The 72,089-nt window shown below is 42.2% G+C and overlaps 2 protein-coding genes across 9 annotated transcripts; one reads left to right on the forward strand and one right to left on the reverse strand.

Annotated features, from left to right (window-relative positions):
- Positions 1 to 11,532: 11,532 nt before the first annotated feature.
- matn4 (matrilin 4) lies at positions 11,533 to 41,491 on the reverse strand. 5 transcript variants are annotated; one of them, XM_085407625.1, is made up of 18 exons: positions 41,216 to 41,491; positions 29,769 to 29,835; positions 28,201 to 28,341; positions 26,134 to 26,309; positions 25,697 to 25,855; positions 24,278 to 24,509; positions 23,069 to 23,191; positions 21,932 to 22,054; positions 20,793 to 20,915; positions 18,702 to 18,824; positions 18,213 to 18,335; positions 17,299 to 17,421; positions 15,712 to 15,809; positions 15,252 to 15,383; positions 14,689 to 14,872; positions 14,438 to 14,590; positions 13,386 to 13,490; positions 11,533 to 13,078 (listed from the first exon to the last, which is right to left on the reverse strand). In XM_085407625.1, the coding sequence occupies exons 3-18, from the start codon at positions 28,271 to 28,273 to the stop codon at positions 13,020 to 13,022; spliced, it is 2,109 nt and encodes a 702-aa protein (XP_085263751.1). In that variant the 5' UTR covers positions 28,274 to 28,341; positions 29,769 to 29,835; positions 41,216 to 41,491; the 3' UTR covers positions 11,533 to 13,019. The 5 variants fall into 5 exon arrangements, with proteins under 5 accessions (XP_085263751.1, XP_085263750.1, XP_085263749.1 ...); XM_085407624.1 differs by lacking the exon at positions 29,769 to 29,835 and adding an exon at positions 36,146 to 36,196; XM_085407623.1 differs by lacking the exon at positions 29,769 to 29,835 and having other exon boundaries at positions 41,216 to 41,490.
- rbpjl (recombination signal binding protein for immunoglobulin kappa J region-like) lies at positions 41,487 to 58,958 on the forward strand. 4 transcript variants are annotated; one of them, XM_085407630.1, is made up of 11 exons: positions 41,487 to 41,615; positions 46,175 to 46,309; positions 47,648 to 47,718; positions 47,828 to 47,943; positions 50,134 to 50,311; positions 51,585 to 51,722; positions 52,816 to 52,925; positions 55,168 to 55,308; positions 55,451 to 55,606; positions 55,755 to 55,858; positions 57,123 to 58,958. In XM_085407630.1, the coding sequence occupies exons 1-11, from the start codon at positions 41,587 to 41,589 to the stop codon at positions 57,421 to 57,423; spliced, it is 1,479 nt and encodes a 492-aa protein (XP_085263756.1). In that variant the 5' UTR covers positions 41,487 to 41,586; the 3' UTR covers positions 57,424 to 58,958. The 4 variants fall into 4 exon arrangements, with proteins under 4 accessions (XP_085263756.1, XP_085263757.1, XP_085263754.1 ...); XM_085407631.1 differs by having other exon boundaries at positions 50,137 to 50,311; positions 57,123 to 58,957; XM_085407628.1 differs by having other exon boundaries at positions 52,813 to 52,925; positions 57,123 to 58,955.
- Positions 58,959 to 72,089: the final 13,131 nt, after the last annotated feature.

The raw sequence follows: 72,089 nt of genomic DNA on the forward strand, positions 1-72,089 counted from the left end.
GTTCCCCTGAACCTCCAGCTGACGAGTCTTGGGGCTGGACGGGCTCCTCGGGCCCTCCAGCTGACGAGGCAGGAAGCTGGCCAGGTTCCCCTGAACCTCCAGCTGACGAGTTTTGGGGCTGGACGGGCTCCTCGGGCCCTCCAGCTGACGAGGCAGGAGGCCTGACGGGCTCCTCGGGCCCTCCAGCGAAAACAGTCTCTGGACCAGTGGGCACCGGGGCCCCTGGAACACACAGGTCGGAACCAGCAGGCGCACAGGCCTCTGGCAGGAACAAAGCAGACTGCAGCTGCACAGAGCATTGACTCAGCTCAGGCAGCGACAGCCGGGTGCAGTCCTCAGCCGGCTTCTTAATCTCCAGGGGTCCAGAGTCGGCTGGGGGCTGAAACCCAGCCTCTGGGGAGGCCCTGGAGTGCGTCACAGTCTCTGAACTGGCCAGCTGTTGAGGACTGATTACAATATTGGGTGGTTTGTCTCTCTGCTTGGAATGAACAGATGAAAAATAGTTCTTTTCGGGTTGGATTGACTCAACTTGTTGTACAGGAGGAGTTGGTGAAGACGATGGCTGAGCTGATAATAAGGCTGATGAGTCTCCTACCAACTGAGCTATTGACTGGGCTATGGACTGTAACATGGTGTCTAATAAGTCTGGCTGTGACTGTAACTGGGCTATGGGTAGTGAGGCTGAATGAGATGGAGGTGACGGCTGGGCAGCTAACTGAGCTTCTGGCTGGGAAGCTAACTGAGGTAAAGACAGCTGAGCAGGAGAATGAACAGGCAACAAACAGGTCTCCTTGTCATCTGTTGCACAAAACAAGGCCCCTGAATAAACTGTCCCACAGTCCAAAACAGAAAAAGGGTCCTTCTCACTCACCAAAGCCGGCAGTACTGAAGTCCTAATATCCGGCTGTGGGGTGACGCGCTGACGGCGCGATCGTCGCTTCCTCCCTGCCGACTGCTCTGGCGGGCCGGGCAAAACCTCCGGCGGGCCGGGCAAAACATTCACCGCCGGGCTGGGTTGGGAAGCGGTAGCGGCTGGAGGGTGGAGGTGAAGTTCGTTAAGAATGAAGTCTTGTGCGAGCGGGTGAAGAGAGTCTAGTAGCCAGGAGTGAGCAGAAATTAGCTGCTGTAGCCTGGCTTCTACAGCGCGGTGAAACTCCTCTCCCTCACGTTCGAGCCACAGGTTGACCAACCTTGAAATGGAGTCGATTACTTCCTCCCGAAACTCCTGGGAAGGTGCGGATGCTGCTGGGTCCATGTTTGGTCGGCTCGTACTGTCACGGCTGGCGGGTTGAGCCGTGTGGTGTGGAGGAAAAGGAGGACCCAAAATGCAGACAGCCGACTGATGATATGAGTGAGAGTTTATTTACAGGTGACAGTGGCAGGAACAGACAACGAATCATGAGACATACTAACGGAAACCTAAACTGGGAAAACTAAAGAACAACTAGAAATCCTCAGGACACAGGGTGAAAGCCAGAGAGACGCAGACTGACGGAGGATACCAAAAACGCAGAGATACACGGATGAACGCAGACAAGCCGACAACGAACACAGACCGACACCCACTATATATACACACACACGCACACAGGGTAATCGGGTAATCGCACACAGGAGGGAAGAACAGCTGATCTGAATACACATGATGACTGGAGGACACAAGCTGAACACAATGACAACAGACACAGACCGTCAGAATAGAACAGGAAATCCAGAACACGAGCCTTCAAAGTAAAGCAGGAAACACACAGACTGATTTACAACACAACACGGGGACATGACCAGAGCACCAAGGACAGACACCGGTAGGGCTGAATATACACCAAACTTCAGGTTCAACCCTAAACTAGTACAAAATCAGAATAAACACAAGGCACAAAAATGAACTTCAAGGAAACACAAAACGCTGGGTCAAAATGACCCAGGACCATGACATTTACCTCATAATAAATGAAATACGTTGAGGCAACTCTTTCTGTTATTCAGCTGTAATTTGACACTTAAAAAAACATCAAAAGTTAGAAAGTTCTTATCTCAAGACGACTCTAACATCGCGTTGTTACAGTTACCAATTACCACATCCAGAAGTTGTAGTACCAGCATACGTTCAGCATCAGCAGGGAGAGATAACGTATTTTAAGCCAAGAAGATGCTAGTGAACAAGGAAGGTTCCATCTATCTGGACCATGTGCAAACTGATAATATTCTTTTTTAGGGCTGTCAAAATTGAGAACAATCAAAACAACTGCTGTATAATGCCCTGCGCTATTTTTGGTTAATTGGTCACATGACTCCATCACATGACTTAAATGCGTCATTGTTTTAGAAAGTCTGTGTTCTCGAGTGTCCACGCTGCGCCGCTGCTCAGTTTTGAAATGTATGCGTTTTCGAGAGCGTTTTCAAAACGCTGCGTTTTTCCTTGAGGAAAAAGGTCTGGACGGGAGAAAACGCATTAGTGTGGTTGTAGCCTAAGGCAAACAGGTCCACCAAGGATGCAATTTCCCCTGCCCATCTCTCTGTTCTGCATCACCTGGAGAATCTTGGGAATTCAGTAAGGATGTTCTTCACTGATTTCAGATTGGCTTTTAATACCATTATTCCAGAAATCCTTAAATATCAAATCAAATGAAAATGTATTTCTATAGCACATTATAATACAACAAAGTTGACCAAAGTGCTTCACAGTCGGTCAGAGCAATAGCATAAGACAACAATATGGGTAAACGGCATAACTAGCCACGAAATAACCAACTAGTTTGAATCCTAAGCTCAGAAGAAGGTCAATAAAAACTCTTAAGTGTGCTGTCTTAGTGCTATGGCGAGGTCTAAATTTAGACTGAAATTTTTCATTGATACCATTAGTGTCAGGAAAGGTCTGAAGTTGTTTTATTGACGCCTTTTCCAGAATTTTGGATATAGGAGGGAGTTTGGAGATCAGTCTGTAATTAGTTAGAGAACTAGGGTCAAGATTGTTTTTCTTTATAATGGGGTGAAAGACAGAATGCTTAAATACTGACGGTACACAACCTAATGACAGTGATAGTTTCAATAAAAGTTGGATACAGGGACCAATAGTGGTCAAAGCTTCCATAAGAAAATGAGAGGGAAGGATATCATGGGAGAGATTAGAGATTTTGAGATGATCAGTTATAGCTATTAAATCAGAATCAGTGGCTCAAACTGTTGAAAGCCAGTCAAGCATTCAGGGACTGGGTCAGAAACTAACAATGACTGAGATGAGAGAGATGCTCTCAGAACTGAAATTTTGTCATTTAAAAAGCTTGAAAAATGTTCAAAAAGTACAGGGGACTATCGCAGTGAGATAGCTTATATAATCCAGTGGGACAGCCTCTGTTTAGACAGCTCTACTTCTAGTTGGATAAGCAAAGCAGACAAACAGCTGGTCGCATAAACATACATTCTATCCTTCCGGCGCCCCCCGTGTGCGGCAGCCTGTTACAGCAGCTCTGCTCATTCTGAGTTTCTTTCTTTCTTATCTTTTTTCTCGTAATTTTTTTATAACTAACGTATTAGTAATTAGACTCTGCAACCATGTTCTACCGTTTTGTGCTAGTCCTGGTCGTTTTTCTCAGTTTATTTCTACTTTTTTCACCCGTGTCTGGGGACCCAGAGCAGAGATCCTTTGTTTACAGTAAGGATCAGCTGTTAGCGCTGAGTCCTGCAGCGGTACTGCCGGCGGACAGACCCGATATTCCCAGCGAGCTGAGGAGGAAAAGACGGGGGTGTCGTGCTGGGAAGGAGCGCCGTCGCCCGAGAAGGAGACGTTATCGACCATCTCTTCCTTCTGTAATTATTGGAAACGTAAGATCTTTGCCCAATAAGATGGATGAGCTCATGTCGCTAACCTGGTCACAGAGGGAGTACCGGCAATGTAGCATCATGATGCTAACGGAGTCGTGGCTAACATCGCTAACTCCGGACACAAGCGTGACACTACCGGGATTCCAGCTGCTGCGAGCGGACAGGACCAGAGACAGCGGTAAGAGGAAAGGAGGGGGACTGGCAGTTTTTGTGAACGACAGATGGTGTAACCCTGGGCACATCACTGTAAAAGAGCAACTCTGCAGCAGAGACATTGAGCTGTTAGCCGTTAGCATGCGTCCGTACTACCTGCCCCGGGAGTTCCCTGCTCCCCCCCACCCCCAACAACAGCATCCAATACACACTCAACACAAGGCTCCAGCCTGTCTCTCTCAACCACCCAGGTTAGGAGGGAACTGAGGAGGATTAATGGCAAGAAGGCAGCGGGTCCAGATGGCATCAGCTCGAGGGTCGTCAGGTCCTGCGCGGACCAACTGTGTGGGGTGATGGAGCACCTCTTCAACCTGAGCCTGAGGTTGGGAAGAGTTCCACAGCTCTGGAAAACCTCCTGTGTTGTACCAGTGCCAAAGACTTCACGCCCTAAGGACCTCAACAGCTACAGGCCGGTGGCTCTGACATCCCACCTGATGAAGACCCTGGAGCGGTTGGTCCTGGCTCAGCTTCGGCGCCTAATAAGCTCATCACTGGACCCACTTCAGTTTGCCTACCAGCCTGGCATTGGAGCGGATGATGCCGTCATTCACCTCCTACATCGTTCCCTCGCTCACCTGGAGACCGCTGGAAGCACTGTGAGAATCATGTTCTTTGATTTCTCCAGTGCCTTCAACACCATTCTTCCCTCGGTTCTAAAGGACAAGCTGGTGAACTCTGGAGTGGACCATCACCTCACTACCTGGATCCTGGACTACCTCACCGACCGACCACAGTATGTGAGGACTCAGGGCTGTGTGTCGGACAGGGTCGTCTGCAGTACGGGGGCCCCACAGGGAACGGTTCTGGCTCCGTTCCTCTTCACCATCTACACTGCAGACTTCTCCCACAATTCCACCCAGTGCTTCCTGCAGAAGTTCTCTGATGACTCTGCAATAGTCGGCCTCATCACTGATGGGGACGACAAGGAGTACAGAGGTCTGACCCAAGACTTTGTGGACTGGTGCCAGCTGAACTACCTCCAGATCAACGCCAGTAAAACCAAGGAACTGGTGGTAGACTTCCGCAGGCACAAGCATTCTCCACTGCAACCACTGAACATCCAAGGTATGGACATTGAGGCTGTGGACAGCTACAGGTACCTTGGTGTTCATCTGAACAATAGACTGGACTGGACTCATAACTCAGATGCCCTCTACAGGAAAGGGCAGAGCAGGCTGTACCTGCTGCGGAGACTCAGGTCGTTTGGGGTGGAGGGCCCACTCCTGAAGAAATTCTATGACTCTGTTGTGGCTTCTGCTATCTTTTATGGTGTGGTCTGCTGGGGCGGCAGCATCTCTGCTGGGGACAGGAAGAGACTGAACAGGGTGATCCGAAGGGCCAGCTCTGTTCTAGGATGCCCTCTGGACCCAGTGGAGGTGGTGAGTGACAGGAGAACGGCGGCTAAGCTGTCATCCCTGATGGACAACATCTCCCACCCCATGCAGCAGACTGTGACAGCACTGAGCAGCTCCTTCAGTGGGAGACTGCGGCACCCACGGTGTGGGACGGAGAGATTTCGCAGGTCTTTCCTCCCCACTGCTGTCAGACTCCATAATAAAGACTTTAACTGATCAAGCACACACATCCATACATATGCAATAATACTAAGTGCAATAATCCTTTCTGTCATCGTTGTATTTTTACTCAGTTGTATATAGTATTTGTATTTGTATTCTATTTTTATCTTATTGTATATTTATTTTATTTTATTCTACTGTATATAGTATTTTATTTTATTCTATTCTGTACAGTTGTGTACTGTATTTATTCTTATTGTATTCTAATTTTTGCCTCATAACTTTTGCACTGTCCACTTCCTGCTGTGACAAAACAAATTTCCCACGTGTGGGACTAATGAAGGTTATCTTATCTTATCTTATCTTATTCTGAGTGCGCTCAATGTAGGTGCGTAGCACAAGCACTGGACAAAGAATGCATCCTTCTTTACTCCTCAGATGTAAAAGGAGGGGAGCAAAAGCTCAGCATCTCAAACTCCATTGAGCTATAAGATGCAGGCATGATCTTGGGAAAATAGGCAGCATTTGGACACAATACGACCTTCTGGCCATCAGGAGAGAACTGTGTGCAGGAGGGATGCACAGACAGCACATGAAGGTCACCCACTCACTTTGCTGAAGCCAAAGCGAGAAGTAATGCAGTAATATGAGAGAAATTTCATATCCACAAACTCAATAGGTTCAAATGGGGTCTAGAAAGGGCCTCCAGCACCAAAGACAAGTCCAGTGCTTGGGACACTGGACTTAAGCGCGGGTCTAGTAGATGCGGGCCCAGCACTATGAATTGTCGCTATCACACTAGGTGGCAGACCCTTAGCAGTCACCTGTTGAGATTAAATAATTTGCAGCGCCTCAATAATGCTATGCTTTTTATTAATGATAAGTGTTATAAAGTTATATAATGTAGTAAGCGGAACCTCTTTGGAGGCAACAGAGGGGTAAAAGCAGCATCTCCTTGCCGTTGGACCCCTTCTCCACTTGGAACCAGCTAGGAGGGCTGAGGCTTCTTCCTCGTGGGCGTCGGGTCCCGCCAGAGGCCCGATGGTGGGCCTTTGCTCCAGGCCAACTGACGTGGAGCTCGGACCGAAGGTTGTGCTTGCGCTGGCGGCACACCCACTGCAGCAGTGGGTGCCGGTCTCTTGCCAGTCGACAGAGGAGTGGCAGGCCTGTGAGAGCTAGCTGCAGGCTTGGTCTTCGTCTGATGTCTGGGGATGAAATCGCGCAGAGCTTCTGTCTGCTTCTTCCTCAGATGAAATCTAGTCTGAATGGCTTCAAGTGAATGTCGGAATAACCCAGCCACAGACACTGGTTTGTCCAGATTTACAGTCATGTCCCTATCTGGGACGTCAGAGAGGGTCAGCCGCAGGTGCCTCTGGACGACAACTGTTGAAGCCAGTGTGTTTGCAGGGGAATGCATCACCTGCCTGACCCAGCTCATTCTGCCTGAGCATTTGTGACGCACAGAGGATGTAATTCATGGCGACTCTGACCTCGTTAAGAAGAGGTGCCAGCGGACTGTCAACACGAACCAGAGATCCAAGCTCCACCAGGCACATTGGCTGGTACATCTGGAGTGTGGTGACGGAGGTCATGGCAGAGCTGTGCTGGCCTGAGCCCGACAAATCTTCTCCAGGTGCGAAGCAGAGAATCTGCAGTGATTGGACGGCAGAGTTGCACGGCCGCAGACACCATGGTCATGGGACGGGGCCAGATAAGCAGCCAGAGACGGCTCCATAGGGGGTCGGTTAGCTAAGCTAGCCTTGTCTGCGCCGTCCAACTCCATGTGCTGTACATAGCTGGGCACAGTGACGGGGGTTGACAGAGGTTTGTCCCATGATGCTGTTAGCTCGCACACAAAGTCTGGAAACATGTGAAGGTGGTTTTTGGCTGTTGCGGGCTCCTGTGGGAAGAAAAAAAACAGCTTCTGAGCTGGTGGAGAAGAGGACCAGTCCACCTGCAGTTTTTAAGCAGCATGGCGAAACAAAAAAGGGGAAAAAGAGAGGGTGTCAGTGTGGCAGACCGGCGCAGCATTGGCGGCCCATTGGGTCGACAATGAGCTCTCCTGCTCATGGAGCAACCATGGATGTCCAGGCCGATGTCCAGCATGTCGGGCTTCAACCCAGCCTGAACTCCGCCAGCGCTCCTGCATGGTTCCAGCCGGTCATTGGCTAACCCATCAACATATTCCATGTGGTCAGCCCAGCTAATTGCGGGGACAGCGACAGGATAATCCTCGGTCCTGGAAAGGAGAGGGTCATGCCGTGTGACAGCCGAGCGTCCCAGCACTTTTTCCACCCGTCTTTTCAGGGCCTGCTGGCAACAAAACGCACAGGCTTCAGGCTCCGTCAACGCTCACCTAGCGTGGACAATAACCAGGCAGACAAGGCAGGCATCGGGCTGGTCGCTGTCGTGCAAAGAGAAACCGCATCCCTGAGGACAGGGGCGAACAGAAGATTTCTGCTTTGCTCGCTTTGGTTTGGAGTCCATTCCAAAACGCAAAGCAAAAAGCTGCACAGGAAAACTCGAAATTTGCGCTCCGCGGGCAACCTACACACCAACTGCGTGGTGGAGGCTAACACCAACAGGGGCAGTTAAGCTAAATTCAAGTCGGCAGACCCCGGAGCTAACTAGCAGCAGACGGCTAGCCCAACACAGCAGAGGTGTTCTCAGCAAGGTGAAGAGCGTAAGAACTGAGCGATGACTGCGATGACAGCGGTTATATGTGCAGACGGAGCCGTGTGTCATCTGTCTTAAAGCCGTGAATAAAGATTTCTTCAGCCAGGACATGCAAGGGTGTGATATCCCATACCACTGAGTTGTACCGAGTGAATCAACTGAAAGGGAACTTTCTTGCACCTTTGTGCTGTGAAGGCAACTGTACAATGACAATAAATAAATTTCTAAGTTCTCAAAGGCCTGTTACAAAAAACAACAAAAACAGTAAGCTACGTTCAAGCCACCATCTTCTACTTTTTGCATTTCCAGTTTATCTGTCAAATCAATTCTTACAAAATATTCATTTTCGCGAATTTTTGACTTTAATCTTCAAAATTCTGCGTTTTCTTGTTTGTCTTCAGGCTCCGGCGGCATTTCTTTAACCTTGAATGGCACATTTCATTCAGCGACATCTTTTCTTTTTCCTCAGTTTTCCAGTTCAGAAACAGCCATTCTGACTTCTCTGAAACACCCAACCCTACTTCTTACAATATTGCTTGAGTAAACTTCCTGTAAGTATGACTTTGTTCTGCGCTCCACAGCGATGACTTTTGGGACATCTTGACATTTTCAGTGATCCTCTGTGTATTCAGGAAGCAAGTCACACTGCAAGCTCCAGAATGAGCAACAGTCTCATCAGCCCTCATTAGGCCGTGACGTTAAAGGTCACACACACACTGGGAAAGCTTGTTATGCGGCACCCAGCATGCAGTTCACATACACAGCATCAAAGGGATTTATTAGGTATGTCTTATGAGGGAGTTTTTCATCATTGCCATTAAACAACTCTGCAATTACTTTGGAACTAGAGTACGCTGTACCATTGTGATATTTGAGACAATGATATGATTTACTTTAAATGGCTGTCCTGGTTAATTATAAACAAGTAGAGCATACCCAATGGAAAACATGAGATTGTTTGAAAGCAAAAAGATAAATAAATAAATCTCTGCAGACGGGCTCTGTGGACAACTCACAACCCACTGAGGGAAAAGCTTCATTGCTCATATGTTTAATGAGCTTTTATTGTGAAATCAGCTGCTACAAAGTTTAGAGGACTTTGAAACTTTTTTTTAACTTCAGGCATCATCATCATCATCATCATCACATTCAAGGACAAATGTCTAACCCTAACATTAAGAGCATTTTCATTTCTCTGCTTTCCTCCAAAAAATCCACATTTCCATATTCTGGAACTCAGCTGAACAAATTAGAAACGATCACTGATACTTATTAATAGAATTATTGTTAGAAACACTTTATATATCTCCAGGTTTTAGACTAGTGTCCAAATAAAAGAAAAAGAAGAAGTTGCAGCAGTAACTGTTACTGTTATTTTCCAAGTTTTATCATTTCACAACTTTACTTGTTGATAGTTGGGACAGATTTTGTTTAAAACAAACATGTTTTTCATGCCAGTCTATAGAGATAATGTGCTGAAGGTCACTGTCAATAATGATGCTCTGTGACTGAAAGCAATTACTGATCCCTGTGGAGCTGCTCTTTAAACAGCTGATGGACGCCCATGAGGACTTGGCTTTGTTCCTCTGTGTCTCACTCCCTTTGTGCAACTTAAAAAAAAAAACAAAAACAACTTTTGCCAGAGTTTCCATGAGGCTACCACAAACATGAAAACTTTATTCTTGGAGACAGGAGGGCATAAGGATGACATTTTCACTCTCAGAAAGTATCAAATTTTCTGTATATGATTTGCTTTTCAAGAAAAGCCCAGTTATCCTAACAGCTCCTTAACCCTCCGGTTGTGTTCACCCCCCGCCCCCCTTACTTTAGTGTTCCCGGTCAGTTTTAACAACTCTTAAATTAACATAAGAAACATTTTTTCATCACCAAATTCAGTTTCCCATTCCCATTCATTTTCTATGGTGGTCACTTTCGACCAGCACAGATGTAACAAAGTTTATTAAAACACTCAAAATTCAACGAAGGAGGTGCTCATCACTTTCATATGTTCAAGTGCACAGTGTGGAGGATGACCTCAGGCCTCGAGGCAGTCAGATGTAAAACACAATATTTATGACTTTTTTAATTTTGACCCAAACACGACAGGAAGGTTAATGGAAGTTACTGGGTAGATGATTGCTGAGCTTGCTGGAGGTGCAGGTGACCGGGACCTGCGGTGGAAGTGCCTGATGATGGAGGTTGAGCAGGTCTTCTGACTGTTTCTTCAGTAGGGTCAGGGTCAGTGCTGATGGCATGAGGCGATGCCTGGACCCCGCAGAGGTTGCTTAGTTAGTCCACCTCCTTCAGGATGACACATCAGTGTACCATCACCAGAGGTTTGTGTGCTTCTCATTCAGTGCATGCTCTGGTCTACAAACACGTGGGGCTCCGTACAAACTACTGAGTCCCATTTTAACTTGTTGCAATGAAATTTAGGTAAACTTGTTTAGTCCATATCAGTGTGGATATCCAGTATGATCGTTTTTCCCACCTGATGTGTTTTCAAAGGCTTCCTGTAACTCTTTTGAACAGTGTATTAAAGGCTTAGGCCTAAAGATCCGTCAATGTTGTTTCCAGTTTGCTGCTTCAGTGTACACAAGCTTTATTATTTGTCACATACAACATCATACAATACAGTACAATGTGTAGTGAAATGATCCGTGTCTGTGCTGAGGACAGGCTGCAGACAAAGCCACGCCATTCCAGGGCTTTTTGGTTAGCATGAGGGGTCTAGCCAGGACCCCTACTGGATACTGGGTGGGAATCAAACTTGCAACTCCAGCTCCAAAGCCGTGCAGTCTCACCACTACCCTATCCAGCTGCAAGGGGTAAAAGATAGATGCCTGGGCCATCCCAATCTGTATCATCCCAGATTTGCTTTGCTCACTGCACATGCCTGGGGCATTTATCTTTTACTCACTTACATAAACCTTAGAGAGGAACAAGTGGTGGGAAATTTAACAAAATAAAAACCATCTGTGGGGATGACTGCAATCCAAATGAACAGCTGCTCCTCACATATTTAGACGTCTTTTCAGTCACTTAAACTGCAGCACAGATTTCTTCCCTTCTTGTTTTCTGGTAAAGAACCAACAACACAGTAAAGCATACTATTTGTCTGATAACTGCCTCGGAAATGCTCCAGTAAGCACCAACACCTCAAACACACTTTAGAGGTGTAGTTTAATTGCAGTGGTTAGATCCACCAGCTGGGCTTTGCAACATGAGAGTATCTAGAGAGCACAGATGTACATAAGAAATGAGAGCATAAAAACTTTTGCAGGAGTTCACTGACACCATCAAATAAATGAAAGTTCACTCCTTTATTGTCGTCTGTGCTGTAATACAGAGACTCCTTAGAAAAATACAAAAAATGTAAACCTGTTATAAAATATACAAAAAATACAGGGATTCAAATACAAAGGGGTATAAATTTGTGGCAGTCGTTTATATATTATAAGACACAGACATTCAACACAATCTTCAGGTGGTTCATTTACAGAGTGACTTTATGACTGTAATTCAGTTTTTTTAATATTCCTTTAGGGTGACCTTTCTTCATTCATAGTACATTTCTGTGCACTGATTCCTGCACTGCGCTCACATTTACTTTACTCGACCACAGCCTCGGTGAATAGTGATATTTAAACATCTAAAATTCCCTTTTTTAAAAACTACACCTCAGTTTTCTCTTCACCACTTTTAACCATTTAGGCCTAAGATAAAAATCTACCGTCTACATGCAAGCACGTAATGACTTTACTGAAAATGACCCAAAGGACTTTAATATTCAGAGTGGTAATAGCACTTCATTACTTTTTGTCATTCTGCTGCTGATTAAAATAAAACAAACTGTAATAAACACGTCATATTTAACAAACCATACAAAAGAGATCAAATTATAAATAAAGAACAGGCGAATGATGGGTGGCGACGAATGAACACTGTGTGTGAGAAAATTCAGATTTTTACTGAATCATGTTCGTGCTGATATTTACTACATACAGTAAACTCGTTTTTTTGACCATGAACTCATCATGTGAGGGTTAACTGAGGTCATAGATCAAGTGAGGCGTAGATTTAAGGCAATTCTCTATTAGCTTCACTTTTCAGATGTTCATTTTTTATGCAAACTGTGTTAAACACAAATATCCCCAAAAAGAAAATGGCAGAGGTAACAGATGTCATGGGGAACCTGAAATATCAAATCCATGTGTTTTATGACCGTTTGTTGTATAAGAGCACCTTTACTTGGAAAAATGTCGTAGAGTGGAGACACTTTTGCCAGGAAGGCTGATTTGGAGGATTTGGTTTGTCGGAATGTGCCGAACTCTTCTCAAAGCTTGATTTATCGTCCTGTGTTCAATCTCCCCAGAGATCTTTCGTTGGTCTTGAAGCTAATAAATGTTGAACAACAGCTCTTTCCACAGAAACGCAGGACAGGAGATTTCAGAACTGATTAGAGTCTGAACCTGAATTTGTCACAGCAAATCTAAAAACCAGCGTGCTTACTTTGGCTGAATATAGCTACTGCATTTTAAGCAAGTTCAATATTATTACAACCTATTCAATTTAGTTCCAGGGATACTTTATTCTTCTGAATCAAAATACTGCCATTACACAGCAGTTTACTACCAAGCAGACCAAACACGTTAGCCTGTTCTCAGGCTTTGTGCTAGGACGCGAGGCTACGCTGTAGCTATGGGGTAAATTTACCGCAGTGCTATAAATCAAGCTTTAGTTTGTTCTTCTTCCTCTTCGTCCCATTGTGCTCGCTCAGAAGTCAACAGATCACTTCCTGGAGAAAAGCTGGTTCTCCAGCTGTTCCAGGCGCGCGGTCATCCCAGCCAGTGGACACGTCATTAAGGAATCATAAGTACTTAACATGCACACATACACACTCACTGTATTCTGTATGTAGCAGAAGAAGAAAAATCTGGTACAGAGAGCGCAGAGGGGGGTGGGGTCACCTGCATGCTGAGCACCCCAAAAACTTTCAGCTTCTAAGCCGAAGTCACAGGGAAACAAACAACAGCTATCATGTTAATAAAAAAACACCCAGAGCAATAACAAGAGATTTAATATGCAAAGACACTGGAGTCTTTACCTGAAGGTACAGAATTACCTAATATTATGTGTTTTTGTTTTAAAGGATATGTTTCTGTGTGACCTGCTCCAGGCTGTTCATAGTGGCCTGCTGGAACTCCACCAGACTTTCACATGCACAGGGGTCCTTCACCTCAATCTCGCCCTGACTCTCCTCTGCAGAAGGAAAAATATATGAATACATATAATATTCTTTATCTGTATATACATTGTGTTAATTTCAGTTATCTTGAAGGTGCAGACATTGCTCATAAGATGCGATGAAGTGCTGTAGTTTAATTTTTTACCTGTTTAGCTTTAATGTCTACTTAGAGCTCCAAACAGGCTAAACCAATAAAGTACTATTATTAATTTTTTAACCTGAGGATTTATTGTTCGGTACAGTATTATTACACTCAGGAAAAATGTTTTGTAACTGCTTTGTTTTTAGTGCTCTTTTTCTGCAATTGTCATGTTGTAATTCTGTCAGTAGAGGGCGACAAAGAAAAGACATTGTTACAATGAATTACCAGTAAAAACCACACAAACCATCACATGAAAGTTCTGCTGAAGCTTTGACCAAAATCTTTTGTTATTAAAATGATGAATGTTATCAATTTCAGCTGTTTATGGTACAAAACTCTTCTCTAAGTGTATAAAAGGTTGTAATGTGCTTTATTTGTGCAATCAACCAATGACCTTCACCATTATATAAGCTGCATGAACCGAAGGATTCAGTAGAGAAGATTTTTAAACCATAGTAGTAAAAAAATAGAGCACCGATTTTTATATAATTATCCTCTTGGGGAGGATCCTCTCTTACTTTCAGGATGTTTTTCCTGTTTAAAACCAATTTAAGTATTAAAAAAATATTAAAAACTTAAAGAGGATTAAAAACACAGCACTCTCCCAAGGCCAGGATTTAATGCATTGTTTGCACATTCTTCATCTCTTTAATAAGTCTCATGAGGTTCACATTGGTAGTTTTTTAGGTGATAGAGCTTTTTCACTTCCTGCGGCAGAAAGCAAGCCTCAGAATATGAACCAATAATATGCTGTCAGATTAACTTGTCTGTTTACTTGCTGTTTTACACGCTGCGGTCAGGTCTAGCAGAGCATGTTACCTGGGCAGACATTGAGTTTGAGGTTTTCAGCAATGGTGCTGATGGCGGTGAAGTCAGTGGTGTAATAGAAATGCTTCTCCACAGGCTCAGACGCGATCTCACGGAGCTCATCTTCCACCGCTTTTCCAACACCCACCGCGTACATGGTGATGCCTGCGTACATGCACAGGTGTAGGGTCACATGATAACTGCTGCACTGCTTGATTCAGACACTGAGCTACAGATGCTGTTATTATCATCCTGGGTCTTACCGGCTTCTTTGGCCTTCTTGGCGTACTCGGTGATGTCATCCTGGGAGCGTCCGTCTGTGAAAACCAGCCCGATTCGTGGAATGCTGCGGCTCAGAGGACGAGCGCCTTCTGCCTCAGAGAAGCTGTTTTCCAGCATGTGCTTCAGGGCCAGGCCGGTCATCGTACCTTTCTCCATGTATTCAACCTGAACATGGACAGTAACAACATTTCGAGTCGTGTAGCTGAGCAGGGCCCAAACATGGTGCAGGTTTCATCTTTTATTCAGGATTTCATTAACTGCAGTTCACTGCTGAGGGTCTGTATGTATATGTAAAATACATGAATCTTTATGTTGACTTTAAGCGTCACACAAGTATTACAATCTCACAATACTGGCGCCACCTGTGTGTCACAGATCAGCGGGATAACTTCTCTCGTTCACTTTACAGCTGGACTTCTTTAGGAAGAAGCAAGAACTGCCCCCTGCTGGCCATTAGCAAGAATGCAGGTTTAAGTTACTTCCACTGCTTGATGTTTCAAACTGTCTGTCACGGCTACAACAAACAAACAAACAGAAGCACTACCTTCATGACTGCAGCTTTGATCTCATCAGCTGTGTGGTACATGTTGAGGGGAAACTCGGTCCTGACCCGGCTCGAGTACTGAACCAGACCGACTCTGGTACCGTGAGGAGACACGTCCAGAGAGTCGACGACCTGCAGGGACCCAGGTGAGGTGATGAATATTCAGCATTTTATTATTTTAACATTATTTGATAGTTTTTAAGATATCAGACAAAGATGTCAAGAAGTATCACTAGCTAAGATTTAATATGTAAAATATCTTTTTGCTGAATGTCCAGGACATGTTGTTTTAGTTGTTTATTATTTCTGGAGCCAAAACAAGATTTCTTCCTCCTGCAGTAATTCATATTTGATGGCATTGTTTTATTCTGTGACCGTCCTGCATGTGCAGGTATGGACATATGAAATAATACTGCAATTTGGCAGTAAAATACTCAGTGTGTTAGAAAATACTTCCAACCTGGTTAACAAACTTTTTGACAAGCTCAAAGTTTTGAGGGCGGACACTCTTTGAGCCGTCGATCAGAAGCACCAGGTCGATGTTTGCAGACTTGCAGGCTGAAGAAGAACAAGACAAACAAAGGACGGGAGGTTTAATTATTTAATTTATTTCACTCTGAAAAATATGATTAAAGAAATCAAGACATGAAATACTAAACAAACACTGCAACACAAATACCACAGTAAAAAAATGTGACATGAGTCAGTGCAGTGGGCAGAGCTGCAGAGTTTACTAGTAACTTTCCAAAAGTGGAGTTACTCAGTTTGTGTGGAGGTAAAGTTATGGAGCTGAATGTATAATCATTGGATTTTACATCGTGTATATATTCTGCTATTAGGGAGACGTATGTTGTTGTCATCACAGTTTATGTCAGTAAGGAAGTTGGATAAATACAAACTGATTAAATAAGAGTGAGCTTCTTCCAGAAAAGCTCAGAAAAGCTGGAGCGATGCTGAAGAGCATTTTTGCTTTATTTTGGGTATTATTTTATTTTTTCTTTTCTTTTTCCAAGGTGAACTTTTGTACTGTTTACGTCATTGAAATAAAATGAACAAAACAAAACAGGGTAAGGAAGCTCAGTTTTACTGAGTTATTATTAATATTAATATAATATTATTGTTGTTGTCGTCATAGTGACTAAGGATTGCTCTCAGATGTCTGCAGCAGTTGGAAAGCAGGTTTGGAGCGTAGCTCTTGAAGCGATGATACAGTGGCTTGAACATGAGAGTATCTAGAGCCCCCTTGAACTTTTCCACATTTTGTCACATTACAGCCACAAACATGAATCAATGTTATTGGAATTCCAGGTGAAAGACCAACACAAAGTGGTGCACACGTGAGAAGTGGAACCAAAATCATACATGATTCCAAACATTTTTTACAAATAAATAACTGCAAAGTGGGGTGTACGCAATTATTCAGCCCCCTGAGTCAATACTTTGTAGAACCAGCTTTTGCTGCAGTTACAGCTGCTGTCTCTCTGCCTCAGAATGTGATGTGAAGCTTACTGGCAGGTACGCTGGTATTCGCTCGCCCTCCCAGGAGGAATAAAACAATCCCAACATCTTTGTCCAGCTCGTTTCATCCAGACATAACTGAGCTGTTTTTAACATCAGTTTGAGATCATTGTACATCTTTATTTCCTTTCCTGAGACGTAACCTCTGCTCGGGGCCTGAATGTTTTTTCCTTTCACTGAGAGTCACCTGATCAACGTCCAGCTGCCACTGAAATGCCCTGAATCTTTATCCTCCTCTTTAATACATTTCTTATGCTTTGGCTTAAAATATAGTGAAGCTCAGCAGTGCAGGTTAATAATTTATCTTTGAGCTTTGTTGTCGTAGACTGATTTAATAAAAAGACAGCATTTTTTCTGAAGTTTTTTGAGTCTTTTTCCCCACACCTGCAGCATTTCTGCTGGTTCACACAGGAGCTAGCATCTTAATCCTGAAGCAGCTCTCTCTGCACAGAGTGCTGAGTTTCTTAAACTAACTCAGGGCTGCTGAAACAGGACAGAGGATTTTACATTTGCACAGATGATGACTTACTGCCGCAGCTCTTGCCGTCGTCCTGTAGCAGCTGTCCCTCGGGGCAGATGCAGTGATAAGAGCCTGGAGTGCTCACACACTGGTACTCACAGCCGTGCTCCACTGTGTTACACATGTTCATGTCTGACAACAAACAGACAGAAAGCACATATTACACCATAGCAGAGAGAGACACATGCAAAAAACTGTTCACCCGCAAGTAATGCACAACAACTAAAGGCTTAGTGAACAGGTGTGGAAGACTTGACCTCGGGGAGGTCAACACTTATCTTTGCTGCTAGATTATGGTGAAAACCACCTCCTCATTAATCCTTCCATATGTTCACCTACACAAACCTTTTGAAGAATTGATGCTGTTCATCGAAAGGCTCGAGTAAGTAAACAGTATGTACTCGAGTATGTAAAAGGAACAAATGCACAAGATTTATAAAACAAACTAAAGCTGACCTATAAGAAACTGTTTTGTTTTCATAATCACTGAAAACTGAATTAAAATGTGATTAATCGAGCAGCCTTCACACATGGTGTCAACCTGGGAATCGACACCACGGCCATTAAGCAGCAGAGCTCCATCAGCCCGTTCCTGCCTGTTTGTTTAATGTAGAGGATGATATTACAAACTAAATGAACATGCCAGTCCTCATTAAAGTGTGCGAAATAACTTTTCTTGGATAATAAGTAGTTCCATAAGAAATGTATCTAGAATTTATATCCATCCATCAATGGAGAGCTGAACTCAGCACCTTTGGTTGGCCTAGCAGAGCGAATCAGCAGCTCAGTGACATCTTTTAGTGCCCCCCCCCCCCCCCCCTTTTTTTTTTTTTACTGTTTGGAAGCAAACAGTAAAACAAACATTTTTATTGGGTGCACTATGTAATAAACACAAGCAGGGTTTTCATGTGAGATTCACTGACTTGTGCAGGTCTTCTTGTCCTTGTTGAGTTTGAATCCTTTGTTACAGTCACAGGTGAAAATGCCCGGAGCGCTGACACAGATCTGCTCACAGTCGTGCTTTCCCTCAGCACACAGGTCAATGGCTGAGTAACACACACACACACACACACACACACACACACACACACACACACACACACACACACACACACACACACACACACACACACACACACACACGTTATTCCCAATTTATAACGTTATAGTGAGTGAATGTGACTCTAAGTGTCTAGTTTTACTCTGCATGTGTTAAATAAAAGTGATGTTTCCAAAACAGAGACCCAGATGGACTCAGTTTTCAGTCCTTACTTTAAAGGAGCTGGAAACAACAAGCATTTCATATTAACTCATAGAACGAACAGGAGAAAGAGCAGCCTTTTCTCTGACTGTAGGTGTGTTTCTGCAGGTGCGTGTACACCTGTGTGTATTTGCACGAGGGCTTGACTAACGTGTGCAGGTCTTCTCGTCCTCATTGAGCGTGTATCCTTTGTTGCAGTCGCAGGTGTAGACGCCCGGCGCGCTGATGCAGACTTGTTCACAGTCGTGCTTCCCCTCAGCGCACAGGTCAATGGCTGAACAACACATTGAGTGAAAGTGTGTAATTGTGATTAAGATTTTTTCTTAACATTTATCAGCGTCTGAGCCAAACAAATATACTTCTGACATCTGCTTTGGATTTTGTTCTCAGAGGTTTCCAGTAAGGGCTCAGATCGATGGACTAAATGCCAGATATTAATTTCTGGAAACGGTAGACGTCATGCAATAACCCCAAACTCTGAGATTACAGGATTTATTCAAATATAAGCACGCAATCCCCTTTTATTCATCTGGACTCCTTTAAATGACGTTTGAATCTTTGAATCTAATTTTTAATTGACTGTGAGTCACACTTATCTTATAAACTGTGTATTCAAAGCCGACTGAGAATTACTTAAAAATGTCTCCTTTCTGCTGTGAACTATAGTCACATTGTGTCTTATTCATGCTGTGTAGATGTGTACGGCTTCAGGAGAACAGGAAGTCTTTGCACCCACAAATGGTCTTAATTTTAAAGGTTCCTGATGAAGAGGTGCTCTGCTGCAGCTGTTGATGTTATTGTCTCTGCATCAGTCTGACACCTTACGCGAGGTCCTCAGTAAACGCTTCCTGCCTTCTTTTTTTTTTTTTTTTTTACCAAAGAACTGGTCCCAAAGCCAAAAGGCTGACACCAGCACTCAACACTTTGGGGCTGAAAGTCAGAACGACTAATGTCAGGAAATTCAAAGAAGCAGGCCACAGATGTAGAAGTTGGCGTTATTTAAATGGGAAGAAAATGAGGACTCCATCAGCCAGTCATTGGTAATTTTCTTGTTGTAGCTCCTTTCATAACCTCTGATGTCAGTCCTTCCAAAGTTGGGCCCAAGGTCCACCAGATTTATTTTTATGTTAAAGAGCATGGAAATGCATCAAAAGCAGGAGCTGACAGCACCTCAACGATGGATTCATTCTGCAGGACGATCGGGACTTTGTCAGTGTTTTGTAACAACTTCCTGAGGAGATCCTTCAAGCTCTATTTCTTCTTTAAAACTTTAAATGGCATTTTCTCTTTGCCGTTTCATCCTTTAAGTCAGAATAACTTCAAAGCAGTTTATTAATTTTTATGTTGTTTGTAACTTTGTTCACAAAGGTGACGCATCAGTAACCTTAAAGACACACAACATGCTTCCTGACGAACATGTCGCTGTGAAGCAAGCACTCGTTTCAGGCGTCAGACAGCTCTGAACACGTCACACTTCAGACAGCTTTTTTTCTACTTTTGGATCTATGATGTCACAGAGGGGATATACCTAACACAAAGCTCTGGAGCGAACGCAGCTTGTTTCAGACAGAATATGAAGACCTGCACGGAGGTTCAGTATAAGAAGAGTTATTTTGAACCATGCAAAGCCTCAAAGATAAAGTTATGGAGGTGGAAATAAGCAGAAGAGGGTTTCTTTAACAATCACATGCTACCCCGCTGCTCATGCTAGGAATCGAATGTTTCTGCTTTCTGCCACATTGCTGCTGTAGCAGAAGTGTCCAAAAATTGGCATTCTTGGCCTTTGCATGCTCTCTGCTGTACCTGTGCTTATTTTTCCACACTGAAACACTCCTTGAATTATTCCCATATCTTGAGTAATTCTATAAAGTTTGAGTGGGGACTGAAAAAAAGCTACTGCATATTAGTCATGCTGCTTTATTCTTGCACCATCTCTCAGGTCTCGACTCGATTTTTTTTAAGGGATCATTAAAGTGTTTTTCATCATCTTGTGGTGACCTCAAAAATGATAATTTAGTATTGTGGATTTCTTCCAGCGCTCTACATAATGTCATGATTATCTAGTAACCAAATCCAGAGATACATTCGGGAAACGTTAATGTTCTGAATCATGCATTAGCGGTTGGGTCAGGCCGGTTTCAGTGTAAAGAAATCAGAGCCTCACCTCCGTCATAACAGCAGTGGACATCGTGGCTGTGTTATTAACCGGTTATGATTTTTCTTCCATGTTCGCTCTGCTTACCCTGGCAGGTCTTGCTGTCCTCCAGCAGCCTGTATCCCTCGTTACAGCGACAGCGATAGCCATTGAGCACGCTCACACACTCATGATCGCAACTGTGGTTCCCAAACGAACAGTAGTCGATCACTGAGGGGAGGAAAGCAGCGAGGCCATGAGCAGCAGAGAGGACAGCAGCCAAATGTGTGGGTTGCATTTATGTTCCCCTTGTCTCTCAGTAAGTCTCGGCTTTTACCTGCTTTGCTCTGTCCCAAATATGAACCTCATTTGTGAATGACTCTTACTGCAATAAGCTGATATACAAATACAATGAAATGATCATTTCTAACTGTATATCTCCACATGGGTTTGGTACTGCAAGGATTCATACTGTTGACAGGTGAGCCGTGAGGCAGTGATGCTATCGGTGACTGACAGGTGCTCTCCATCTCTTAGTGCATGCCACAAGCATGCAAACACTGAGCTGTAAGTGATTAGCTGAAAAGCTCCTGCTCGCTTTCTGTCCCAGAATTTCAAACCACAACTGACGTGCTGGCTCACTCGCAAAGTTTCTCATACTTAGATGAACAGTCCAGTGAAATGTCTTCTGAAACATTTGAGGCGAGAAAATCAGCAGATTGAGTCTGTGTATGTTAGATAAACAACGACGACTGTCAAAGGTTTTCAGAAGAAACACATCGTACCAGATGTTCCAATTTCCATAAACTAGCTTAAACATCAGCCTCATGCTAACTAGGAGTGTGGGACTCGATGTGCTGGCTTATGAAACACAGCATGACTAGAATGCATTGAAATTAAGGATCTAGTGTAAACATACTGTACTGTTTCAGAATTTATGCTATCTAACTTGTGCTTTAGAGATTTTCATTTATATGTTTCTCATAAATCAGCCTCGTGTGTGCTGACTGTGTGCAGTTAAGGTGTGTGTACATGTGCGTATGTTACTTCCTGCAGTGTGAGGAAAGTTTCAAAGCAGATCTACAAAAAGATTTAATTGTACAAACTGGAGACGGAGGAACAAAATGCAAACCCTCACTCACCAAGCAGCAGAATCAATGGCAGCAGAACACATTTAAAAGCAAAGCATAAAGGTGAACGATATGAGATGTGTGAATCTGCATGTACATTGTGTGTGTGAGACTAACTTGAGCAGGTCCTCTTGTCATTGTTCAGTTTGTATCCTTTGTTGCAGTCACAGGTGAAGGAGCCCGGCGAGCTGACGCAGAGTTGTTCACAGTTATGTTTTCTCTCAGCGCACAGATCTATGGCTAAACACACACACACGCACACACACACACACACACACACACACACACACACACACGCACACGCACGCACGCACGCACGCACGCACACGCACACACACACACACACACACACACGAATGATATTACTTTTTATAAGCACTCTCCAGTGTTTGTTTGATTTTCTGGTTCTAAAACTGACTTTTTCTTTTCTTTTATTCTGTTTTCTTGTCACACATGTGCTAAAGGACAAAGCTTCATATTTTCAAGTTTCCCCTGTAAGTCAAAAAAACTTCCTGAAAATTCTCTGTTTCAGGCAGTTTTTTTTCTACTTTTTAAGATAAGCGAAAATAATTTAAGAAGAACTTTGTTTATCCTGAGGGAAATTCTTTTGTCATACACATGCTCAGTGCTGCAACAGAGGAACAGAGGAATAAGATATACAATAAGAATACTAGTACATAGTAATATACAGTAGGGTAGTGCAAAATATAATATCAAATAACTCTAACGAAGTAACAATATAACGTCTGGGTGCTGAGAGGACAGCATTGTTGCGAGCACAGAGGACCCGCCTTCTGCTGCTTAACCAATCAGAAAAAAGCTGACATGGTCCCAGACCTGGTGCTGCGTTTTTGTTTCTTGCTAATTTTCTTGTGAGTGTGTTTCGTTGTTTTGGTGTTATTCTGTTGATTTTAGTTTTTGATTATTAACCTGTGTTCCTCTCCCTCCTGTTTCCCATCATTACTCACTCTGTGGGGCCTGAATGTCTCTTTGTGTTTCCCTGAAACTTTTGTGAACTTTGTTCTCAGATTTTGACATTCACCCAATAAAAGAGTTATTTTTTATTGTATTGTCGGCTTATATTAGCCTTTAAGAATAAAGAGCTAAAACAGATAGTTTCAGACAGCTGTAGATCATGCTAATCTCCTCCACTAGAAGACAAAAATAAAAATACAGAGTTCAAAAGGGAAAGACAGTTGTCCTTTTGATTTTGCTGGTAGCTGTTTAGTATAGTGGGAGCAAACTGCAAATTACCTGCGCATGTCTTCCCGTCATCGTTCACAGTGTATCCGGGCAGACAGAGGCAGTGGTAGGATCCAGGAGTGCTCTCACAGATGTGCTCACAGCCGTGGTCTGACTCCAGACACAGATCCACGCCTGTGTCAGATCAGCATTCAGAAAACCAGCTTCAATATATTTAACTTACAGCTTATTATCACAAAATCAAAATCATATTCCCAACGACTTTGTGTTTTTTCTGTAGAAAGGAATTATCGGTGCCCCTGAAGGAAAACTGTGAAATGAAAAGCACTGAGAACCAACACTAATCAAAGAAAAACACTTCATCAGAAAACATCTTCACCAGGACTCGTCTGCAGTCACGACACAATCTCTACAGCTTCATCTGCAAAGCATGATGGGATTAGTGGTTTTAGCCCTGCTGTCACCTCTTAGCTACAGGACTCTTCATTTTCACTGAGAGCTTATTTTATTTCACTGATTTACTTTTTGTATTTATTTTATCCGTCTGCATTTTGCATCTCCCACTGCAGGAGACCAGACTGTTTTTTTTAGCTGTAGTCCAGTGTTGAATAATAGCAGCATGAGGAAATATCGAGCACTTAAGGGATTTGCAGAGGTTGTTATGAAAAAGTATTAGGTTATGTGCGGTCAGAAGGATTTTGTAATTTTTTTTAACTCGAGCTAGACGTTGTGTTTTTAATTACATAAAAAAATCTATGTTGGCCCAGATGAAGCCAATGTCATGAAATTTTAATCGCACAGTTTTATCTGAAGATTTTTGCTGCTCTTACATTAAGATGACTTTAAATAAAAGTGATCCAGTAATACAAAATCTTTTAGATGGAGATTTTAGAGAAACACAACTTCCAAATCCTTAAAGAGTGGAAAGTTTTTACATTCCAGTAAGATTTTGCACTCACACGAATCTTAAAACTTACTAGTTACACAACTCATCTTGACTGACTCCAGCTCAGGGTAAATGTTTTTTTTTGCTGATTAAAAGCTGAATTTGTTTTTAAAATGAACTCATAGTTGTCATTCTTCTCAGGTACAATAACATTTTGTTTGGAAATAAAAACATAGTATGCTACATAAGTGGTAACATCTAAATATACTACAGAATATAACACAAGTATTAGAAATAATAAGACAAATAAAAAGCACCACATATAGTAATAGCAGTTACTTGTATACTTTGTATTTCCTGTCCTGCAGTCTTACCGCAGAGCTTATCCTGGAACTGGATGCCAAACTGGTGAATGAGATCAAAGGACTCAACCAGGAAGACGTGGTCCTCAAAGGGCGGTGACGCCATGGCCCTCAGTGATGTCATATCTGCCCTGGCCACGCCCACAGCATAGATCTCAATGCCTTTTTCTCTCGCCTCAGCGGCCACCTCAGCCACGCGGTCCTGAGGACGTCCGTCTGTCACGATCACGGCCATGTTTGGAACCTGAAGCCATCGGCAGAACCAACCAGAGACAGCTGTTATTGACGTCCCCTCCATCTTTGTTTTCTTAGCCCATAAATTCAGAAACATTTTATTGTTTTAATTTTTTTATTAGATCGACAGACGGATTGGGGCTGCAGCTGCAGTAATGCGGACGCTGCACCGGTCCGTCGTGGTGAAGAGGGAGCTGAGTGTAAAAGCGAAGCTCTCAATTTACCGGTCGATCTACGTCCCTACCCTCACCTATGGTCATGAGCTGTGGGTAGTGACCGAAAGAACGAGATCGCGGATACAAGCGGCAGAAATGAGCTTCGTACGAAGGGTGGCTGGCCTCTCCCTTAGAGATAGGGTGAGAAGTTCGGCCATCTGGGAGGTGCTCAGAGTAGAGCCGCTGCTGCTCCACATCGAAAGGAGCCAGCTGAGGTGGTTCGGGCATCTGACAAGGATGCCCCCTGGGCGCCTCCTGGGTGAGGTGTTCCGGGCATGTCCCACCGGGAGGAGGCCCCGGGGCAGACCCAGGACACGCTGGAGAGATTATATCTCTCGGCTGGCCTGGGAACGCCTTGGTATTCCCCCGGATAAGCTGGAGGAGGTGGCTGGGGAGAGGGAGGTCTGGGCCTCTTTGCTTAGGCTGCTGCCCCCCCGACCCGGCCTCGGATAAAGCGGATGAAGATGGATGGATGGATGGAATTTTTTTTATTATCCCAGCTTCATCAGGTAGAGTTTGGCCAGCCAGGGCCTCAGCTCTTGACTGCTGTCCAATCCACACTGCACTAGACCCTCACAAAGCCTCCAGCATTTCATCTACACTTTTTTAAAATTCCTTTATGCCTTTTGTGTCCTTGGCATGTCCTCCTAGGAGGCCTAGGACACAATGGAGAGATTATATCTCTTGGCTGACTTGGGAATGCTTTGGTGTCCCCCCCAGAGGACCTGGATGAGGTTTAGACTTAGACTGCTGCCCCCATGACCCTGACAGGAATGTCTGTATGTATGCATAGTTCCACTCAAAGTTCTGCTATAACAAGCTTCTACAAAATAGGTGATGATATTTATTTCTGTGATGATTTAAATACAGATAATTAAAAAAGAAAAGTAAAGATTTAAAATGAAAATGCCTGAAACCACCAGCACAACTAAAGGAAACGGTTACAAAATGGTTCATTGTGTATAAGACATCCAATAAGTACCTTTGGCCTGTCTCCAGCCTCTGGAGTAAAAGCTTCATTCATCATGTATCTGATGGCGAGTCCGGTCATGGTACCCTGAGCGAGGGGGATGATCTGATTGATGGCTTTCACTATGTTGCTCAGCCTGGCGTGAGTCTTCAGAGTGAACTCAGTGCGGACCTGAAAGCAGTGAAGAATTCAAAGATTAAAACATCATCTTAAGACCAGTTAGTGATGAGAAGGGTTAGCTGTCAAGATGGTAAATGGCCTGTATTTGTATAGCACTTTATTTAGTCCCTAAGGACCCCAAAGCGCTTTACACGTTCAGTCATGTACCCATTCACACACACATTCACACACTGGTGATGGCAGCTACATTGTAGCCACCCTGGGGCGCACTGACAGAGATGAAGGACTACAACATGAAAGGAGGTCTGGGTCCTGTCTGGTTACTCTACCTGACTGGAATACTGAACAACTCCCACTCTGGTGGCATTTAGTCCAATATCCAGGGTGTTAATGATGTCAATCATAAACTTCCTCATGGTCTCAAACTCATGTGGCCTAACGCTGCGGGAGCTGTCGATGAGGAAGACTAGATCCACCGGACCAGTCTTACATTTCTGCGCAGGTTCTGGAAGAAAGAAGAAAAGCAGAATCTGTTCAAACTAGATGTTTCAACAATGGTGAAAAAAATTCAAGAAGAAGTCAGCAATCCTCCGACCTCAAAAGCTCCAAATTTAAATTTGGTGAGATCCCATAAAACATGAAACATGGGGATTTTTATTGTGTCGTTACACAAATTATTCCCCAACAAATGCTTCGTTCCTGTTTGAGTGATGTTCACCGCAGTGTCCAGCTCAGGAAGCTGCTGAGCCTTTTTTAAAATATTTTTGTAATCTGTGTTTAATGAATTTCAGTGGGACGCAGTGGACTGTTTCACTTTCAGGAGCCGGAGAAGCAAAGTGTGATTTCAACACATGAAACACAGACGTGGCCTCTGAATGATGGAGGAGACTCACAGGCCCCGAGACGGTGTCGTGTGTCGTGTGAAAGGATCAGAGCTGTTTTGGTGCTCTGAGGAAAACCTAAACAATTTTACTGTTGTGACTGATTAGTAGGATAAAAGGCTGCTTCTCTCTTACTCGACTTTCTTTTTAAATTGTGTGGATTTTACTCTCTCTCTGAAGCACGACAGCAGCAGCCTTCCTCAAACATCGGTACAGCGTTCACATTATTTACCACCTGAGCGCTGCTTCTCAGTGGCGTCAGCCGCCACAGGACACCTGTTTTTGTCTTTATATTTTTCGGACGCGCTCCCATGTTGTAACATCATCTAGGTTCAAAAACGCTGCCGTCATGAATGAAGTATGAGGTTGGCTTGTCTTTGTGGTGTGGCTTTACGAGTTGGAAAGAAACTGTTTGATTAATGTCCATCCAGAATTTCTTCAGACAAAGTGAAAGTCACAACAGACGAGACTCAGTGTCAGAATAAGCAGACGTGTGGGACCGATGGAATCCATCTTTAGGTTCAAATAGACGTCAACAGTAGCCAATTTTTAACGCCTTATAAACACGTCCACTGCATTGTCTGGTCACATAAATCAAGTCAGCTGCAGATGTAATGTATAGGTGTCAGGGATATGTCCTGAAACATTCGTGCCTTTCACAGAAGTCATAATTCACACGCTTGTATAAAGAGTCCTATTCAGTGACCTGCGGTGGCAACATTTACAGGTTATAACTTTTCTAAAAAAGTCCTCAACCCTTCTTTTTACATTTTCTATCTAAATTTGGGTCTTTGCCATTTCTTAGTCCTAATTTGGTCAATTAAATTAAACCGTGACTCCAAAAGTTAAAGATAAAAACAGTTTTGAACTCAATAGAGCCACACGCATGTCACTGTGTGTTCATAGTTAGCTAACATGATCTCAGTCATCACAAACACTTTATATTAGACATTTTAAATTTAAATTATAATGTTTTCCTCCTTTTAGAGGACACATTTACATTTAATATCAAACATGTTGAAAGCTTAAACAACAAAGACTTTAAATGGGTACGTCCCTGTGAGCCAAAAGTTCAACAAGGACACCACCAAGGATTATTTTGAACTGTTCATGCAAAGCTACCCTTAAAGTGAAAAACATCTGGCTCTGGTAAAGGTGTAATTGTTCTGTCAAATGGTTGTTTAAACCATTGTTTACAGTTATAGACTCTCTGCAATCCACTGAAAGCATCTGATTTAAAATCATAGCTTTCTTATTTAGGCTTTGGTTTGTCTTTGTGCCGTGACTCTGTGTTTCTATTGTGATCCAAACCCACATTAGCTCCTTGTTCTTTTGATCATCTAAATGCCCATCATTAAACATTTATCTCTCATTTTTCCCGACTTCCTTTTCTTTCATTTGTTTTCTTAAAATTTAATTATGCCCTCATTTATATAACCTGTTTAGGAAGAGAAAAATCTTTATTTATTTTTTAAAAGAATTTTTCAGTAATTCTCACAGTATCTGCACACTGACCTGTTTTTGGTCTGGCTGTTGCGAGGACAGCCAGGGTCAACAGGATGAATGCGCTCAGTTGTCTCATCTTCATCCAAATGATATCGATCTAGCAGACGGGTCACTCGCAGCTGGGCTCAGATAAATTGGAACAGGATCAAACTGTGAAGAAAAGACGAGCAAGATAGTGCCCGCTTTGAGACTCGGTCACATACTGCAATGCTGTCATAAAGCTTTAATGTCTGCAGATGGAAGAGGTTAGGATGGACAGATTAGTCTGCAAGACATCAAACTTGGACACAGGAGATCCCTCTTTCCTTCTTTCCCATGCTGACGATCCTCGAACAGGCACGAGCCTCATCAACCAGCACCGAGCACACAGACCACAGCACATACCTCGATTCTTATCTAATCCTTCAAAGTTATTTGTGTCTAATATGTGTGCCTAAACACACACAAATTAGAAATTACCTCTGGAAGACATTCCTAGATCACATCAGACACACTTAATCATTCTTGAGAGCAACTGAGGTGCTTTGTCCTTTGAGCTTTGTCCTCATTAATACCAAACCTACGATTCAGGCCTGACACATCTGTATGACGACGACTGTGACAGATTTTTGAATGATGTGAATTTAATTGTGAATGGATGTCTAAATTAAAAACCACCTCCAGCTGTGTGGCTCACCATGTTACTTGTATTAGCAGCTGTTGGTCATGTAGATACGTTCTGGATTTTATTACACTATTACTGAATACATACACAACAGGAATGTGCTTTCAGGGGTTCTAATGATGAGAGAGATTATTTCTGAACCACTGCCATGATGCGTACTTGGATGGAGCTTTAAATGGAAGCAGAAGCAACAAAAAAAATCATTGGCATCTTCAGTGTTTTCATTAAGAATACAGTAACTGTCTTATACCTTATATTTTGGAACATATTCTCCACTCACACAACTGAAAAATGTTTAATCTCTTGAAGCTCATCAGAGTGATCTGTAAAGTGTTAATGATGACAATGGCAGTGAAACATTCCAGTCCTGCCCCTTCATAAAGCACTCAGCGTAACACACCTGGATGAGGTGCACAGCAGTACCTGCTAATACAAGGCTGCAGGCAGACACAGAGACCCTAATGTGTCTGCAGGCGAGCAGCAGCAGCAGCAGCAGCAGGGGGATAATGATAAAGTCTGGGACGTGTTTATGTTTGAGGCACTGGGTCAATTCAAACAGGCAGCATGAAAGCCACCTCTCTTTCATTTAGGCCCACAGAGAGGGGTCCTTCGGGGGTTTATCGCTGTCTGACTGGCTGCCAGAGACTGCGGTCATCACTGGCTCAGATCAGAGTAATGAGTCAACAGACGTAGCCGAGCACAAAGGCTCTTTTTTCAGTTTGTGTCTCTGTTTGTCTCGTTGCCTTTCCCTCCGTCTCCTCGCCCACTTTCTCTCGTCTCTTTCACTCTCGTCCACATATTTTCACGAGCGTCTCTGCCGCGAAAGTTCAGCCAAACACTTGGAGCACATTTTTCTTGCTTTTATGTTTTCAAGGTTAGCTGGTGGTTATGTCTTTATCATTTTGTCACTGACCTGTGCAGAGCGCATCAATCATCATAGCTTCGGCCCCTCGTATTACACAGATCTCGATTCCTTCTACCTTCAAACAAAGATTATCAAAAGCAATGTTATTTTTCTAATTACTGAAAAATATTCAGTCCATTGTTACAAGTGTGTGAATAAAATGAAGGTGGTTGTTATTGAAGTTCAGGGTGTATCAGACTACAGTCAGATTGTTCCCACTTACACAATATTAGATCCAGATCCTGACACGGTGAAATCCTAATCAGGGCCCTGGTAGTAATTTTAGTGAGCGTGACAAATGTGCACTACTCATGTCACATAGTGAGGCCTCTGCTGTGACGTGACTGAGTTCATGTAGGAAAATGTTTCAAGAAAATGTGTTTTTTATGGTTTTTATGTAAGGGGACCTATCATGATATTTTCCACCTCCACATTTCATACTTTATTAGCTTATACTAGGCCTGGGTGGCCCCAGTTTCTCTCTCTTTAAAGGCCCCAGTGCACCCGCTGCACTGGTCGCTTCACCTCCCACCAGTAATGTCACCGCACAGCCGCTTGTTTTTGTGCTCACCCCGACCTCACAGGTCACCGCTGCAGTTTTCTCCTGAACAAGAAGTAACGCCACGTCATGTGACTATATTAGAGATAACTGCTTCGTGTGACATCATACAGATCCAAGAGTAGAACAAACTGTCAGAAACTTTGTGTTTCCAGGAGTCTGAAGCCTGAACTTTGGCTCATGTGTGATTGAAGCATGTAACACTGTAACAGTGCACACCTGCCCACTTTAGGTTCCACTGAAGCACCAGAGTTTAAAGATTTTTTAAGGTATGAACTGATTTCAGGGTCTGTAAGTGTGTTCAGTTTAGTTTTGATTAGTTTCAGTTATAGTTTTAGTCATATTTGCAATAATTAAGTGTAACAAAATCCCAGTTTCATCATATCAGTCATTCTCTTCTGCTCATCCTTGGGTATGTTGCTATTCCAGCGACCATACCCTGCACCCTGGACAGGTTGCCAGTCTGTCGCAGGGCTAACACGCAGAGACAGACAACTCACATTCCCACCTATGGGGAACCAATGGGTTCTTTAAAAAGAAAAGGAAAAAGGAAATGAGGGCAGATGAACAACCTTTGGTACCAGGTACCTATAAAAAGATATATCTTGGCCCCAATGAGGCTATGAACTCTTGCAGAACCAGGTGTTCCTAATTTTGGTTCAAGTGAATTACTAAACTTTTTGAAGACAATTGACTCACACAGTTGTGTAGATATCCCGGTCTCCATCCATCCATTCGCTTCCGCTTATCCTTTTCAGGGTCGCGGGGGGCGCTGGAGCCTATCCCAGCTGTCATAGGGCGAGAGGCGGGGTACACCCTGGACAGGTCGCCAGTCTGTCGCAGGGCTGACACACAGGGACAGACAACCATTCATACTCACATTCACTCGCACATTCACACCTAGTGGCAATTTGGATTATCCAATTAACCTATCCCCACACGCTGCATGTATATCCCAGTCTCAATAAACATATTCGCCAACGCTTCGTCTCGCTTGTGATGTTCCTGCGAACTGACCAACCAGTAGCCATCAGGTCGCCGATTGAAGCACTGCATTAATGTTTTTTGTGGAGTTGTCTCGGGATGCATCACGCTGCCTTGCCTGGAGTTAGCTTCTGTTTCTGGGGATGAGGGTTGGGCGTGCTCCCTGACCTTCAAGGTAAGCTAGATTACCAATCAAAGCAATCCCAAATTAGACTCTGGCACTTTCTCCCGACTTTTGCTGACACGATTTTGCGCGTGGACGAAGCAGCAACACAGACGATTCGACTAACATACTGCCACCTGCTGGCATAGTGAGACACAGCAAGAAAAAAACCTGGAAACCACCTCATTTTCACGCTAGACTATTGTATGACACGCACACATCAGTGAAAACTAAACACATTTTTGCTATAAATTCAGTTAATTTTAGTTTTGTGAGCACTCATTACAGTTTTAGTTAGTTTTCCTTTTTTGGCAAAGTCTCGTTTTTATTTTTATTTCCATTAACGAAAATGTTTTTTCACTTCAAGTTTTCATTATTTCGTTAGTTTTCGTTACCAATAATAACCTTGCTAGGGAAGGCGTGTGTGTGTGTGTGTGTGTGTGTGTGTGTGTGTGTGTGTGTGTGTGTGTGTGTGTGTGTGTGTGTGTGTGTGTGTGTGTGTGTGGTACAGCTTTCTGTACCCACAGGGCAGCAACCAGCCCCCCACCTCCCCTTTTCCTGTCTCCCCCACTAAACAACAATCCACTGGATCCTGCCGCCGCTCAGCGTGTGCGCTGCAGACACACACGTATCACAGCTCTGCCTCAGCCCGGGTCACAGAGCAGCATATGTTCTATAATTATCCACAAAGAGAATCTTTCAGCTCAGAGCCAATATTTTCTCGTTAAACATTTCATTGACGGGTTGGTGGTGACGGCTGCCGCTCGCTGTGGCTGCGAGGCTGCTAACAGTGTGAGTCTTACTTCGAGCTCCTGTTTCCTTCCATTAGCACAGTAAACAAACTTAGATGGTCTGCTCGCCAACCACTCTTGGAAATATATTCACTACAGTATCTTAACTGTCCACTGTGATATCAGTTTTATGAACAGCACATTATATTGTGCAACTGCAGCATGACAGTATAATGTATTTGAATGGGCTTCCTAATTTTAAAGAAAATGTGCTTTAAATACAAAATCACATTTAGAAAGGCAGCTAGATGCTTGTGAGGAGCAGTTTGATGCCACATACTGGAGAGTAAATCAACCGTGCAGTTTACTCAGCTACTTGTAACAAGGCAGTCAGAGAGCAGAGATATTGTTGATGTTGGCGTGAAGGTGACTTTACCACGAGAAATGAAACACAAACTGTTTCTTTAAAGTTCTTTTCGAGCTCAGGCAGCAAAAATGAACCTCTGGATTTATCCACGTGTCATTTTTAAAGCTGATATTTAAGAGGGTAAAAGGTCAAACTCATAAATGTCATAATACGACCGTCAGCTGTGTTTAAGGACAGTCCATCTCCAAATCATCTGCACTATTTAAGTTTGGGTTTCTCTGGTTTGGAGATTTCAGCGGAGAGGATGTTTGCGTTGTCTTGAATCTGATGGAACCAAATGGCATTCATGGTTAAGACTCCATCAACACATTTAAAAAACACTTTCAAAAAAGCAGGATCCCATTACAACCCTTGTTACATGTTTTTCATGTAACTATTTTCTTTCTGCGGTCTACATCCATCAGTGAAAAGACTCAAACAGCTAAAACTAAAGCTCAGCTGCATCGATCCTGTTACATACAAACACATTCAATTTCATACTTCCTGTTTAGTTTATGAAAAAGTAACATTATTGTTGCTTTCAGTGAGTTTTGTAAATTGATCAGTAAATCCATAATGAGTCATATCATCATCAGATGAAAGCTGTGGAATATAATTTCTAATTGTCTGTGATTGTAGTGATGTAACCTCCACTACACCAGTAAACACTAAAGTAAAAGTACTTACATAATTTTTACTATTACTGTCTAAAGAATCAGTTTTATGTCAGAGGCTCCATTTCCACATTTTTGCAGATTTCTTAGCTTCCCATCAGCTCGTCTGAATGGACACGTTTGTGCTGTTACCGAACAAAGTCAGAGCACAGACGATCACAGACACACTTAGACAACAGCACATTATCAGGCCTGGGTTTCCTGTTAGTGCTGCTCCCTCTGGGAGAAGAACATGTTGATGCATTTTCCTGCTTTCCCTGCACTCTTCCCTGATGTCAACTCACACTGAAGGCAGTGGACAGAAGGAACTCTCACCGGGCATGGGCTTTTTGGCTGTTGTTTATCTGCCTTAATTAAAACTCATCTCCAGTTTTTTTAACCCAAATAAAGTGACTTGTGGCCATGTCCGTGCGCACACAGAGCCAAGAAAGAATGAGCAGGATCCCAGCACATTTCAGTCAAAACACTGAATATGTTTCAGCTTGTTTTGGATCCATTCTTCTCCATCTGTCCCTCGCTGCTCAACAGAGGCTGACAAATGTGACTCCAAACTGTTCATCTGGCATCTCACATCACCAACCAACACAAAGCCCTTTCACAGGATTTTTACAAAGCTGGCAGTTTCAGCATTGGTCAGAGCTGGCAGTAAATCACAGGAGCTGTAGCATGTGTTTTTGGTCCGGTGACTGCTGACAGATGGAAAGCACAGGCATCTTGTTGACTCCTGTTGTTTGTTTTTGTCGGGCTTTAATGTTCTTTGCAGATGTTATTGCTGATTGTGAAACACAGAGACACTGCACGAAACGTCAGGCTCACACATGAAGGTATTTACATGTAAACATGAATTTCTACAACTCTGAGGGTACAAACCCAAAACACAGATTTGCTTGTTCATCCTGTTATAATCAAGGTAGGTCAACAAATTGGAAATGAGTTGGAATTTTTATTTAAAGATCAATAGCACTAAAATCTGTGTGAGAATATGAAGTCAGTACATGGTAAGCTTTGCATGAAAGACTCGCTCTCTAAAGGCTGACGTTTCACGGTGGGGGTAGGATTATGTCAGGGAGCTGCTCTGAGCTCCTTTTTATTTGCAGTGGTGATGGACGGCCTGACAGATGAGGTCAGGCAGGATGCTCTGTGGATGATGATGTTTGCAGATGACACGGTGATTTGTAGTGAGAGTAGGGAGCAGGTGGAGGAGAGCCTGGAGAGGTGGAGGTATGTGCTGGAGAGAGGAGAATCATAAAGCTAAAGGCTTGAAAAATGAAAAGTTTTCTGGATTTCTTCTGTTCTCAGTTTCCTTAGAAATCTGCTGCTAAATGCTCACTCATTAGCAGAGGGTGTTTTCCTCGTGTTATGAAGGTAACACAGTATCTTGTACTGCCAGCAGGACTGATTTACAGATTGTAAATAACAGCCCTTCTCAATGACTAACTTGCATGTTCCTCAAATAAACTGAAGCAATGTTACCTTGAAAATTGCTCATTATTGTGCCTTTGTTTCTAAAAAGAGCTTCTGAGGGGGTTTACCTTTTTTATGGGACTGTTTTTAATGTTTGGTGTTTTTTTATGACTAAAAACCTTCTTCCCCACATGTTAAAGTATAAAAAAAGAGCGAAGAATGAAGCTATTTGCATTTTTGGCTAACTGAATGAATTAATGAAAACCTGATGTTAGATAAATGTAGAAAAAAAATCAGCCTGCAAGTACCTGCAGTGTTTGCTGAAGAGGAAGGTGTGTATGAGAAATCTGCAGTTTGGTAACAGGTGATTATCTCCTTATCCACACACACACACACACACACACACACACACACACACACACACACACACACACACACACACACACACACACACACACACACACACCATAGCCTGATAACAGGTCCGGGATGAAGTGCAAACATGAACACGCGCAGATACACCAGAGCCCCTCTTACTGTAGCGTGACTGTAAGGTGTAGTAGAAGCTCTGCTCTGGTCTGACTGATCATTGGACTGATTGCTGGACATTTTAACTACGCTGCAGTCGTGATGGGCAGAAACTGATGTATAGAACAGATTTTTTTCTAACTTTAGGCCAGAATACAAACAACAACAGGAGCATCTAAACCAGAAAGCTGCAGGACAACAGTTTGACTTCAGGTCAGCTAACAGTAAGACCATAACGTGATGTTATTACGTGCTGTTTTTTAGCCGATGCTGAAGTTCTCATGGTTTGTTTTTCACCCTGTAAGTTCTTCAAAGCCACGTATGTTGTCGCCCGTCAGCATTTCTGAAGCTTTTACACAGATAGTGAACCCAGCAGCAGAAAAACATCTGATTTCAGTGGACCATCAAACTGCAACACAAAGCCAACCTAATGTTTAGTCGACAGCTGCCTGAAAAGAATTACACAGCTCTTGGACTCAGTACTGGACAGTGAAGTCATTGTTCTATTCCCCCTTAAGACTATCTGCTAGGTGTGCATTTGTTGGTCTATGTCACTTACATTTCTCTGTTAAACCTGAACTTTTTCTAAAAAAGCAGAGTGACCATGGACCCGAGGAACACCCCATCCTAAATTCAGCAGAGGCCACGGCCATCATGGATGAACTGGATGTCGGGGAAGATGGCAAGAAAGGTTAGTAGTATTATTTTGTAATCCTATAAATAAATAAAACTAACTTATTGGAAAGCACTTTTGCGGTGGTGCTATGGTGGCTGCAGCTCCCTCTGCTGGCCAAACCTGAATACAGCGTGAATACTTCTGTGGTTCTGTTGAGTGTGAAATATTAGGAATATGTAACAAACAAAATGCAGTTGTGTTCTACGTATCGTGACATTGGCTACTGTAACTGAACAGTGATAGAATAAAGAGGGTACGTACCTCGACCTGAGCTGAACATGTCCTCCACACAGAGTGTGACTCGAGCATAGACTGTATATGAAAGATGAAGCCACCGTCACTTCACCCATTGTTTTTTGAGTTCCACTTTGAAGCCTTAATGTTTGCATGTTGGTTGTAGTCCTGTTTAATGTTGGGAGCCCGACATTCTCACTGTTATTTAAACAAGAAGGTCAAGTACTAACCTACTAGGTAAAGCCAGCAAGGCTAGTTAGCAAGCTGCATGAATAAAATGCACAACAATCAGAATAACAGCTCTTAATTTGTGCTCAGCAGCATTCTAGACTAGGTTAGGATTTTACTCACCCAAACTAAAGCACAGACTTCTTGGATATTTCCAGTTACACGAGATAAATCATTTTTAGCCTCAGAGGCTGTGACTCAGAGTTATTTCCCTGGATATAGAAATGATCCAGACTAGTTAGCTGAAATTATTTCTTGAGGACATCAAGATGATGTCTCCCAATTTTACTTATTTGATTATGATAGGTATTTGGACCTGAATAACTCTTTTTATACTATCTTTATGGTAAAGAATCCTTACAGAGAATCGTGGTTCCTGATCTGAATGTCTACACTGGGCCAAACCTCTGAAGATTTTTATGTCAATTCATCTGTAAATTTGATGTGGTCCTGAAACCAAGACCGAACTGAACTAATCACATTACCTTTTAACATCCATTTCCACTAAAATTAGTAAAGAAACCAAAAAAATCAATTGGCCAAATTATGATTTCTATGCTCAGCAGTGCCTGTGACGAACAGTACACGGCCTTTTGTCAGTTCTGTGACATAAAGCATCTCATGACAGAAACCTGAATTCTCACATAAAACTGTTCTGACATTATTATGGTCATCAGACCGCAATTTGAATTTTTTAAGTGCGAAAAAAAAGAAAGTAAAAAAATATCATTATATGTTGTGAAAAGAGAAAAAAAACATCTGGAAACTAGGGTTCAATTTGATAAGTGAAGTTTCGAAAGACCAGTCAATGGTGACATGAACTGAGTGGAGCTGTCATAAACGAATGCCTGACATGTGAAAACATCTTATTTACCATCGTCCACGTCAGCCTCTGATAATGATGCCGCACCGCCCCCCTGGGGTCATGACCCTGAGGTTAAAATGGTGACAGATAATCTTACCTTTCAGACATCCGTTTAGAAAGTTTCTGAGTCTCAGTTTATCAAAAGTCAAATGAAACAAGCAAAGAAAGACTTAATTTACAGGTTTGAAGTGTTAGCGCTCACAGTGAAAGTGAATCGGTTCTTGTTAATGTGACTATTAAGGGAAGCTGTGTGTCTCCTTTCATTCTCTGTTTCTTTTTGCTTGTTACTAAACTGTACTAACTCTAAAACTCAAGCTCCATCAAACCTCTATGAACGAGTAGCAGTTCAACAGTAACCCTGCTTGTTGAAAAATGCCACAAGTACCTGACACGTCAAGCTCAACTGCCAGAAAACACTTTCAAAGAAAGAAAATTGAGCTGCCCTGATAGATCCCTGTATCTGATAGTTATTCCTCTGAAGAATAATTTGCACTGATTTGAATTTTACTTTCAGTTTATGAGCAGACATTATTAAAATGTCATTTTTACCTTATCTGTCAATTGAGAACAATGAATCTTCTGGAGGCACAAATATTTCTTATTTAAACAGCTGGATTTGGGGTCAAACATCATGATGGTGAAATACTGGCTCCACATCTGATTGGGTCACTTGTAAGATTGTTTCCCGACTTGTCACAAATACACACCTCAGATTATAAAGCACTGTGCAACAATCTCGAGTCACCTCGATTTCATTAACGTTGGAAGTAGGTGCAGCGATTTATGAAGAGATGTTCTGATATAATCTGGCACACTTCCTTCAGATTGGCTTCAGCAGTCTTTCCACTGATAACATTTCTGCTGAAGCTTGAATAGCAGATGGATCAAATAAAGATCCAGATGCTTTTCTCAGGTTCTCTGTTGGGTCTTTGCTGGATTCTGTTCCTGTTTCTTAAGGACATGACTTCAGACACTGTTCATCTGAAGCAGACAGGTTTTTGTTTTAGGCATACACTGCACACTATGATGAGATATATCAAATTGCTGGCTAATATTTCTTTGGTAATCACCTTGTTAATACAAAAACACATTTTTATGTTTTCTTTTATAAATAAAAAATAGATAAAAACATTTAGAGATAAGTGGCTTAACAAACAAAAACATTGTTTTGCTGCAGATAACTTGAAAAAAACAAGATAATCTCCTTTGGAAACAAAAAATAAAGAAATGAGGGAAGCCTCAAGGCTGTGGCCTGTGCACAGATATGGAATTAGGCATGCATCATTCAGTACGATAAAACTTAAATGTCCACAGTTGTGTTAATAAACTGTGGTTATCATTGTTCTGTGGGCTAAACTGCTTCCTTTCACAACAGTAATGCTACACATCAAAAAACAGCCTCGTCTCTCTATCGGCGTTGTGTAAAGCTGCCAAAGACATCTGGTATATAACACACACCAGCAGCTTGGAAAAAACTGCAATATTTTATAGAACGGGAACAAAAACAAACTTGATAAATCTGAGGAGGCGAATCAGTAAACAAATAAAGGGTGTAAAAAACATTCCTGCTACACAGACTTTCATTAAAGGTCTGCTTTTTAGACAGATCAATGGATGGCAGTGTTTTCTACTGACTTTATGTTCTGTCAGTGTGAATATGACTGAACATATGCAATGTTAAGAGGAAGGCACTGAGATTAAAACAGCAGGTGAAAGAGCAAGATGTGGAAAAACAGAAAGGACAGAAGTTGTGACGCACAGTTTGACTGACAGGCTGGACTCACACTGAGAGGAAAACACATCAGCTCTGAGCTTCAGAGATTAGAAAGCTGGACAGAGATGGAGGTCATATGTTTGTGTAACATAAAGAGAGCCAGAGTGAGCGTGAGGGGAAAGAAAGGATGTAGATCAGAGAGAGCAGTTTGGATGTATACAGGGAGACGGGCGGAGAGGCTGCGGTTGTTCTGTAGGCGGTTTGGGGTTTGAGTGGCAGCTGGAGACCATATTGAGATGAACACAGCACTTCTTGTTGTTAGATTTAGATTAGAACCAGATGTAAGTCTGCTACTGCGAGCAGTTTCACTACCTGCCTGTCTTTGAATTACACCCCGACTTCCTCCACCGCCTTTTATTATCATCTGCCCGCGAACATAAACGGACCTGAGCCCGGTTATATGAAGACCTGACTGCGGCTCAGGTGGGTAGATTATCATCAGCAGGATTATTAGGAGTACAGAGCCTGTCAGGGTATGTGTCCTCTAAATGCATCGCATGCAGGGAATAATACCGTTATACAAAAGGACTGAAAGTCTGAATGTGGCTGTGCAGAACAGCTTCTCAGTCCCAGCTCTCCTTTTATTTAAAACACAAACAAACTTAGGTCTAGGTTGAGTCTGTGTCGTAAACCTTTGGACAAACAAAAACTCACCAATGTTTGGTTTTATGCATTTAGTGCAAAAGAGAAGTTCATTTTTTCATCTCGTCAGCATGTGAGACAACAAATAAAGTCATTGACAGCTGTTTAACTAACAACGTTTTACCACTCTTTCACAAACATATCTGGATATATTTGTAGTTCATTGCATTTCTGTTTTGATTCACTTGAGTAGTTCTCAAAAATGCAAAAGGCAAAAGAAAAAATAAAGAAAAACTGCAGCTATTCATGCAATTATTGGCTGAATGAGTTCCAGACTGAGCACTGCATTATTATTCATAATGACACACACTTTTTTCCCCTAGAAAAAGGAGGTGTGGACCCCTTGTACCCAGTCATTTGTACCCATGGCTGCATTGATAGCCCAGGAGCCCCTCTTTAGTCACGCCTGCACCGCTGACCCGTTTAAAGTTTCCCAGAGACACGGCATCGCTGATCATGCGCCTGTATCATGACTCTGTCACCTCCAGTCTGTCCACCTGCCTGTATGGCTGTATGATTAAGCTTCTCTCTGACTGACTGTGTTGACTTAACCACGTGAGCCCTGACCCGTCTCTGTGCTCGAGCAGACTCTCCCTGAATGGTGGCTTTGACTGCCTGAAGCATCACCTCCAGGCAACCAGTGTGAACCCAAAGCCTCTTTCCCTCTGTCTTACACTCACATCTATTTTCAAATGTGATGCTTTTAGTGACCTTTAATTATCTTTCCACTTCATTTCACTGACTCATCATTTGTTTCACTTCAATGTAAATACTTACTGCATCTAAAACCGTACAAAAATCATAATAACATCAGTGAGAACTTGTCTTTATTAGTGCATTATTATCATGATCAATACTGATAATAATGTCCAAACTGGACCTTATCCAACATCCAACTTTCAGAGGCTTTTCCAAGCTCCTTAAATTTTGAAGGCCTCTTTGGAAACTCTCAGTCACAAACTGCTTGTGTTGGCATTTGACTAACAATTATTTTCATTAACAATTTATCCACAGATCATTTCAGTGAATAATAACTTAACTGTTTTCTCTGAATGCCACAGAATAACTCAGTTTTGAGTTTTATTTTCCTCCCAGAAGCTGAGCCCATTTTTTTAGTTTAAAATTTAAAGATTTTTACTTTAATCAAGAAAAACAGCGAATTGTTGCATTTTAAAGTCCAGTCTGTTTGACTGGATTACTTGAAAACTGGTTAAAATTATTAATCAGATATTAAATTAAGACAATTCAGTTAAAACTTTCATGCACACATATCACATGTGACCATATTACACGATGAACTCGATGATTTCTGCTTTGGGATACCTTTGCTCCTGAAGCAGGCTGCAAAGCACCGCATTGTCCTGCACACATCTCCTATTTCACTCGGTTAAATGAAGTTTAAATGATGCGACACTGTGATCTGACTCATCGTGTTAATCTCTGCTTTAAACAGTATCACTGTGAAATCAATCTAACACTTCGTTTCCTCTCAGAAACACTGCTGCACCGACCTGGCTTCCCCGAGGCAGACACCGCTCTGTTATACCCCCCTCCCCTGTCCCCGGACCCAATCAGCCCGCTGACTCACCTGGGGACGCTGCCGTCCGGACACGATGCAGCACGGACGGGTGGATGGGACAGGTAAGACGGAGAACCAGCCGGGTGCTCAGACCTCCGCGACAAAAGTCCCGAAACACACGCACGCAGGGTGTCCCGGGTCGGGAAAGGTGAGGTCACGGTTTGCTGGAGTTTATCCCAAAGTCTCGGAGAGGAGGTGAGGAATGAGCGCGTGGACGTGAAAAAGTTTCAGGTCAGCTTCGTGTTTCTGCCGCGCTGACCTTCGCTCGGTTTTACTCACTGTTGGAATGAAGTGGTGCAGTGATGGTGAGGAGGTATAAAAGTGCCAAGAAGTATTTGGGGAGGTAGAGACCCCGCCCCCCGGCCTTTGAAATCCGAACAATGTTGAGCGCGCGGAGAAGTTTGGAGAGGTGAGACCTGCTACGGCGCACGAGCGCACAAATGTTTCTGCTTCCTAAAGTTCATCAAGTGTTTTACAGATAATTTGTGACTGATCAGTGACTCTCTAATGTTCAGCTTTCTCACTCTAATGTCATTACTAAAGTAATGTGATTACATTAACAGTTTTGAGGCCAAAGAAAACGAGTCCCATGTGGCAGGAACTGTTCATGTCAGACGAACCAAAACAGTTTGAATTATGATATTTATGTTAAAATCCTGCACATGATAGGATATTTGTTTTTATGAATAAGTCGTGTGACCTGAACATATAATCTGATTGGGTGTTACTGTCTTTCTGGCATTTAGCTATGAAAACTTAAAACTTAAGACTGGAGCATAGACTGTATATGAAAGATGGATGTATCCAACTTGGCATGGCAGCTTAGTTACTGAGGTCCAGTTTTAAAGCTGTGCATTTAAGCTGTTGCTTTCTTGGTTTTGTGAACCCAGATGTGCTGAGGTCTTTCCTGAAGCATGCTTCATTCTCATTTTTTATTTGGGAGTTGCAGGAAGCATTTCTACATAAACCCTTATACAGCTGGACTTTACTTTGCAAACAGAATGGTCGCCCCCTGCTGGTCATCAGAAAGAAAGCTGCTTTATAGGGTATTTCCACGTCACTGTCACGCTTCAGACTTAAAAGCTACAGCCATCTTTTATATACTGTCTATGGCTTGGAGCTCCACTTCTGTTTTGGTTGAAGCAACATCTTATCCCATAATCGTATCCTAGACCAGTCAGCCCACAAATCACACACTGGTGTCCAAACTACAGCAACCAACAATTCCCAGTAGTTCAGAAAGGCCCCAGTCACACAGGCGACCATCTGGCAGCCACTGGTCATAAGGGGAAAATGAGTATTATCCCAAACAGTTGCAGGTGGTTACTGAAGGTTTCTGGCAAGCCCCATGCAGACCTAGAGATCGATCAGAGACCAACCTGGTAATCACCAGTTGCTAGGAAACCATGCATTCTGCAACCAGTTGGTATGCGGTTGTAGGAGGTTGCTGGCAGTTTCTAGAATAAAACTGGTCACAAAGAGGTTTCACATGATGTACCAAAAACCTCCCGGTGGTTTGCATGGAAGACCCCAACTTGTCTGCAAACACTGTTTGCCTTCAAAGTAAACATGTCAGTAAGGTTCAGCTTGTATTTTAAAGGTAAATGTTTTCTGTTTTCAGTTTGCGTCCCACTTTTTTAGGTTTTACTGCAGCCCACAGTGTAAATATTGAGTTTTTGCAGACAAGTCGACACTTCCATGCAAACTACAACTGACCTGGGCAATCTGCTCGAACCCAGCAATCACATAGAGGGTTTAGGTGCAGTCCTTTCTATGTGACCACTTTCACCAAACAATAGCTGCAAGCTCGAAACTCCAGCAGCCACTCACAACCAGTCGAGAAATACACTTTATTCTTCATCAACCTCCTGCTCCTCACCAGCTTGGATCTAAATTCTCTGAAGGTTGTAAAACTTCTAATTTAAAAAACTTTTCTTCCACTTGTGGATTTTAGGGCCCAGACACCTGTTGAGTTCATCATACTAACAAACCCAGTAATTGTAGTGATTTTAAACTTTCAAATACTTGTGTGCTAGAACAACATCTGGAGCAGAAGATGTAGATGCAAGTGTATTTCTGTCCACCCCTCCCCCCGTCCTTCTTCAGTTCATTCTGTGTTCCTGGTGTGAAATACCAGGAGCCCTGCGCTCCTGACGCCTGCCCTTTGACCTGTGAAAATGTGAAGGTCTAATTTAAACTACATACTGGTGAAGACACACACAGCCATTCAAGTCTGAACCCTGACCCGTGGAGAGAGGCGTTAGTAGGATCTGATGTTCAGTACAGCTGGCCAAGCAGGCGCTCGCCCTTATGGAGACCAGCTGGTCTGAATACATGTGTCATCATCAGGGTCGAGATTATAGAAGGACTTGTATCCTTGGTGACTTTTCTAAGTGCACAAATAATATATTTGCTAAATGCTTTCTGTGCTCAGTAACAGTTTGAGGGCTTCAAAAATAATATAAACCATAAGAAAGAGAAGTGATACTTTTTTTTCCCATTTTTTGTGATTTTAGAGTTATTGTAATAGAACTGAGTTAAAGTTTGTTGTTTGCCATAATAGGATTGGAAATATTTCTTATGAGTTGTTAAAACATGAATTTCTTTCTACTTAAAGCTTGAAGTCATGTTTCTGTACTGAAGAGTCAAAAGTCTGCATGTGAAGCTCAAACATCCACTGTGCCATCTCTGTTTGGGACTTTAGTCACTCTCAGTTTCTCTACTTTTTTAATATCTTAATATCCAGATAATAGTTGTGAATGGAAAGTATTTGCTGTTACCTTAAATTTGTGTGAGAACTTGGTGGCTGCCACAGGAAACCGCAGCAGGTTGATTTTTAACCACTTACATAATTCAGCTGTCTTTTGAGTCCTTCCTTATTCCCTTGTCTTCCTCCTCTCCTCCTCTCCTCCTCTCGTGTCAATAGTCTTCATTAGGAGTAGCATTCCAGACTCCAGGCCCCGGGGTCGTAACTCTGTGTCTGGCTCCTCATTACATCGCTACAGCGGGGAGAAAACACAGCTAATGTGACAGGCGCTATTGTTAGCAGAGCAACACGGGGTCAGTCAGCTTGTTCTTTCAGCCTTTTGCCTGCTGTTCAGCTCAGCATTTAAAATCTAATCACACAGAAGGAGGCCGCGTTAACAGAAGTAATGAACACTTTACAAAGTAAAAAGGTTGTAAATAACCTGCTCAAACTCAGGATTAAATGAATAGAAAAAGATAAGATAAGATACCTTTATTAGTCCCACAAGGGGAAATTGTGGGACTAATAAAAGCATTAAAATCTAAGTGTAAAGCCTTTATTTGATTAAAGCACTGCTTTGTTGTCTTGTAATTACAAAAGACCCAGCAAGTGGAAACATAATATCAAATACTAAATGTCCATTCAGAAAACCCAAGTCTGTATTTGTGCTTCAGGAATCTTTTGTCCACTTAGTCTAGTTTTGTTCTGGCAGTGGCTCACCTGCTGTTCACTTACCTGCTGTCAAAACATGAAATATCTAAAATTTAATGACTGGAAATAAGACTTTGAGGGTTTTTTCTTTAAATTAAATGTCAATCAGAGGAGAAAATGAACAATACATGAAACAAATAATGTGATTAAACAATAGCTTTTAAGTTCTGCCTATATTTGAATAATGTTTCTCTTTATTTGCAAGAAAAACCAAACATGCATACACATCCATATATCTCCGTTGGCGTATGTTCATATTAAACATGGCCCAAGTTTTGAATAGTGAGGTCAGGGTATGTACAAGGAGTCCACCCTGTTCTAAAAGTTTTATCCTTTTGACTGTTTTAACTGTGAACATGTAAATCTACTAAAAAATGAAAAATATGGATCCAGACATGAGCAAAGATGCTCTGTGGAACAAAATGAAACAAGAAAAAACCAGAGGCCAGAAGAAGAAATGAAATAAGCATGAATGCAGAAGTCAAGTGATCAACAAAGAAAAGCAACCATAGATCTAAACTGTAAATCTAAACTGCATATAAAGTAGCATGAATTGAATAATAAACTGCATGTATATGCATCAGCATATGTGTATTAACATGCTATTTTTGTACGAGTAACCTGTAAGTTAACTAGTTCTGATCAGACAGGATTATTTTGCTTTCATTTGGTCCCGAGTCTGTATCTGAAACTTAAATTTGTGAAAATGTGACATTACTGCGTCTCCTGTCTTTTCTCTCTGTGCTGGTAGAAACAGGCGAATGTTTTCCAGCTATAAAAAGAACTGTTCCATGTTTTAATGAGTCTCTAACAACACTGTTATCCCATCTTTGGCTTGCCTGTATTTATATCTGCTGCTGTTGAGTCTCTTCTAAAGATGGATGGAGTGTCTGCTGATGATAATTGTGTGCTTAGTCTGAGCTACTTTGTGGGAACATGAAAAAAAGTGTAATTCAAACTACAGTGGGATTCGTTTCTTGATAACATGGTGGTAAAACTCTAGTCTGCTTCATTCATGTGTCACTCAGCTTTGTTTTTTTAAGGGAACGAGCAGGTTTTCACCACTTTAACCACGTCCATGTGTTCGTTTATGATGGCAGTGAGCTGTCTGCCTGAAACGGAGTCTCGTTGCACACATTTACTTTCTGTGAAAAACACCAAACTGGGCTGAGATGCTGCAGACATCACACAGTTTAGAAACGGGCCTGATTTAAAGTCAGACGATGATGGTGATGGAAGATGTTTTGGAGCACTGGTCATTCCTGTATTATGAATATTTGTGACCCCTGATTTTTCCTAAAGTGCTACAGTGATGTTCACACTTGTAGATAAACTAACAACTGCTGAGTTATTTTATGTCATAAAATTTGCACAAACATTTGCACCTCCATCAACACTTTTATGCATAGTTTTTCTGTTGAGCACCATCAGAATCTTGGCTTTTCCTCACAAACACACTATGTGTTGTTTTTTGCGTTTCTTTGTGACAAACATCCTTGTCGTCCAATCAGGAGACTGAACTCAGGGTTTCAAGGCTGTCAGTTACTGGGAACATCAGCAGATCTAGGACGAGAAGCCCACGCAGACCAGAGTGTCACCATCCTGCACGCCAAGGTCGCTCAGAAGTCCTACGGCAATGAGAAAAGGTGTGGTGATGATTTTATAGAAATAAAATAGATTACACAAATAATCCAAAAACAGTTGATTCTGTTCATCTGGACGTAACGTTTTCAGTGGGAGAAACGTTTCGTCACTCATCCAGGTGACTTCTTCAGTCTCAGCTGACTGCAGGTTTCCCCAACTTTATAAACAGTTTATTTGCACAATGACTGAAACTAGGCGCATGAATAAACAATGGGCTGTGAGGTCAGTTTATGATCATTAATCTGCGTGCATTAATCTCATTGATCAATGATGATGATGATTGAGCATGCATCAAGACATTACACAAATAAACTTGCAGCATTAACACATTTTATTAAACCCAACACAGAAATCTTTTTCTAACAAACAGATTCGTCTGACTGATCTGAGGGACAGGCTCAGATTTCCAAGTTTATTTGGCAGTTACTTTAATATCTACACAGATCCACAAAATGTCATAAAACAGTGATAAAATGATTTCCTCGAGAACAACAGATGATTTCTTTTGGACCCAAACCCCAAAGAAATCCTGTTTGCTTACACATGAAGTCACAGAAAGCAGGAAATGAATAAGAAATCTGCAACATATTTGACATTTGGTGGAAACTTAATAACAAACCACCTCTAGCTACAGCTAGCAACTGGCACACAAAACTAAAATTAAAGATGAGATTAAAGACTTGAAGTAGAGGAAGGTGAATATACTTTTGAGTTTTTGAGAAACTGCAAAGTTTATTTGCAGTTTTTTATGTGCAGCCAGTTTCATGAGAGCCAGGCTGTGTGTTAAGGATAATTTGCATGATCAAAACTCCTTTGTTATTTGATTTTCTAATGTCATATTCTGTCCTGCAATATTCTTTTGAAGATTATTATTCATGATGTAATTTGTTCTTCTGTGTGTCCTGTAACTGCCCTGAGCTGTCATATTCATGCAGCTGAATAAGGCTGATGTGAACTGGCTGCACGTTCACCTTCTTTAACCATTATTATGCACGACAGTTAGAGTTGTGAACAAACAAGTTTCTTATAATTAAACTTGCTTTATGTTGAGCAGGACATGCATTTGAATAAATCAAAGAAAGCTTTATTTGTCTGACCAGTCATGTGATTTACATTTCACAGTATTTCCCATTAGTGAGACTGAGTTTGTTGCCCGTGATGTTTAAGGCAGAGAAACGTTTTGTAATACCTGTAATACACACGAGACTCACCTGATTTTAACAGATGAATGAACAGAAGAAGAAAATCTTAATGTAGAGATTAGTGAAATCATGAGCACGTGAACTGGTTTAGTTGGATAAAATCTGCTGTTTCATTGACTGTTTCTGCATCACCTCCAGGTTCTTCTGCCCTCCTCCTTGTGTTTACATCACTGGCCATGGATGGAAAGTCATGCAGGACCATTTAAAAGGTACATAAAGATGATTATAGTCAGCTTTACATTAAAATTTGAGTGAATTTTATGTCTTACATTCTTCCACTCACTGCTGTTTTTCCTTCTCATTGTCTTTTCCATCCAGCGGCCGGTTATGGCGACTCTGTGTATCGAGTGTGTGGTTACATGTGCCTGGACAGCTCCAGCCAGTCACAGGCAGACGCATTCAAACTGGTGTTCGATGAACAGCCAAACTCCAGGGTGAGAGCTCTCTGGTGGCCGTGAGCAAACCTCTGTTTATGTCGACAGTCGTTCCCGGTCAGAAAATTCCTTTTGTGACACAGACACTAATTTTCGGAGACTTACGCTCCCCCTTGTCCCGTTAGTTATCCTCTCAATTCATCTCCAGGTGTTCACTGATGGGGGCTGAGGTGGCACCAGCGAGCCATCTGCATCCATCCACGTCTTTGTCCCGAACAGTTTTCTGAAGATTTGCAGAATTTATTAATTTATTATTTTCAGACATAACTGATCAGAGATGCTATAATGATGCTGATGATTAAACTGAAATATTAATACAAAGTCAGTAATACCCATACGCAAAAGTTTAATTAATTATGCAAAGTTACACAGTAATTAGACCAAAATTGTTGCCGTTACCATTCCAGTCTTACATGTCTCAAATGATCATCACTGTGAAATCTAACTAAAATTTTGATTTTGGGAAGTGAAGTTTGGTAACGTGACGGCTCTAAAACGTGATAATAGAGTGTAAAAAAATCAGAATATACCTGACAGCTCCACACATCAAGTTAATGTAAAATCCTTTTTTAATAGAAGTACACTGAGTGTCTTTGGAATAAGAGTGTTGGAGTGAAAGCATCACAGAGCAACACTGTGATCATCTGTAACGCTCAGAAAGCCAAACGACATTCTGAGTTTCTTTAAGTTTGGATCGAGCTGAATATCAGCACTAAAACTGCGACTCAAGAGTTGTCAGTTCATCTTGTAATCGGAAGGTTGCCGGTTCGAGCCCCGGCTCCGACAGTCTCGGTCGTTGTGTCCTTGGGCAAGACACTTCACCCGTTGCCTACTGGTGGTCAGAGGGCCCGGTGGCGCCAGTGTCCGGCAGCCTCGCCTCTGTCAGTGCGCCCCAGGGTGGCTGTGGCTACAATGTAGCTTGCCATCACCAGTGTGTGAATGTGTGTGTGAATGGGTGGGTGACTGGATATGTAAAGCGCTTTGGGGTCCTTAGGGACGAGTAAAGCGCTATACAAATACAGGCCATTTACTTTTTAAATGAAATCTGCTTCCTGCATTCTGCACTTCTGGTTCTCATTTCTATAATCCACACACAGGAATATGTGACGTTTAGCCCCAAATATCCAGAGTGCCTCACCAAACAGGTGAAGTGCATAAAAAACTGCCAGACATGATTAGTGACCAGCACAAGCAGAAATCAGAAACACAACACTTTAAGTTTTCATCTGCCACAAGATACAGAGTGGAGGTCAGGGTCAAACACATAACACAGGGAGCTGTTGTTGTTGTCTGATGTGTTTCAGAAATTCTTTCTTTTTATTTCATCTTTTTCGTGTTTTCAGCGGCTGTTTGGTTCATTTTAGGCACCAAAACGACTCTGTACAGTTTTAGGAACGAAAATAGTCACGGACTGATTTAAAATGGGTCCTTTCACAACCATAAGCACACATCTGAACTTTCTTTGTCACCACGTTGGTTTGGCTGAAAAGAAGCAGCAGTGATGAAACCTCGGCTTTGTTGAGAGTTCTGCGGTTTTACACACAGTTATTAACGTCGCTGTCATAAACATCGTTTGTTACACTCGTTAAACAACCGACCAGTGTTTTCACAGCGAGCTGTACACGTCGTATACTTTTGTTTTGATTTGTGGGGTTTTTTGTAACTACCTCATATTAAAGGCAAAGTCTACAATTTTTTTTACGACATATGATACATGACATGTATATTACACTGTGACAAGAGTAAAAAGAGTCCTTAGAATAAGTTTCATTCAGGCGGTTGTCTGAAAGTGAGCAGATAAGTGAATGATGATGTATGAACTGTTGTGTTTGAGCTCTGCGTGTGTTTACTCGGCCACGAGCATTAAACCTTTTATTTCAGGCCATTGTTGACTCAACAAACAGTCGCGTCTGATAGAAAAACTGCACGGCTGCAAACACGCTGCCCGTGTGCCGGCCTTTCGCTTATTTACCGACTGATGGAGAAACAGACGTGCTTTGTCTTTATTACTGTACGACCTATCAGCCGAGCTTCAAATGCTGAGAAAAGCAGAAAAAAAATAACCAGAAAAAGTTTATTTCAATTAAAGTTATTTATGAAAAACAACATTCCTGAAGAGTTTCCTCCTCTGCGTCTGATTATGTGAAGTGTAATAAGTCTCACACTCATGCTGTCTGTGTGTCTCGTCAGCAGATGTTCGCTTGCGCCAAGTCGCTGTTCATCTCTGATCAGGACAAGAGGAAGCATTTCTGCTTGCTGCTGCGCCTCTTCTTGAACAACAGACAGGAAGTGGGTTCTTTCCAGAGCCGGATGATCAAAGTCATCTCCAAACCCTCCCAGAAGAGACAGTCCATGAAGAACGCTGATCGTGGGTTTATTCCACTTTTAATCCAACAAATCAGGGATTTCCATTTATTTTTAAACTGAGGATAAGTGGCAGAAATGAACATTTGAAAAGGTCTCACATCACCTGAGATGGATATTTGTGTTTGTTTTGCTTTGGAGGTCTGTTGTCATTTCTTTAGCAATTAGACATTAGTATGATTTTTACTATTTTGGTCTCCTTGGTGACAAATACAGTAAAAAAAAGAAAAAAAAATGAGCAAAAACAACAAAAAGCAAAGAGCCTAAATAAACTGAAAATGAATCAAAGGAAACCGAAATTGAGTAAAATTATGGAAAAGGATTTCATTCAGAAACAAAAGGGGGGAAATGTGTTGATTTAACTGTCTCTGTGTTTTGGCCTGTTTGATGACGTTTGCATCATGTGAATCGTTGCAGACATTAAGATGGAAACTATGAAGAAGCCTTTAAGTTTGATGGTTAATGTTAGGGTGGGAGTCATGGTCCTCACATAGATTCAGGATTCCCTGCATTCATCCTGGGATGACACTCTGTGGTGCGCACAGATTGACTTGAGTTGAGTTTAAACACAGATCCTCAGTAAATTATTATTGCTGTTGTTTTATTATCCTGAGATGAGATCAGGGAAGGACAAACAGAATGACAACGTTTAACACAGATGGTCTCAGTGGTCTCGTGTGACTTAGTTCAGCCTGTGCTGATACACTGGAGTTAACCTGAAAACCAGAACATGCAGAGACGCAGGGAGAACATGCAACCTCCTCACTGAAGGACCAAATCAGGAATCCTCTTGCTGTGATGCCACAGTGCTGAGCTGCTGTGAAGCCTGAGCACACGTGTGATGGAAACACACATGTGTGCATGTTTGTGCCTCACAGGTTCCCAGTGGGCTCACTTTATGTGGACCTGCACTAAATGCTCATCACTTGTCCTTCATCACACACACTGAGACAATTGTCTATCATTTTACCAGCTGTCATTTGATAAAAGGCTCACAGGAAACACGATGCTCAGAGATTTATTTATGCTAAATATATTTACGCACCAGGATATTTAAAAAAAATAAAATAAAATGTTTGATTAAAATCAGTTTCCATCACATGACTGTCACCAAGCCACCAGAGCTTGTTTGTGTTTATTTCTTATTTTCAAAATGGTTAAATTTCAGACTGTCCCACACAAACATCCTTTAAATCCCACTAACTGTGTGTGTGTGTGTGTGTGTGTGTGTGTGTGTGTGTGTGTGTGTGTGTGTGTGTGTGTGTGTGTGTCTGCAGTGTGTATCTCATCCTGCTCCAGGGTGGCTTTGTTTAACCGTTTACGCTCTCAGACCGTCAGCACTCGTTACCTCTCGGTGGACAGAGGAGCTTTCATAGCGAGCGCCAGACACTGGACGGCCTTCACCATCACCATGGGTAAGTGTGTGTGTGTGTCCGTGTCAGCATGTGTCACCGCTTGTGTGCAAACAGTACAGTAGATTCAAAGCTTTGTATTCACACACAAACACATGCTTTGGATACAGGGAAGGTCATAATGTTTTCAGTTTATGATTTAACAGTTTGACTTTAACTGAAAAACATAGATGTAGAACACAGACATCCCATAAAACTGCCGTTTACCCTCAAACTGTAATATGAAGGATGTTAGCACAGTTATACTGCCTGAGCTTCTTGTTTGTAGTCACACTCAGTAAAATGAGTGCATTGAATGAACAATGTGGAGAATAATTATGTTGAGCAACACAGAATAGCTTAGAGCTCTTACTGGGTTATGTTGCCCATTTCTCTTCTATAAATTGATGCATGTAAGGTAGAAATTGTTGTATACAAATTCAATAGGCAGGAAGTGTGTCTGCTGGTGTCCCCAAACAGAACCTACACCCGTGGTCCTCGTGGTGTCTTTTGGATGCTTTATTCTTCCAGCATCCTCACCTAAACCAAACAGAAAAGTAGGAACACAGCATGTGGAAGGATTCGTGCGGTGTCCTGTGTGTGAGAAATCAAATGGCACCTATGAAAACAGGCTCTGATTTGTCTGTGATGGTGTCAAACGTGTATCCTCCAGTCAGCAGACGTGTCTTCTCGCCCTGCAGCCATCCTGCATAAATACAGTCACTGTGCAAGCGGTTTTCCTCAGTAAAGTCTAGAAGAGTCCATTTAAAGATCTGTGAGGTTATTTATTTAACACAGTGCCCTGTGTGCACGGACCTCCCACCACCAAAACCCAAACCTCAGTCATTCATCCATCAGCACTTGGTCCTCTCTTCGATCACGCACACCGACGGTCTGTTTGTCCTCTGTTAGCAGAAAAGTCATGTAAGGAAAAAATGTACTAAAGCTGAAAATGTGCAGAAATTAACCGTCAGTGTGTGTGTGTGCTGCAGTGGAAGGAATATGAATATTCATGCATAGTTGTGTGTGTGTGTGTGTGTGTGTGTGTGTGTGTGTGTGTGTGTGTGTGTGTGTGTGTGTGTGTGTGTGTGTGTGTGTGTGCGCGTGCATGTAGTAGATGACCAGTGTGCTGAGCAAGGAGGCTTTGTGCTGAGCGAAGGCTTCATCTGTTACGGCTGTGTGGTCCAGCTAGTGTGCACCGAGTCTGGAGCAGCTCTGCCACCCATGGTAACACACACACACACACACACACACACACACACACACACACACACACACACGCACACACACACAGCGTATGTGAATAGTGCATACCTTGTATTGTCCACCATATGTGCCCTCACTGGTATTCCAGTGAATTTTATCTGCACTCAGCCAAAGCTTTGAAAACCTCTGCTGTAGTCAGTGTCATTAAACAGCTGCAGAGGACGACACAGTGAGATGATGGAAACAAACCTCATAATAATAAATAACAAAGCTCGAAAAGATTACAAATCTTGTAATAAACATGATAGAAATACCAGATACCCTTTAATGCCTTTTTTCTAACCATGCCACATTTCTACAAAATGGAGAATCAAATGATTTTTATTTATTTTTTTCTGTGAAAAGAAAATTGTGTCAGACTGGATCTCAGGTGTGCGTCTGTAAAACATTAGGAAATTTCTAGGAATAGCCCCTCCCACAGCCACAGGTGTCATTAGTTCCAAATTTGGGGCAGTAAATAGTTTTTTCTGGTGGAAACATGGAGTGTTTTCCAGATTAGCCACAGTTTATGTTCCTAAATCTAGTTTCTAGTTTGGCTGATATACATGAAACAATCGACCACTGAGATTAAACAACCCTGTAAATTCAGAAGTCTCGGATGAAATTCTCTGAGCTCATCTCAGGATATTAAAACAATAACCACGAGATTTGGGAAAATCCTGCTAGTTTACTAAGAATCTTTAAATCCCAAAGCAGACACACTGCTGAAGTGTTTGTTAGCGAGACACCAGATTCCTGGAAGTAAGTTGGATTAATCAATGTTGACGTTTCAATATCTTATCAACAAAAGAAGCTCTTTATAACCATCTATAGCTGGAAATTAGTGGGGAAATGGGTGCGCTCTGCACTAATTATTTGACCATAAAATCAGTTAAGGTATAATCGCTGCTCAATACTGAATGACTTCCAGATGTGTGTCTGTGCAGGTGTTACATAAGCTGCTAATCCCACAGATATCCTTACAGTTTGAGCTGTTCTTAGACAAACGTCTGCACTGCAGTCCGTCACATTTCACTGAGCACACCCTTTCTCTGTACTTCCTAAACTGCTGTCATAACACCCTGAGCTGCTGGCCTGCTGGTAATTGGTGAGGGTATACCCGCACACTACACCTCTATATGTTTTTGTAGTTGAGGCCTATTGCAGCCGGTTTGTTTAAAGACAGAGAAAGCTGGCGTTGGACTGTGGCGGTCGTGGTCGGCGTTCAGCGACCGGAGAGGTGAAGACAAAACGCTCAGCAGCACGAGAACAAAGTGTTTCAGATTGTGTGTGTGGTGCAGTTTAGGGTACATTTAAGTGTCTTAATACTGAGGTTTGGACTCGGCGCCAGAAAACACCACAGTTAATTCAGTGTCCAACCTCCACAGATACACCTGGATGACGTTTGTACATCTTTTAAAACCCGAATCGCTCAGTTTCTGCTGGTTGTGTTATCTCAGACAGCTGCTCACTGTTTATTTTTACTCTCCTGATCTCTGACTACATCTGTGAGATGATATATTTGGATGGTTTTTAGAAGCCCGTGGTATTTCTTCTTCAACAGATCTAAAAAAAAAAACTGTTATTGTAGATGTATTAGACAGATTTATGTTTTTATTACCCTCAGCAATAATACCTGGGAATAATATACAGTTATATAAGACCACAGTAGGATGTGTGAATATGTTAAAATCTTTGTAAAGTGATGATTAAGCCCTTTTATATCTAGAAACTGTCCATAAGCACAATCAGACGCACCGCCTCGAGCTGTGATCCTCCCACAGCTGCAGTGTCCTGACAGCAAATTCAAATTCTCCACCTGCAAAATCCAAACAAAAGCATCATTTAAACTTTTTTAAAATTTTTCTATATTTAAAAACTCTCATTTCCTTTGTTTTTTCTTCTATCAGCACACTGAGTTTCAGTGTATTTAGCATTTGTAATAAACCAAAGTTTTTAACCTATTTGTAAATTCAGTGACTTATAATTAAATTATTGCAATGCATTTTTATTTACACACATAAACAGGCGAACTGGCTCCAACTAAAACAAATGTGAACTGCATTTCACATTAGCCTCAAAGAGCTGCTAGAACAGATAAACAGTGACCCTCCAAATCATGCCTGATAGCACCTTTTTTTTTTCTAACAGTTAAGTTGTTATTATTGGGGAAATATTTTAATTATTCATAAATCGATTCTAAGCTAAAGTTCTTCATCTTCAGGTGATCCGAAAGGTCAACAAGCAGCACGCCATCTTAGACGTGGACGAGCCCGTTTCTCAGCTCCACAAGTGCGCCTTTCAGTTCAGAGACAACCCTCACGCCTATCTGTGTCTAACCAACGACGCCATCATAGAGTACCAGGTTCTCTTCTCTTTCCCAGCCTTTGTTTTTGATTCGTCCTCCACCTGCCTGTGTTTATTTCTTCCAGTTGACACCTTCACGTTTGTCCTGTTGACATGTTTCTTCCTTTTAACCATCTCCTCTATCTTTTTCTTCCCTTCAGGCCCCGTTCAGCGTCAGAGATCCCAGCAAAGTGGTGCTGAATGACGGGTCCTGCTGGACCATCATCGGGGTGGAAGTCGTAGAGTTCACCTTCAATCAGGGTCTAGCTTGTATCACGACACCAGTTAGCCCATTTCCTGTTGTCACTGGGTTAGAGGTGAAGTGCCAAGACAAACCATCACATTGTGTGGTTCTCATGTGTTTTATAATATTTTTATAAAATCCTAAATGTGCTGTTAGCTAGAAATGGAGCAAACCACTCAGTCAAAACAAGGAGATCCAGAGTTCCTTTTTTCTTCCTGCAGGTGAACGGTGGAGGGCACGTCGCCATGCTGGAAATTCACGGAGAAAACTTCACTCCTCATCTCAAAGTCTGGTTCGGCAACGGCGAAGCAGAGACCATGTACAAGTGAGCGAGCAATCACGAGTCGTTTTCAGCTTTGAATCATGGAAAGCTGCTTCAGCAGGATCGAAATATAAAGCTGGAAAATAGTGTCACATGGTGCCTTTTACCTAAAAACTTAACCTGTTAAATTTACATGGCCCCTGCAGGGGGCGGAGCTTCTCACAGCTAGAGGGATTTTTCGCAGTTTGTTGAGGATTTTCTAAAACATTTGTTTTTGTTAAAAATAGAAAAATGCACCATATTTTTTTCAAGGATAAAATTCAGGACTCTGGGAAAATATGATGGGCATTTTTTTTCAGCAACTTTAACTGGAAGCATTTTTGAAAGTTATGACATCAATGTAAAAAAGTCTCCTCTTTACCCGTATTCATCCGCCCTGATAGTCCGAGCCAAGCCTGGACCAGAGCGATGTATAAAGAGGTTTATGTTATAACCAAACATCAGTAGGAGGAACTCAGCTTGGCTCACAGGGAACAATCCTCCCTCTAACTCTTATGTGGGCGTCTGTAATTTACAGACGGGCATCACAGAAACTTGACATCCAGCCGTGCTCTCAGAGAATCTCATGTGACCAAACCGAAGTAAAACAGGCCTCTGAAGTCAGGATCCACCTCAGATCCCACACCTGAAGTGCTGAGGCATCGTAAGTCAGGGTCACAGTGAGAGCGGCTCACCGCGAGGCTCTGCAGCAGCGTGTGTGAAGAACAGCCGTCCACAATGTGCTGTTTGTGCAAGAAGCTGCAGCCAATTAGGAACATGATCCCTCCCTGCCAGGCCAACCAGAGGCGCAATATAGGTTCAAATAAAATATTTTATAAAAGGGCATTCACAGTGTCTGCTGTCTGCTCAGACCTCGTACCAGCCACACGTTTATGTTTAGTTTATACTCATTAACTTAAACAGCTTCATTCAAATTCTCAGAAAGGAGAAACTGAAGAAGTATTAGGTATAGAAAAATGCCACATTTGCATTTTTTCTTTCTTTTCTTTTTCTGTCACATTTTTATACCTTTTACTGTATTTATTTTTCTTTTTGCATCTTTCTACAACACAGTTCATACAGATGAGTTACATTTTAAGTTTAATGTCTTTAAAAACTCTTTAAAGGTCTTCACTTTATCTGTTTTATATTTGATCAGATCATTTGGTGCTTCCAGTGACGTCCTGCTCCTTACATCTTTACAGCAGTCAGCAACTTTCGAAGTTTGTCTTCTCATTTATTTTCCAGACCACAGCTCTGACTTTCATGTCCTTGTTTTTCCTCACAGGTCTCCCAAATCTCTGCTCTGCGTCGTTCCCGATGTTTCGGTTTTCAGCGACGGCTGGCGCTGTCTGCGGCGCGTCATCACCGTCCCTCTGTCTCTCGTCCGACTGGATGGACTGATTTACCGCACCTCCTACAGTTTCACCTACACGCCTGAGCTCCAGCCGCCCCCGTCTACCCGAATGACAGCCGGAGGAGGGAAGAGAGAAGGAGGGATGGGTGGAGGACAAGACGATGACATCCTGTTGGAGACCATCCATCAGGAGTTCACCAGAGCCAATTTTCACCTCTTCATGCAGAGTTAGTTCGTTTGTTCACAGGAATCACAGAAATCAAATTGTACAAATAGCTGAACTGGAGACAGGTGTGACATCATAATTACCTTCCTTCCATCTGCTCTGCACATTAAAATTAAAGCGTTTTCTTCAAGCTCAGTAAGAAAGCAAAATCATATGTTTACACGAGTACGAGTGCACACGAATGAAAACAGGTTCCTCGGTCACGTGACTGAAACTAACGCGACACTTTTCATATCTGTGATTTCTAATCGAGGCTTCAGCACAAAGTTCTTTGACAGAAATTGTATATTTTAAAAGCCTTTAATAGCTTTAGACAAGTGTTAACAGGAAACAGGAGATGAAATGGAAAAAAAAGAACGGCTGACGCCCCCTGATGTCACTGATGTCTCTCTGTTGAAGCTTCCACGTAAGCAGTTCGACCTCAGCCTCATTTTGGAGCCAGATGTGATCACATCTGTTAATCTGCTTACCTGCTAATTAGTGACAGACTAATAAAAAAAGAGACGTTTCAACACCAAAACCGAAGCACAGACTTGGATGTACAGCTGTGTTGATCTCAGTGGATCAGCAGTATGATGAAAACACGCTGGCAGGAAGAAGTCTTGACATTAATAAAAATAAATCACTAGATCCTTGCATATGTGAGTTTAAGGAAAATTTGTTTTTTTATACATTTCTTAGGTAATAAAGGCAACCATCCGAAATAAGAACAGATAAAACCTGAGCTTTCATCACATCTGAATATTTTCATGTGATCGTTTAAAGAAGATCAGCTGCAGCTGCCCACACATCTGAGACTGAGACTGTAGGATGACTTTGTGGTTTGTTGGATTAAAGCTCCTGTGGAACAAAACACCTGCGTTCTAAAATCAGGTGCTAGTGAAGCTTGACTAACCTTTGACCTCACTGACGGCAGGCCGATAAAGAGACTTTCACCACAGAGTCTACGAAGGACACTGAACATTAAACATCACTTTATCAGTGTTCCTGGTTTTGAAGTGCAAATGAGTGCTGAGCGTGAGCAAACACACTGTGAGTTATGACTGAGTTTTGCAGCCACCAGAGAAACACTGTTTGTCCTGTATGATGTGTTCAGGGTCTCTGTGGCAGTAAAACCTTCAATATGATTCAAAAATGAAAAGGATCACAGTGAAGGGGAGGATGTGTTTATGTCATGGATGGATGTGAGTTGAGAGCAAAGTAAAACGATGTGCTTCCCAAAGTTTTTGAACCCAATATTCTGTGACAAACAGTCTGGGTGTCAGTCTCTCACTGGATGTGCGTGAATGTTAATGTTAATATATTAAACCCACGGGAAGAATTACAGTTCAAGTTATCAAAGTGTCAGCAGAGGCGCTGCTCCGGTGAGTGATGGACAAAAGAAATATCTGAGTGTAGAAAAGACAAAACAATAAAACCTGTTGTCAAACTATCAAATAGAACAAGGCCCGTTTGTTCTATAAATCTAAAATCTTGTGAAAATATTATTCTGTGTTACATGTCACACACCAGTGATATTTCCAGCATTTTATTCCCAATAGAGCAGCACAAACGGGACTAAGACCAAGGTGGAGGAGAGTGGAGACCCACAGGCAATCAGAATATTAGACAAGAAATCATTTGGTACATTTTTTTACTTCAGTATTATTTCAAGTTGTTTAGCATTAAAATGTATTATTTTAAATAACTCAAGGACAAAGTTATACAGAATAATATGCATTTCAATAATGAATTGTATCTTAATGCATAGGTGCAAAATCATTGAGAAATCAAACATGTGGATTATTAAAAATGACATTTCCATATTGGATCAGAAACGTCCAGAGTTAACGGTGATGTGAAACAGCAGGAGATGTTCAGATGTTCACTGGGAGCGAGCAGGATTAGAAATAAGTCCGCCACCTCAGGTCGAGCAAAGTTAGAGGCTGAGATGATTTGGACATGTGCAGAGGAGGGAGGGTGGATACACTGGACTAAACACGCTGGAGATGGAGCTGCCTGCAGGAGGAAAAGACGAAGAACAGAGAGAAGATTCATGAAGGTAGAAAAGGAGGAGCATGCTAAGGGTCGGGTCAGATGGAGGCAGATGATCTGCCGTGGTGATCCCCACAGCAAAAGATGATGATGAGAGAGATGGCCTTTATTTGTCAGTTGCAGGTCTTTCGCCCACAACCGAGATGACAGACCTTGCCGACCGTACATACAATACACAAACATCACATTGGGCAGACAGGTCAGGCTAGGTAGCAGGAAAAAAACATAGAAATGTGTAACACAAAAGGATAATACAGGAATGCACAGATATCAACACACCATAGCCTACCAAAAGAAGAAGAAAGTTAATAATAGACTCTAAGTGGACATTCATCACACATTCATCATTTAGTTTTACTGATTCTGATCCAGTCTGGGGATTTTCTCTGTAAACTCTCCAGGTACTCCACCTCCAATCACACAGATGGGGTAAGGTTCACCGGTGACTCCAAGCTGACCGTAAGTGTGAATGGTTGTCTGGCCCAGCGACAGCCTGTCTGCAGTGTCTCAGCCGGGTATAGGTTCCAGCCCCCCCACGACCCTGACGTGGATAAGCAGACTGGAATTTGACTGCTTTTCAGGGGTAAATGGGTTTATGTGTTCCCTTTTGTAGTTTGAACTGTGTGTGATCTTCTGTTGCACCACACATTAGAGAAGATGTAAGCAGCACGGTGATGACAGCCTCCCTCACACTTTAATCTTCATTCTTATTTTGTTAATCGAGTTAATCAAAGTGTCAGGTTACGACTGAAGTCACCAAACCAGCAAATCTGATTTCACTTGACTTGTTTCTACACTTTGTTCCTGCTGCATGTTTGATTCTTGGAAGTAAAATTACAAGTAATTAAATTTGGGCTGAAAAGAACAACCAAAAGCTCTTTTGTTCCCACCAAATGAAGCAGGTGATCATCATGACAGAGGCATGGCAGGACCTCCCGCATCGCCGTATGGCTCTGTTGAAAACCCTCAGTTCATTCTTTTCAGCCGTCGCATACTTCTCATTCTTAACACGGCGACTTCTCCTCAGTTCGGGCGTTATCTGTGGAAGCTCATTCTTCACTGAGATTAAGCAACAATCCAAAAAACACAAGTCACCTGATTTAATATGCGTGGAAGGGAGATAAGCTGGAGCTTATTCATATTTGTTAAAGCTGCATCGCTGCAGTGATTTCTCCCCGCCTGCAGTTTCTTTTTATCTGAGTGGAAATGTGACTTCACTGCACCTGTTCTGAAGAACAGCAGGCAGATATTAATCTGATGACCTGAGAGGAACTCAGCAACAATGTGTGTGAGAGAGAGAGAGAGCTCCACAAAAACAAGATGTGAAGAGAGGGAGGGTCTGATCGAGAAACTCAGAGACCACCAGACCTCCGTACACGACCAACCGGCCAGTCACAGCGCAGACTGCTCCTACATCATATTCCACTTAAAAATCTGTTTTTATACTAATAATCACCTCATATGTTCCCCTTATAGTTCAGTGTAAATGTCTCCCTGCACTACAGGCAGGAATTAAAAACAAATAAACAAATAAATTTACTGTTTTTGAATGATTTTCATGCCAAACCTCACAAAACTTAAAAAATTCATCACATAATATTCTCATTTATTTCAATTGGAATTGGAATCAAAGACGTCACATAGGAAAAAATCGTAGTTACACTTTTACTAATCATAAAAACGTATTGCAGGGATGTTAAAGTCATTAACATGGTGGGACACACACAGCCCACTTTGATGTGCAGTGGGCTGGATCAGTGAAAATCATGATAAATGTGTAGAGTTACACAAAAGATTCTGGTAGTCCATTGCTCAGACTATAAATAAATATATTTATAATAAAATATAATTTAAAATATACAATTTATCGTAAAATATTACAATTTTTAATTAATTCACAGAGAATTTGGTGTAGTATGGATGGCAGTGGGTCTTTATCTGTGGGGAAAACTGTAAAACTTGTGAAAATTTAGTTAAAAGACCAAAATCTGTGCACTCCTTCACATTAAAGCTGTCCAGTGAGATCACAGTGTTTTCGAGGCTGATTCTGGTCCCCGGGCCTTATGTTTGACACTAGTGTATAAAATGCTGGGACTCATTTTAAGGTAACACCATTGTTTGAAGCTTTTCACAGCTGATGTTATCTAATAACTGGATATTTTTGCGTTGAAATCATTTTTATGTTCAGTAATACCTCAGAATCCAAGCTCGAGACATATTCATTTGTCATGTGAACCTGTTTTATTCAAACTACTTTTTTCATTGTTCAGTCATTGTTGATCTGGCTGTAGTTGTAGTTCTGCTGCTGGTCACACCAACAGGCTGTGTTGTCTTCACAGGGCATCATGTGCAGTGCACACTTTGAGTCTCCCTTCAAAGAGCATTCACGTGCATCATTGTACAGAAACCATTTTTTAATTCAATCAGCCAGGCGAGCGCCAGGCAGCCGAGGGAAGCCTTCACCTTCACGCCTCACGTGTCTGATGTTCTGCAGGGAACAGAACGAGTCTTTCATCCTGCACTCTTTTCCCCTTCCTCTCCTACTCTTCCTCAGCATTAACAACACAAATATGTGTGAGAGAACGAAGGAAGGAGACGGGCAGGAACACAAGACCATACGGTCACTGGCTCCTAATCTCAGTCATGTGGGAGAAACTTCAAACTGAGAGATTCTCGTGCCCAAAACAGTGACGCCCACCACGCTTTCCCTCCATCCTGATGAACTGGAGACTATATGAAAGAGCCCATTTTATGAGTTCCCATCTATAAGAACACCTTTATTCTTCATTCAATGCTCTGTTATATAAAGTTCAGTGACCTTAAACTTTAACACTGAATGAAGCAAAAAGACATCCTGTCATAATATAAAATAAAATTGTAATTAACTATAATTAAGCAGTAGGACAAAAGAAAAGAAAGCCTTTGTTTTTGTGTCAAACTCCTTCAATTAGTGATAGAATGATCAGCCTGTCGGTCACTTTAGCAGCTGGACTTGAGTTATGCTGTTTGCACACGTGCAGAATGCACTGCTGAAATAAGACACAGAAGTCATCTGGATGGTGTGCATGTTGCTCCCTGTTGGCTGATTCACTATCAGAGGCACATAATGCACACAACGTCATTTCTTCCTCAGCTCATTCTGTGATTTCACAGAAACACATCTGTTTGTAATGCAGTGGCCACAGATCGCAGCCACGCAGGGCTGGGCTTCAGCTTTCTTACAGGGACTGACTTCTAATGACCTCTAATGATATACAGTATTACACTTTCTATTGGTTCAATATTTGACAGTTTGCCAATTTTTTAAAATATATAAAGTTTAGCATGCTAACGTGCTAGTATGTGTACATAATAACATTTTTACATAAAAGCTAAAAATAATGTGAATTTCTTTTGTTACTTTCTTTCTATTATTACTAACAGCCCACAAACAGCTCAGGTAACAACAACATCTGTGACCCCAGCAAATAAGATCAGGAGCTCAATTACTAGTTGCTGAATTCACCATGTAATGTAATTTATTCTGCTTATTTAATTCAGGTTCAAGGGTGGCTGGAGACCATCCCTGCCATAGGCTACGCTTTAAATATGCCAACCAATCACAGGGCTCACACACGCAGTTTGTTTTGTAAATCATTGCAGTCATAGAGGACAAACAGCGTTTGATTGACAGCCTATGAGCATGAAGTAGAATCAAAACACCAAGATGAAAACACTCAGCTTGACGCTTCACAGCAGCATATGTGACGAATCTCCCAGCTCAGCTGTTTCGGTCTGGACCAACGTGCTGGGCGAGAACGACCAGGAGGAACAAGTGGAGAGAACTTAAACTTATTTTCATCAGTGCATTTCCAGACTGATTTCCTTATGTTTGAGAAATGTTTGAGAACTGAGGTTCAACATTCACATTTATCAACGTATACCTTCACATCAGAAACCTCAAAAAGAAATGATTCAAAGTGGCTTTAAGATATTATCTCAGTAAGTAAAGGGGTTAGGATTAGATTAAGTGTCCTGGCTGAGTGTTTAATGTACACATTCATTTCAAGAAACAGGATTAGTGGAAAGGTTTGAATCCCCAACAGTAAAACACGTGGCTACAGGAGCAGCATTATAGAGGCTCCTGGACCTTCTCCCAGTTTCAGCATTCATATCCTTCATGCTGCAGCCAAGAGACCCGTATCCCCCTGTTTGTGTATCACAGTGGGATAAAGGAGCCACTGTCTACTTTTACTCTGCTTTAGCACACTCCTCTTCCTGTATGTCATCACCTCCACATCACTGTGATTGACAGGCAGCACAGTGAAAACACAGAGAGAAGATATGGAGAAGAAAAGACAAGCTCATATCAAAATACAAGAGCACATAAAAGACAAGCAAAGATACCAGATGATGCTCATTGTCCAGCCAATAAGAGAGACCCTATCAGCGTGTCCTCACAGAAGAAAGAGCTCATCAGTGGACGTCTCCTGCTGCTCACATTTGTTGCGCTGCCCGTGGTGAAAGCAGCTGTCAGGGAGAAATCCTCCTGGAACAGCAACTGGAGAAGTATGAGCAGAATGCTAATTGCTTGAAACTAACAGAGCATGGGAAATATTGGAGGAATGCTAATGATGGTTAATAGAGATTATACCCGCAGGGGGCGTGTCCATCGTTTGCTGGATTTAGCACAGATGATAGGATAGCTGTGTGTTTTCAGAGCACCTGTTTTCTCTGTGATTGACTGGAGAGTAAAGACCTGATGTTTGGTATTTAATAATGTTTCAGTTTGTCACAATCTCACACTAAACAATCTTTTAATGCACTTCACCTCTGCTTCAGTTCATATCTGACTGTAGTGTAGTTTACAGTAAAGTGTGGGTAACGCTCACGTGCACAAAACACTTACATTTTTTTTATTATTTAATGTAATTTATTTATATGTAATTCCTTCAGTGTTTGAGGACTAATTATTATATATAGTGTATATCAGCCCTCGGTACTTCTTGGCTTCTTGTGTTTCTTCGTCCTAATTGTGCTATGACTCAGTGTCGTCTTCAAACTTCAAGAGATTGACAGACTGAGGTGCAGCTTTTGGTATAGAGAAAGAAAAGCAGCCTCGAGGAGAACAAGTGTTGATGGAGAGTCTGAGATATGCCTGCCCAGACTTGCACGTTGCTTCCTGTCAGACAGAAAGTCACTCATCCAGCTGCAGATGGGAGCTGCCTGATCCTGCTGCAGAGCTGAGCTTGTTCTGCAGCAGAGCCAGGATGAAGATGTTCAAAGAACAACTAAAATCCACAACAAGTAACCTGGCATAAGTTCCTGCAGAGTCATGATATTGAAGTGCAATGCAATATTAACACAACATCTACAGACATGTTTGCACTTTGTAGGCAAACTGCAGAGTCCAGGAGGGCTCGGTGACAGACCTGAGATGGGACAGTAGGGTGTTTGTTTTGCAGCCACTGCATTTACTCCTCTGTATACCAAAATATTCGACAGGAGGATGAGCCCAAAGGTCAGCTCTTCAGAGGAGCTGTGCATAAACAAATGTTCACAGAAGTCAATAAACTGAAGCAACATTTCCTCTACAACAATGTGAGAAACTGATAAAGTCAGAAAACAGTTACTGGAGCTGATTCTGTGAACTGTGGTGTGTGGTGTGTGTTTGGTTTTTCACTGACTACTTCTGCATTTTGGCTTTATGCTAAATAAATGACAACATGTCCACATATGTAAAACCTTAGTATCAATAGAGCGAGTTATGTCTTTTTAACGTGACTGTAAATTATAGAAAGTTACAGGAAAGCTCAGAAATATATCAGATTTCAGATAAATTAGGAAAAAAGTTCTTTTAGTAACTATGTTTTCTCTGAGGATGCTTTCAAATGATTTTCAAAAGGAAAACTTTCTGTTTAGAGTTTTGAACCTTTTTGCTTTTTTCCTTCTATCAGCTGATGCAACTGCTCACTTGTACAAACCCGAGTCAACCATCAACCTTCAGCCTTCATTGGCCTGTCTATTTAGGTATAACCTTTTATCAGCAAGTAACAGAGAAACTCCAGGAACATCAACAAGTAAGAGAACGACATTCAGCTGTAATAAACTTCCTTTTGGGACAAACCAGAGGTGACCGGGGACCATTTGTCTTGTCTTTTTCTTTCCATGTGGGTCAGCCTGAACATCCAACATACAAACAAGCTTCAGTGCAGATGTGACAAGAACAAATACAGATGTGCATTCCTCCTGTTCACTGCCACGAGGGTAAATGTCTCTGTGTCATCTCAGTTATATAATGAAAAGCTTTATTTGGTGTTTCAGAGACAGTCGAACCATTTAGCTGTGTGTGTTTGTCTAACAGCATCAGAGGGTGATGTCGCTCCCGTGTGTCTACATGTACAGCTGATGTTGTCGGAACATTAATCTGTCATTCTGTGGAGATTCAACATCTTTTTGAGGACAAACACGTCCATCATTTGGAGGATGAGGTTAGGTTTAACAGTTCAGTTTGGGATGTAGTTTAATATCTTTGGAAAAGGTGAACAGATGTGTGTCGGTTTGTGTCAGAGAAGAAAGGTCCTTCCAAAAACACGTCTCTGCACTTTGCAGCCATATTGGTAATGCCTCCAGTCACTTATTTCAACACCTTATAAAAGCATCCTATGATTTAAATTTCATCACAATAATATTTTTTTTATATTTTAGCAAATAAACAACCTCTACCACCCTGATTTTTCAGCAGATCAGTTTCCCAACAGCATGAACAGGTGAAACAATAGTGCAGTCTGTACATGTACAAGTAAGGTTTCACTCACTAAAACTGGGGGACAAACTTTATTGGATGGCCTACATCTCATAGAAAGCCATATTATTAAAATGCTCCCAAAGGTTACAGATACAGCAGTCACCTCCTAACTTTAACTTTTAAAATGGGAGTCTGGGGACTGACCTGCTTTTGAAGCCATCCCATGAGGCTCCTGTCATTTTGTGCACTTCCGGTTTGGCTTAATCTTCCAGCTCTGGAAGTTGCTCCTTGTCATGTGTACATAGACTATAACTGCATGTGTTTATGTGTTTGAGTAACTGTGTGCATATCAGAGGAAGTTACCTCAGGTACCCAGACTGTCTGGGGTCGTGTGCAGAGCGAGACTCTGAGCTGACAGTATTTACGAGCCTCTGGAGACATTAAACGCCTCGTACGGTGTTGTGAAAAATGCTTTATGAGCTCACGGCGAATATAATCCATCATCATCATCAAACAGTCAAGTCTCAAACTGCTGCGATTCTGAAAATCCCCAGGATGTGGAAATACCCACTGAGAGTGTTATCCAAGCCTACAACAGCTCGCTGATGGTGAGAGTGGCTTCTGCCATTGTTACATAACAGCTGGTTTTGGGGGAGGGTCCGATGTAAAGTTTTGGATGAACAGTTACTGTTGATCACTCAGATCATGTGCATCTTTTTTATTGATACCTTTAACTCTCAGAGTTGCTCTTTTACAAACAGCCAACAGGACTGAAAGATTTAAACATTAACATCTATCAAGAGGAGACTCCTGTCAGTGCCAGGTCAGTTTGCCTCTCGGTGCAGAAGGTGAAAACTGTCATGTGGCAAACAGATGTCACGGGAACATTTATATCTAAGTTGGCAAACTGAGAAGTTTGGATGAATAAACAGAACGATCAAGACAAAGCTCAGTCGTACTGTGTAAGGAAGAACATTTTCATCATATTTTGTTTGTCTTGTTTTGCATTAATGACCCCAAATTTTACTGAGGTCAAAATCAAAACAGACAAAATCTAAACTAATACTGGAAAAAATACTTTAAAAGAAGCAAAAACACAAACAAACAAAAAGCTGAAAGAATAAAAACATAACTGGGGGAAAAACTCAAAGTGAAATGAAGTCAGTCTTTCCTCTCAGCCATCTCCACCTATATGTGGAGTTATTTTGTAGCCTGGTTAAAACTGCATGAAGACGTCATCAGTCAAATCTGAAAACAACAACAGGATGCAAAAACAAAACAAAACAACAAAACTAACAACTAACATAGAAAAGACTCACTGAAGGACGGAGCTGGACACGTTCAGCAGGTTCTGATGTTACAGCGAGTTTTTAGAAACTCTGGCCTGAACTGTTCGACTGCACAGCAGAGCCGGGGACACAAAGTGCAGGTAACGAGGAACAGGTGGGCACGCCCCGTCATAGGTACAGGTACTGTAGAGCAGAGTAAATCCTAGACACACACACACACACACACACACACACACACTAGGACAAAAGCTCTGCTCCTGGGGGAAGAGGTATCACGACATTTCTCTCTTTTTTCATTTTCTCCTCTGTGTAACCAGAAAAACCTTCAATTTAAACTCAGGAAGCACAAAACTCAACATCAGCCCTTCTGTGAAATACAAACTACTGCCAGACAATATGTGTGTGTGTGCTTTGATGACCTTTGACCTCATGTGAAACCTCCTGACCTTCACATCCTCCCGCAGACTCCTGAAACGAATGGCACAGAAACCCCTCAGAGAACACACACACACACACACACACACACACACACACACACACACACACACACACACACACGGTTTACTATCCTTGTGGGTACATCCTATTGACATACCGGTAATCCTTACCCTAAATGAGGGCTGTTGGTCCCCACCAGTATATTAAGAACCCGTACACACACACACACACACACACACACACACACACACACACACACACACACACACACACACACACACACAAACGGGCTCCTGATGCTCTGAATCCGTTTAATTTCATTTTTATTTAGTTATTTTTTACAGCAGTGTTTAGGTCTGCTTTTATAATGAAGGTGTGGTCGACACTGGGATGTGTGTCAGGGCTTCAGGTCAGCAGTGTGGAGGTATAGATGTGTTCAAGCAGGACTGTTGATCCTGAAAGTGAAGCCGTTTCCTGTCAGGAAGCATCGACCCACAGGGATACTGCCCAGGAAGGTTAGTCACACACACACACACACACACACACACACACACACACACACACACACACACACACACACACACACACATTTCACACACATGCTGCTGCTGTTCGTGTGTCTTAAGCTCTTTTGTTCAGACTGTGTTAACTTTATGTGGTTGAGACAAAAAGCACATCAGCTCACACGAGCACACAGCCAACAGTGTCTCACACTAACAGAGCATTTTTTGATTTTAGCTGAAAAACACGTCGCTGCTGTGATCTGCAGCCTGAGAAAGGCTAAAAGAAACTGACGCCTCATTAAACTAAACGTTTAGCAGCTTGTTACAGCACGTTCATACCGTCAGGTGACCTCTGGTGGTCACAGGAAACTGAACCTGTCATTTAAAGATATATTTGAGTCTTAGTGATGGCGCCTTAGTTAGCTACAAAAAATCAGAGATTAGAGAAGAAGAAACTCTTTGTTTCCTTTTTTAAATCAGTGTCAAAGTCATTTCTTTAAAGTATTACCATATTTTCATATTCACTATTTGCTTTTTATTGTAATTCTAATGACTAAGGTCCTTTAACCTTATTAAATAATCTGTTTTAACACAAACTGTGGTCTCAGCCTAAACAAACTAACAGTTTGTTTCTTTCCATTCAATGTGCGGGAGCACAGAGGCCAGCAGAGGGCTCGGACTGAGAAAGGGCTGCCAGGAGGCGCCTGTGTGGAGGGTACGAGCTCATACCAGGCTGTAACTGCAGAGCCAGCTGACCTGAGACTGTTGATTCTCTCACTGGGTTTAAATTCAAAACTGCTGCTGTTTTTATTGTGTTGTGTGGTGTTGCTGTATTTTGTGAATGAAATTACAGTGAACTTGTCTGGCCCCACGTCAGGCTGATGCTGCTGCAGCTTTGTGAACAGTTTTTAACCTGCAGTGTCTGATTTTGTCCAATTATTTTCAGCAGGGAGAAACGTGCTCAACATAACAAATAATAATATACTGTAAGAAATCAGCTGCTTATTTAATTCAGTTCAATTTTATTTTATTTATATAGTGCCAAATCACAACAACAGTCGCCTCAAGGTGCTTCATATTGTAAGGTCGACCCTACAATAATATATACAGAGAAAAACCCAACAATCATATGACTCCCTATGAGCAAGCACTTTGGCGACAGTGGGAAGGAAAAACTCCCTTTGAACAGGAAGAAACCTCCAGCAGAACCAGGCTCAGGGAGGGGCGGGGCCATCGGTTAGGGTGAGAGAAGGAATCTACACACCATCATTTATGGATCAACATTAGCATTCGTTGGTTTCAAGTTGTGGTGTCAAACATAATTTCCTCAGGAATTAATAAAGTATTTTGATTCTCATTCTTTTCTGCTGTGCTCATATTTGTCTGTCAGACAGAAAGAGAATTTCCATACAGATAATGAACAAAGCTAACTGCATTATTAGTTAGCGACCGTGGCTCAGGGGGGTTGGGAAGCGTATCTGTAACCAGAAGGTTGCCGGTTTGATCCCCGGGCTCTCTGTCCTGGTCGTTGTGTCCTTGGGCAAGACACTTTACCCTACCGCCTACTGGTGTTGGCCAGAGGGGCCGATGGCGCGATATGGCAGCCTTGCTTCTGTCAGTCTGCCCCAGGGCCTCCACCAGTGTGTGAATGTGAGAGTGAATGAATAGTGGCATTGTAAAGCGCTATATAAATCCAATCCATTATTAATTTTTTGTTTATGTCTAGACACTTCCAAAGGGTTGTGATTTTGTGGTTTTTTTGGACACTGCAGCCAGATGTAACGAGCACAGGGTGGAGCTGAAGGAGAAACCGAGGCTCATATGGCCAATTAGTTAAGCCACAGTGAAGCATGTCCTGTATTTCACTCTGATGGGGCCATAATTTACAAAATGAACAACATGTTGTTTTTAATAAGAACTCAAACTTGAGAATGAGACCGTAAACATCAGGAAACTGTTTAATGAGGTCACAGTCCAAGTAGGGTCATTTTCTCAACTTCTATACAGTCAGACTTCTAGAGGAGTCGCCCCCTGCTGGTCTGATAGAGAATTCATGTTTACGGCGCTTCTGCATTGGCATCACTTTTCAGAAGTCTACATCCACCTTTTATACGTTGCCTTTGACTGACATGAAAAAACAACCTGTTTACAAACAATCACAAAGGTTTAAATAATTCACATCTAATAAAATAAATGCAGACAGATGCCAACACGATGCAATCAGTCTGAGTGAGTCTGTGTCGATAAGTGCAGCTCGTCTGCGCTGCCTCTCTTTGCAACAGGGACTCGACTCCACTGGTTGTTATACAGAAATAGATCTGATGGTTTTATTTTTTATAAGAATAAAGTTGCCGAGCAACTTTGTCCTGCAAAAACGAGATCTCAAATGTGGAGGAATTTCTGATTTCCTGTTTCAGATCTGTGAGGTTCTGACTCGACGAGTGTAAGTAGTTTATGTGTAAATGTGTATTTAATGTTAAATTCATGTCTATGTAGATTTATGATTTCTGCAAAGCAGTGCAAACATGTAACTGTTATCTTGACCCATTCAGCTACAAATTGGAATAGAATAGAATAGAATAGAATTCAACTTTATTGTCATTGCACATGCACAGGTACAGGGCAACGAAATGCAGTTTGCATCCATCCAGAAGTGCTTTAGTGATATAGATATATTACAATATATATTAGCAATAATATAGATATGTGAGTATATTACAGAATTGGGTCTATTATGGTATGTTATAATGTACACGGTATGAAGTATGTTGTGAATATTCTATAACTATAAGTATGTACAGGCTGTAGTGAGTACAAGCTATGTACAGGATATGAATATAAATATGAAAAACTATACAGAATATGAAATAAATAACTTTACAGAATCTGGGATATACAGCTATACAGAAATGGGAACTATGCAAGTTGTAAACAGTTGTAGGATTAAAAATTATCGAATGTACAGAATGATTATTTACACAGAGCTATACAGTAGTGCAGTTAAGATAAGTGAGGGTGTAGATAGTTTCTACAGAGGTATATAAAGTGCTAGTGGTTGTGAGTGGTGGTTCAGTCCATGTTATTATTGTGTTTGAGGGTACAGTTGTCCATTGTGGGTGTGTGTATGTTCAGTCCATGAGTTTAACGTGGGTCAGATGTCAGGAGGCAGAGTTCAGGAGTCTGACAGCTGTGGGGAAGAAGCTGTTCCGGTACCTGGTGGTCTTAGTCCGGAGGCTCCTGTGGCGCCTCCCAGAGGGCAGGAGGGTGAAGAGTCCATGTGATGGGTGACTGGGGTCTTTGATGATTTTCCCAGCCCTTTTCAGACACCGCTTCCTGTAGATGTCTTTTATGGCAGGAAGTGGTGCTCCGGCGATGCGCTGGGCAGTTTTCACGACCCTCTGCAACGCCTTCCGGTCCGAGGCAGAGCAGTTCCCGTACCAGACTGTTATACAGTTGGTCAGGATGCTCTCGATGGTGCAGCGATAGAAGTTCACCAGGATGTCTGAGGACAGGTGGTTCTTCCTCAGAGTCCTCAAGAAGAAGAGGCGCTGGTGAGCCTTCTTGACCAGCTTGGAGCAGTTGGTCGTCCAGGTGAGATCCTCGGAGATGTGGACTCCCAGGAACTTGAAGCTGCTCACACGCTCCACAGCCGTCCCCTTAATGTGGATGGGTGGATGTGGG

Source organism: Rhamphochromis longiceps, linkage group LG5 (assembly GCF_057381845.1).
Source record: "Rhamphochromis longiceps isolate RC_006_pf linkage group LG5, R_longiceps_female_GT1.1, whole genome shotgun sequence".
NCBI lineage: Eukaryota > Metazoa > Chordata > Actinopteri > Cichliformes > Cichlidae > Rhamphochromis > Rhamphochromis longiceps.

Coding starts and splice junctions, on each gene's coding strand:
- rbpjl (XM_085407628.1), top strand. CDS start 41,587: ATGTTGAGCGCGCGGAGAAGTTTGGAGAG. Junction 46,310..47,647: donor TCCTACGGCAATGAGAAAAG/GTGTGGTGATGA, acceptor CATCACCTCCAG/GTTCTTCTGCCCTCCTCCTT. Junction 51,723..52,812: donor GGCCTTCACCATCACCATGG/GTAAGTGTGTGT, acceptor GCGTGCATGTAG/TAGATGACCAGTGTGCTGAG.
- matn4 (XM_085407625.1), bottom strand. CDS start 28,273: ATGAAGATGAGACAACTGAGCGCATTCATCCTGTTGACCCTGGCTGTC. Junction 15,384..15,711: donor TCAAAAAGTTTGTTAACCAG/GTTGGAAGTATT, acceptor GGGTCCCTGCAG/GTCGTCGACTCTCTGGACGT. Junction 13,491..14,437: donor CAAACTCAATGTCTGCCCAG/GTAACATGCTCT, acceptor TTCCTTCTGCAG/AGGAGAGTCAGGGCGAGATT.